The 64,887-nt window shown below is 37.5% G+C and overlaps 3 protein-coding genes across 3 annotated transcripts; 1 reads left to right on the forward strand and 2 right to left on the reverse strand.

The window, feature by feature from the left end:
* Positions 1-493: 493 nt before the first annotated feature.
* On the reverse strand, positions 494-883 carry LOC140166942 (uncharacterized). The gene has a single exon (XM_072190425.1). The coding sequence runs from the start codon at positions 881-883 to the stop codon at positions 494-496; it is 390 nt and encodes a 129-aa protein (XP_072046526.1).
* Positions 884-20,390: 19,507 nt separating this feature from the next.
* LOC140166491 (uridine-cytidine kinase 2-like) lies at positions 20,391-36,754 on the reverse strand. The gene is made up of 6 exons (XM_072189969.1): positions 36,644-36,754; positions 33,560-33,719; positions 27,280-27,376; positions 25,891-26,036; positions 24,836-24,982; positions 20,391-22,868 (listed from the first exon to the last, which is right to left on the reverse strand). The coding sequence occupies exons 1-6, from the start codon at positions 36,746-36,748 to the stop codon at positions 22,648-22,650; spliced, it is 876 nt and encodes a 291-aa protein (XP_072046070.1). The 5' UTR covers positions 36,749-36,754; the 3' UTR covers positions 20,391-22,647.
* A 325-nt stretch (positions 36,755-37,079) lies between these two features.
* On the forward strand, positions 37,080-59,025 carry LOC140166492 (calcium load-activated calcium channel-like). The gene is made up of 6 exons (XM_072189971.1): positions 37,080-37,233; positions 45,648-45,725; positions 46,579-46,638; positions 47,828-47,942; positions 53,255-53,399; positions 55,908-59,025. The coding sequence occupies exons 1-6, from the start codon at positions 37,173-37,175 to the stop codon at positions 55,998-56,000; spliced, it is 552 nt and encodes a 183-aa protein (XP_072046072.1). The 5' UTR covers positions 37,080-37,172; the 3' UTR covers positions 56,001-59,025.
* The last annotated feature ends 5,862 nt before the right edge of the window (positions 59,026-64,887 follow it).

Genomic DNA, 64,887 nt, shown 5'->3' on the forward strand with positions numbered 1-64,887 from the left:
CTATCTTTCTATTTATTTATTTTGTTGATAAAAGATCGTTCAGGGAGACTGCAATAAAGAATCAAAGACCATGTTAAAATTTACAAAAGACATGCAATTCTGCATGTCATTTATTCACTGAAACTTTCACCATTATACAAAGTTTTGAAATACAATATGAAATATTTTTGTAGTACTTTACCACAAAACAATATAATAAATTGAAATACATAATGGAAATTTTCAGTTATTTTCATACAAAAGCTTTGATTATACGCCTTAAAGCGAACAAAAATATCAACTACAAAAGCTTTGTTTCTTGTCCAAAATACTGGCAATTATGAGAAAATGAATACAAAATCAAAAGTTTCAAACTTTTCATCACATGCAATTTTTTAACTACATAATACATACATACATACATACAAAAGTTATTTATGACGCAATTCGCCGCAAGGCAACATTGCGTTTACAAATACATCAAAGCAGTAAAACAATATAAACAAACAAAAGTTCAGAATAAATGAGTTTTTAACAATTTCTTGAAAGTGTTTGTGGATGTTGCACCCCTGATGTGCAGTGGCAGATTGTTCCAGGCTTTGGCAGCAGTAGCAGTGAATCTGCGTTCTCCCGCAACAGAGTTGTATCTATGAACTACCAGACGTGAAGGATCATTTGAAGATCTGAGAGGGCGGCCGGGAACATAATAAGAGAACAATTGAGTTATGTAAGCTGGTGATTGGTCATTCAAAGCCTTGTATACATAGAGCAGGATCTTGTAAGATACTCTTTGTGCTATTGGAAGCCAGTGGAGTTTTGTGATTAAGGATGCAGCTTCAGTCCAGCGACCTAAGGCATATATGACCCGTGCGGCTTTGTTCTGTAAGCGTTGCAAGCGAATCATATTCTTGGATGAAAGGTGAGTGAAAAGTGCATTGCAATAGTCTAAACGTGACAGGACCAGCGCACGGACAACATGATGGCATGTGTCAGAATCAATATATTTTCGGATTCTCCAGATGTTCCTGATGTGATAAAGGATCGAGCGACGAAGACTATCGATGTGAGAGGTGAGTGACATTGAACTATCGAAGTAGATGCCAAGATTTCTGATGACCGTGGAGGTGTGATCTTCAATGAACCAATTTCAAGGGTAACGTCATTAAGCTGAAAATTTCTCATGTTGTAGATAGAGCCAGCAACAAAAACTCAGTTTTTGCATCGTTTAGCTTTAAATAATTCACAGTCATCCATTCTCTGATTTCAGAGATGCAGCTTGAAATCTTGCCAAGAGTATTAAGCACATCGCCAGGAATCCGAGGGTTGAAAGAAGCATATAACTGGCAGTCGTCAGCATAGATATGATAGTTGATACCATGTTTCTGGATGATCTCTCCAATGGGAACAGTATAAGCGGAGAAAAGCAATGGTCCTAGAACGGAGCCTTGTGGCACACCAAAATCCATTGAGATGGGGTCGGAGAGGTGACCATTGATGCTGACTTCAGAATTCCAACCTTTCAGATAAGATTGGGCCCATTCCAGTGCAGAACCGGTGATGGCGAAACGGTCCTGCAGACGATTTAGGAGAATTGTGTGATCAACAGTGTCAAATGCGGAGCTTAGATCTAATAGCACCACAAAGACAACTCTCCTAGAATCAATCTCACTGAAGATATCGTCACTCACTTTGATTAAAGCACTTTCAGTGCTATGTTTGGGACGGTAAGCAGACTGGAATGGGTCTGAAAGCTTGTTATTGTTCATGTGATCAACAAGCTGCGAAGCAGCGCATTTCTCAATCAGTTTTGCAGTAACAGTTAAATTACTGACAGGCCTATAGTTCTTAAACTCGTCTTTGTCTAGGGATGGCTTCTTAAGCAGTGGTGTTACAATTGCTTTGTGAGCTGCCGTAGGGAAAACCCCTGTTTGTAAAGAGGCATTAACAATGCTTGTCAGAGCAGGTAAATTTGCATCCAAATAATGTTTCATGAGCCAGGTTGGCTGAGGATCGAGGATGCATGAGGCATTGGATGCCTTTGAGATAACATTGCGGACCTCTTCTTCAGTCATTTGGTGAAACTCGATTAGAGGTCTACAGAAAGGTGAGCAACTGTCAACGAACTTGGAAGCATCAATTTTGGTACTATTTGACTCAAGCTCATCACGGATTTTACAGATCTTATTCCTTAAGAACTGAGCAAATTTGTTGCCCAAGTCTCTTGAGTCACCATGGGCAGGCAATGGCTTGGCCTGATTGTTGAGGAGGCTATTTACAGTGTGAAAAATGGTTTTTGCATTGGCATGACATAGCTTATCAGAATAGTGTGATTGTTTGGCTTCAACGATACATTTGGACACATTGTTCCTGGCAGACGCATAGTTTTGGCGATCAGACTCAGTTCTAGACTTCCGCCATTTTCTTTCGGCCCTATGACGTTCTTGACGAGCAGAATGGATTGATTGATTGTACCATGGTTGCCTGTTTCTAATAGTCCGAGTACGCATTTCAGCGGGAGCATGTTCATCCAAACAACCAGTTATGGTCGTGTTGTACCAACTGTAAAGATCATCAGGACTATTTACATCAGGAATGGGATTAAGATGGTCAGTCAAAGTTTTTGAAAATGCCAAGCTATCAATTTCTTTGAAATTTCTGAGAGTTTGCTTGACACGCTGAGGTGGCGGCTTTTCTAAGTTTAGTGTGAAATGAACACAATGGTGAACATACAGTAGATCATGAACAAATTTGTAATTAACAAAATTGTCATCAGGGCAGCACAGTACATGATCGATAATGCCGCCATCTCTGTGAGTTGGATCAGGCACATACTGATGAAGATTTGCAGAAGCAATGATGTTAGAATACTCCTTAACATCAGGTCTATGCGGTGCCTCCCAATGAACATTAAAGTCGCCTACAAGGAGCAACCTTCCTGGGAGTAACACAATATCATCCATAAAACTGTCAAATTCACCAAAGAAATCTGATTGCTTAAACCGATTTGTTTTTGAAGGAGGGGGGCGATATATGACAACAAGGTTCAGACGACCAACATGGTCAGTGATACAGGCATGTTCGAAATATGTTGTGTTGCGTGGACTTGGTCTCAGGCGGAGCTGAAGTTGGTTCTTGAACAAGACAGCTATACCACCTCCTCTATTAACAGACTGTCTAGGAATGCTTAAGAATGTATAGCCAGGCGGTGTACATTCACCAATGATGACATGCTCATCATCATGTAACCAGGTTTCAGTTACACACATGATATCTATATCATGTTCTAGGACATAATCAGAGAATTGATCAGATTTGTTTCGAATAGATTGAATGTTCCACAGACAAACATTGAGTTTAGCTGACACAGAATCGGATCTTGGTAATGGTTTTAAATTAGATATGTTCACTCCACGGGCAGTTTGAGCATATCTGTTTTGTGAAGTTCTGTTGGTGATGATGGTAGGGATAGGATGTTGTCGCTTATCGAATGCATGGTTTCCTCTCCTTGTGGGTTTCACCCACAAGGGTTGTCGATTATCGATTTTATGTCATCAAACATTCGTTAGAACTTAAACATTACTGGAAATAGAATGGCAATAGATTAAACAACGTAGATATGTTGCATACAATATTGTACGTACAATAAAAAGTCTGAATACTGCTTTACTCTCACCTGAACCCTATTCTCAACACTAACCTTAACCCCAACCTAAAATACCTTATACCTACTAACTATTTTGGGACTAGTTACCATTCTGACAAATGGGCTGTTTTCTATCTTTCTATTTATTTATTTTGTTGATAAAAGATCGTTCAGTGAGACTGCAATAAAGAATCAAAGACCATGTTAAAATTTACAAAAGACATGCAATTCTGCATGTCATTTATTCACTGAAACTTTCACCATTATACAAAGTTTTGAAATACAATATGAAATATTTTTGTAGTACTTTACCACAAAACAATATAATAAATTGAAATACATAATGGAAATTTTCAGTTATTTTCATACAAAAGCTTTGATTATACGCCTTAAAGCGAACAAAAATATCAACTACAAAAGCTTTGTTTCTTGTCCAAAATACTGGCAATTATGAGAAAATGAATACAAAATCAAAAGTTTCAAACTTTTCATCACATGCAATTTTTAACTACATAATACATACATACATACATACAAAAGTTATTTATGACGCAATTCGCCGCAAGGCAACATTGCGTTTACAAATACATCAAAGCAGTAAAACAATATAAACAAACAAAAGTTCAGAATAAATGAGTTTTTAACAATTTCTTGAAAGTGTTTGTGGATGTTGCACCCCTGATGTGCAGTGGCAGATTGTTCCAGGCTTTGGCAGCAGTAGCAGTGAATCTGCGTTCTCCCGCAACAGAGTTGTATCTATGAACTACCAGACGTGAAGGATCATTTGAAGATCTGAGAGGGCGGCCGGGAACATAATAAGAGAACAATTGAGTTATGTAAGCTGGTGATTGGTCATTCAAAGCCTTGTATACATAGAGCAGGATCTTGTAAGATACTCTTTGTGCTATTGGAAGCCAGTGGAGTTTTGTGATTAAGGATGCAGCTTCAGTCCAGCGACCTAAGGCATATATGACCCGTGCGGCTTTGTTCTGTAAGCGTTGCAAGCGAATCATATTCTTGGATGAAAGGTGAGTGAAAAGTGCATTGCAATAGTCTAAACGTGACAGGACCAGCGCACGGACAACCCCTGTTTGAAAGGTGGAGAATACCTCAAAGAACATGTAGCATCCAATCTCTTCACATCAACACCAAGCATGACTAGGTGACCACAGCTCAGATGACATCTCATGAGATATTTTATTTTTAAGAACAAAAATCATGAAATGCTATTAGATGTATATTACTAACAGGATAGTTTTGAGTCATTATACTGTCCTACCATGAGGAGATGGCATATTGAAATTAATCATTAGTTATTTCCAGTTAAAGCCATCCCCGTACTGTAACATTTGCTGAGGACACCCTCACTTTTTTTATTTTGTTTTTTTACACGATTGTAATGCACTACAGTAAACTAAGAGATCCTGCAAAAATCAAGATTTTAGGTGCTGTAGTTTTGTCAAAATCTGATATTTTGAATAAAATGTCTTAAAAAGATGGTTTATTATTACAATGGATATATTAGTCGAACACGTATGCGATGTTCATAACACAGTACGTACATGGCGTGGAGGACGTGCCGTAGCATAACCGACGGAGTGACACGCATTGGCGCTGGTAGTATATACCAATGTTCTTTGCTTTACCTCAGTTGTTCAGCTCAAAATTAGAAGGGGACATATCTGACAGTAAAGCTAACGCTAACATTTTATGGAAAAGATATAATAATCTATTTTTATGGAAATGTTACAAAGTGACTTAAGGGGCCAGTCACCCACCTTTGCACAGTACTTTTTGTGGGACCTATGAGCATATCAGGCTCGCCACTTTGCCTTCTGAATACGAGGAATGTCTTTCTGATATCACATATATTTTTAATTTGGATTTTTTGAAATTCGTGATACAATACAAATTTTATGGCAAATTAAAATTGAAATTTTTGACATTTAACAGTTCTCAAATTAAATTCATAAATCTTATAATATGTACGTAAGTGTATGTAGTCGGAAAAACAAAGACAGTGCATGGTGTAGATCAAAATATCAAGTAATTTCAGTTGAAATACATACAACCCCAGCAAGACATGACCTTAATCTCCCATACAGGGGGTGTAGATTTCATATGGAGTCGCCCATTCAGGTAACCACATTTGAAATTCATACTCCCTGTGTAGAAGATTGAAGTCATGTCTATCAAAGGAGCAGATGGGGGGATGGATTAAACTGGAATTGCCTTATTGTTGTTTTCAAAAGCATGTACTGTATTCATTCCAATAAGCGCCCAGCGCAGGGCGCTTTACAAAGTCATTTTGGGTGGGCGCTTATTTTTTACCTTGTTTACCTAATTTTTTCGTAAGGGCCGTTTATTAGACAAATTTACCTATGTTATAATAGGGTCCCTAGACAATCTAGTAGCTTTTCTGATGCAGTAAATGTATTGCAAGTTTACACAGGACTCCAAATCCTCAAGCTATTTCACTGTATCAACGTCTATCAGTCACTTCAACATTAATGGTACCCTTTAGCAAATTGAAAATACCCTGGGTGGGCGCTTATTGGGGTATGGGCGCTTATTGGATTGAATACGGTAATCTTGCTTTTTATTAATACATGTAGAAAAGTTTGAAGATTATGGAATACAAAGACATTGTTTGTATATAATATTGTTCTGTAAAAATTCAAGAGATTACATTATCATACCACTAAGGTAAACATCAAAGAACACCGCTAACCTGATATATTTTCGTATCTAGTCAGTGAGTGCGTATTTTACGCTTTATATCTAGTCAGTGAGAGCGTATTTCGCAAGGCCGATACGCGTGTACGGCGAGGTACGCGTATAAAGGCGAATCGCGTAAACCGGGCGCGTAAAATGCACGCAACCTGTAATACGCGGAACAGTCATCTATTTTTTGTAATATTTTTCCTATTTAGCAGGAATTAAAATGTTTAAAACGTAATTATTTCAATATTTAGAATGACTTAGTGGTATGATAAATTCGTTATTAGGTTCAGCGTCGGTATGGTACGGAAATTATCGTGCGCTCAGTGTCATACTGGGTTCAGCCTTCGGCTTCACCCAGTATGACACTTCGCGCACGATAATTTCCCGTACCATACCTCCGCTTCACCTAATAACTAATACCCTCAGAGAACCGACTCTGCTTTGTTTGCATGTCGCTCTAGCATGGAGGGCAAAATAGTACACCAAGGGATTATTTTACCATGGCCCTGTTAAACTCTGATCAAAAGTGTGTTTGTTTGTGTTCTGTGTCTCATGCAGTGTGCCAGTAACATGCACTAAGTAAAACTTGTGCAAATTTTTGTCACATCAAAGCTTAAAGAGGCAAATTTAAGTTAAGTTAATTATCTTTTGATTATGAGTTTTGTCAATAAATGCAAGAGGCACACTGTCTTGGTCTCCATGTGTGACAAAACAAATACTGCAGATTTACCATAGTATTAATATCTCTTTGGGTCTTATCTCTTTAAAATACAGTACTCATCACTATCAGTAACAAGGCGGTTCTTGAACCACGAGTCTCGCCTGCTTTCTCGACCGCCTGCTTTTGGTAGATGTAAATGAACCTGCAACAACCCATGGTGATTTGCCTGTTCAAATTGAACAAATTGTTGAGCTTGATTGGACCAATATTGAAATTTGACCTTTGACCCCTAAATTTTGGTGGTTCTCGGCTGGACACGATTACCTGGCTGATGTGAATGTACCCACGAAGTCTCATGCCCATCCAACAGTTTTTACTAATTTGACCTCAGATGAACCCTGGTGACCCCGAAATGACCTTCCAAAAATTTGGCTCTAAATGTTGACTGTACTGTACCCATCAAGTTTCATGCCCATACGACAGTTTTTAGTAATTTAACCTCAGATGACCCCTGAGTGAACTCGGATGACCGTCCAAAAATTTGGCTCTAAATGAGGACTACGTAATTTACGTCAATGTACTAAATGTCTGTATGCTGGTTTTATGAAGATAATAAAACACACTTTATATTAAAGAGAATTTGGTGTATTTTAGTGTAATATATTACAATCTGCTCTCAGTATTTGCTGTCAAAGTGATGTAATAATCGGATTAACTACCAGAGCAATAGGTACAAACAATTTTTGATTATATCGCGCTGCATTAGTACGTTCACGAGGTACCTCTGCATTGAACCATATCATGTTGATCACTCGCACCTGTAAGATTAATATCTTTGAAAAGGCCGGTATTGTGTTCAATCTATGATTGCAGACATACACAGGTGATGAGTGCAACCTGGTTGTGCAGCGCGATATATTCAAAATTGTTTTCACTTATAATTGCTATGGTAGTTATAATCCGATTATCACATCACTTTGACAGCGAGTTTATATAGCTGTGAAAGTGGGTAATGGTGAATCCAACAGAGGACACAAAACACATCAAGGATCAATAAATGATACAAGAGGATACCTTGAATATGAACAACAGGAAAGAAAAAGAGCAAGGTACACCAACTTGATGTGGGGAAACAAGTAAAATACAGACAAGACAGTATGCAGGGGGGGCAATAACAGCAAAATGTAGGCATTAGAAGTAGGCAAAGTTCGATAGCCAAAAGTTACCAGTTCTAAGGCCCACAGAAGTGCTAAACCTGCAAACACAAGGATCGATGGGAATACATTTAAGTGCACTAGGATAATTGATGAAAATCATTGTGCATATAAACAGACACAGACACAAAAACAGGCAAAGTTTGAACTGCAGTCTCGCAAATCAACAACGGGTAATGCCAAGTTTAAGTCGGCATTGCGTCAGTCTTGCTGTGCTGACTTTGGTGACAAAATTTCACAACCTTGCAGTGATTTCACCTTATTTGGAACATTGGGTATATTGTTCTACTAAAGCACTCTGAATAATTGTCTAATCACCTCAGAAATCTCTTTTTCAAAGACGTATCCACTGGATGTTGGCCAAAATGTAAAAAAAAAACATAATTGAAGGAGTGGATAAGGCGCCCGATTCATAATCCATAGGTTGCAAGTTTGAACCCCGCTTGTGCCAACGTGTTGTGTCCAATAAGTTGTATGTTGCAATTTTGGCGCTGATTAAGCTGCTGCCTGCAAATTGCATTGTGTCTGTTCAGGTGTGTTTAATGTAAAATTCTAGCAATTTGACCTGCGGGTCACCATTAGAGTTTGAAATAAAAAACTTCCTTTTTTCTTCAAATGCACGTTACGAATTATATTGATTCATGATCTTTTATATTGGATTATATCGCCATGTCATTATTTTAATCATAGTTTAGGACCTACATAAGTAGCTTTTACCCTTTATCCTGTCGATCCGACAGGCAATATAATAACTGGAAATATATCATAAAACTGAATTTGCAAATACCTTCTCCAAAATTTGATTAGTAACACCAAAGGTTCTATCAATCGTCCAAATTAAAGGATTGTTAGTCGGAAATCCCACTAAAAGTTACATCAACTTCAATCCTTACCCTAACTGGAAACGCCAACCTATTGCCTACTCAAATCTTAAAGCGCTCCACAGACTCCGAGTATTGTACGTACAATATTGTATGCCACATATCTACGTTATTTAATCTATTGCCATTCTATTTCCAGTAATGTTTAAGTTCTAACGAATGTTTGATGACGAAAAATCGATAATATGTTACATGTAATATCTAGTAGAAATATATTATCGATTTTATGTCATCAAACATTCGTTAGAACTTAAACATTACTGGAAATAGAATGGCAATAGATTAAACAACGTAGATATGTTGCATACAATATTGTACGTACAATAAAAAAAGTCTGAATACTGCTGCTTTACTCTCACCTGAACCCTATTCTCAACACTAACCTTAACCCCAACCTAAAATACCTTATACCTACTAACTATTTTGGGACTAGTTACCATTCTGACAAATGGGCTGTTTTCTATCTTTCTATTTATTTATTTTGTTGATAAAAGATCGTTCAGGAGACTGCAATAAAGAATCAAAGACCATGTTAAAATTTACAAAAGACATGCAATTCTGCATGTCATTTATTCACTGAAACTTTCACCATTATACAAAGTTTTGAAATACAATATGAAATATTTTTGTAGTACTTTACCACAAAACAATATAATAAATTGAAATACATAATGGAAATTTTCAGTTATTTTCATACAAAAGCTTTGATTATACGCCTTAAAGCTTAACAAAAATATCAACTACAAAAGCTTTGTTTCTTGTCCAAAATACTGGCAATTATGAGAAAATGAATACAAAATCAAAAGTTTCAAACTTTTCATCACATGCAATTTTTTAACTACATAATGCATTCAAACTATAGTCCCAGAGCCCTTAAATATGGACTATTGTATATGAATTAAAAATATTATGAAAGGTCAAACCAAGAAACTAAATGAAATGGTTGCCTTAAATTAAACTGAATTTACAATTGCAAGATATACAGGCACCCTTACTGAATGACACAGCCATTGCATCTGGTTGCCAAGATGTTTTGACATTTAAGACCTGTTCTCACAAAATGAGCAGGAAGTTAACAAACGAAAAGGAGATAGAGTCAATTGAACACAAAATAAATCCTCATTGAAAGATTGATGTATGCACACCAAGTGAGGAAGTCGGCCTAGCTGGCCAGTTACCATTTTAAAGCCAATGATCCACAGATTGTGAAGCTGGACATACTTTCCTCTCATTATGTGGAAACAGATCTCATATTGTATTGATGTGAAATCACATTAAGTATATGTCAAAATGAATGATGCCTTGGACTATTGCACTTGTTAGTAGTTGCGTTAGTTAGGCTTAAAAAAATAGTTGACTTGCCCTTTAGGTGCCAGCACCTAACAGCAGCTAAAGGCACCCCAATATATCGGTTGGTCGATAGATATTTTTTTTCAATTCTGCAAAATATGATGCGACATTTAATGCTTAGCACAGACCCTTCAGCAACCCTGTTTTTTCTCCAGATTTTTGGGTCGGTCGATAAGGGCAAGTCAACTTATTTTTTAAGCCTTATCAACTATTTGGTATACATACATTAATAACATACAGATAGCACCCCAACAGACTAAGTACAGCATCATCTGTTAACGAGAGCCGTTCGTTCCATGAAGTATAAAGAAAGAAAATGCTACACCCATCTAAGATGGGCCATCTTTTGAGTATATGCAAAGGCCTTGCACGATTAGTTTGACACTATAGAATAATTGGTTGTCTGGATATATGCAATTCTTCTCACTGCATCCAAAGCACATGGAATTTGCCTGTTGGAGTGCTATCTGTTTATTATTAATCTATGCTGGTACTGTTCAAATTACTGTATTCAGCAGTCTCTGATGATTAAAATAATGTATAAATTTACTTTTTTCCATTTCTATACTTTTTTTTCTTCAAAAAATAGCTAACACTATCTAGTAAATAATAAAACAAAAGAAAATGCTAAATATTTTTACAACTGATCATTTGTTACAGTTACTTCTTTTTACATTACATAAATCAAGAAGTTTTTACAGTTATATAATAGGAAGGAGCACAAAATTTGAACTTGAAGGTGATCTTCACCCCGTCATCTCAAACTGAGAAAACCCGAGAAACAAAAATACACATTTTGCGCATGCGTTTGCAGGGAGAACCTTGTTTTGGTCGCAAGATGGCAGATCCGTGCAAAGGGCAAATTGAAAGAGTTTTCAGACCAATGGTGCAAACATGTAAAGGTGGCACCAAGAGGCACTCACATGGGAACAGCCCATTAGTCTCAAGGATCATTAGTCCAATAAAGTTTAGAACATTTTATGTTAGGATTAGGGGTAAGATTAGGGTTAGCATATATTAGAATTATGGTTATGTTTTGGGTTATGATTGGGGCTTATGTTATAGGTCAGGGTAAAGTTTAGGGTTAAGGTTTACACAAGTCATTGGGTTTTTGGACTATTGAATCTTCGGACTATCCGCCTGACTTTCACCATTCAAGCAAGTCAAATATATAAATTATACAATCCTCATATTTGGGTACATTGAATCATTCTAGCAAGTAAGCCGCCCTCACTACAGACATCAGTCAAAGTCTCAGCATTACCCGATAATGAGGGCCTATTGTTCCATGAAATGCGACAGACGAAACTGCTACGCACATACCGCATATTTTTATGGTCATCTTTTGTGTAAACGCGAAGACACGCAAAGCTCGTGCGAAGGCATGCAACGCTAGCGTGATTGTTAGACACGGGATGATGGAACAATCGGCCCTCATGAATATGCAAGAATTCACAGCATACAAAACATGGGGACTTTGACTGGATGCAATTGGTCTGAAGTAGTCTGTGGGGAAAACATAAAGTACAATTACTTCATAATCATTTCAAATGATTATGCCTCACATACAGTTTTCAATGTTTAAATTCACCTTTACTGCATATCCAAGATGGCCGCTCATGCCATGGTGGCCATCTTGGATATGCAGGGATGGAAACCTCTTTGTGGATTGCCTGCAGGAAGTGTTAAGAAAAAGTAAAATAAAACTGAAATTTGACACCTCTGTGCGCAAGTCAAATTCCTTTGACCCGTTTTGTGATTTTGGTAATATCACCTTAAAAGAAAAGAGAGAAAAAATATTCACAAAAAGGGTTGGAATCCACATTCCCCAGTGGAAGATTTAGCATTCATAAGTCCAGACCTTTCACAGGAGTATGGATTTCATAACAGAACATTTCACTTAAAGGTTCATTATTACCTAACGGTCGAATAAAATAACATTGAGGTGTCCTGAGGTTAGGAAAACCACTCTTCAAATATGTGAGTGGACGCGGCGAATCAGCCGTAAACTCGGCAAATTGTATTCTCAGTTAAAGTGTAAAATGTATGTGAAGGTCGTATTCATAGGTGTATCAATTCGCTATAAACATAAGTATCTTATCAAACGCTGTTTAAATCAATCAATAATACTACTGTCGAAGAGGATAATAAGCTTCTACCTATTTCTATAGAATAGTTCTTGTCTTTGTTTGCTTCGGTTAAATCCTGTTCAAGTGGTAGATAACAAAGCATTATATTTTGTCTAGGTATGTATAATCAACAATGAACAATGAGAGGATATTTCTGAACCTCGTTGACTTGGGGATGATTTGAAATGACCGCCAATTATGACTGTTGGATATTTATTACCAGAAATGTAGAAAAAGAGACACATGTAGAACCGATAAAAAATACAATTTTGTCGAAGGAACAGAGTTCAACAAATCATAATCCCGCTTTTGGATATCGTTTGAAGTCAAATGATATACCATTTTAAAGCTTATGGTATATATTTTCTAAACACGAAATAAAACAAAATTGAACGGGGCCCACTTCACGGCTGATTCGCCGCGTCCAGTCACATATGGTAATCAAGTGGTTGTGATTTCTTACAGCACTGAGCTGGCTGCATAGTTTACCAGTGGGTTAAAACATCCTGACTATACTTTGATCAGCTCGTAATAGGCGGGAAATGTTAGGCTTTTACCACTACGCCGAAAAGTAGTTCCCGAGTTAAGAGCGCTATTTGCTGACCTGACTGGCCTTTATTTTGTGTTAAAGAAAGTAGACAAAGTATAGGACTCGAATTAATAATTTGTGATACTTCTGGCAAGATGTTACAAGAAAATTCTCAAAATAAAATATTTTGATATTAATACGCAATGTTATAAGGCCCATCGATTACGAGCTGATCAAAGTAAATCTCCTGTGACAACATTTAATATTCTTAAATAGTTACACACAAGACGTAAGAAATCACAACCGCTCAAATGTTAAACTTGAACCAATCAGCTTCTGTGTTTCTTTTTTTTAACATAAATTTACACATTTCAGTTACCTTAAACTAATATGAATTGTGATTGTTTTTTAGATAAATTTACACATTTCAGTTCCCTTAAATTAATATGACTTGTCTTAATTATAAATCCATCTGATAATTTATAAAGTCACACATTTCAGTCAGCTTGAACTAGGACTTGTCTAATACAAGAAGCAAATGAACACTTTTTTTTGGTATACACAAATAACATATCTCTTTGTGATGATAATTCACCACATGACATCAATGACAGCTGGTGGGAATGAAACATTAACCATCCTAGATAATAAACATCGGGTTATATTGAAACTATTTTGCCGAGATGCCACTTGATGCTGTCAACATTTCCTGAAAAACACCTGAAAATGCACTTTTCCCTATCAGAGCTGCCAACATTGAAATATGTAAATTATGCAGAAAATTTCTGCCAAGTGTAAAAAATGCTTTCTTGCGTGGGATCAGCGCCCCCAAAAGCTCCTGGATGTTAGCTTAAAAATGCCTTTCCAAGGCTACTCAACCTTTGCTTGTTCAAAAGGACAGTACAGTGGGTGTATATAATTGATTTTGTTTTGATTTTTTAGCCAGATGGCTGTAAATGCAGAAGATTTAATATGTTTTGCAGAAGATTGTCAGCAAATGAGGAAGTTTTCTGCAGGATCAAGAAGAGTTGGCAGCTCTGCCCTATCCTTTTGCACAGAAAGGGTAGAGCACAAATTTCCTGAAATTGGTCAATTTGCTTTATAATTTCCTGAAATCTGGAAATTTCCTGAAAAGTGGCATCTCTGATTTTGCGTCCACCGATCCTGCCAATCAAACCACCCACGGCATGTGATTGGTTAACTGGAGAAGGCACCTCCCCACTTTATTATAAGAGTTAAAATATTGATCAGACTTAATTGAGAAAGGGCATGTACTGATGCTACAGGCCTTGTATTTTGAGGTGCTTGAGTCACCTAAATGAAGGTATATGTTACTAAATTATCCCAGGCATGTGATTCAAATCACTCACAACAATTCCCCAGCACTGGGGATCCCTGTGAATGGCCCAATGTGCCCTCATTCACAAAGGACAACATACTATTGGTAGGGTTGGGCGAATCACCATATTTTTTTTGAAACGAGTTGTTTCTATGGCCAAATTTGCCGTAGAACACATATCCGCCAAAATTTTGACCTCCGATGACGTTTGACCCCCTACTATTCAAAAATTCAAAATGGCTGCCAAAATAGCATATTTTTGCTTGTTTGTTGCATATTTTAGTAGATACATAGCTTCAATGTGTCTTTTTATATGTTTTGGGGGTTGAGGAACACAAATTTAACTCTTCTGAGATGATTATCTGTACCCTGTACAAGTTTAGTTGCCAAAAAAAATTAAAATGGCCGCCAAAATGACGTAATTTTGCTTGTAATAGCATATTTTAATAGATACATGGCTTCAAATAAGTCTTTTTTATATGTTTTTGGATTTGGGAGCACAACTTTTACACTTATAAGAAGATTTGGAGTACTCTGTACGAGTTATCAGTTGCCAGAAATTCAAAATGACATCATTTTGCATGTAATAGCATATATTGACAGATACATGGGTACAAATATGTCTTTATCTATGTTTTGATGTAGGGGAACACAAATTAGACACTTTTAAGGTAATTAGCAGGAACATATACTGAATAATAAGTTGCCAGCACTGAATATCATCCCAATTTTGTTGAAGAGAACAGCTGAAATCTACTTCTTAACCCTAACCCGCCTGAATACTACAAAATACTACTTGATATATGCGCTGTTCGTGCATGCATCCCATGTGTGATGACGCAATCGCCCTAAGTGATATATAGGCACGGTTTCGCTGGCCAGCGAAGCCCAAGACCCGTGGCAAAGTGTCGCCGACCGAGTGCTTGGCATGCGAGGGGTCCCGGTTCAATCCCACCCAGAGCAAACAACTTCTTTCCTTCTTTTCTCTCTTTTATTCTTTCCTTCTTTCCTTCCCGTCAGCCGAAAAGCCCGTGAGGGGGTTAGGATTAGGTTACCACTATCGAAACTCAGTATAGGCTTCCTTAACCCTAACCCGCCTGAGTGCTACAACATACTACTTTATAATATGCGCTGTTCGGGTATGCATCCCACGTGGTGTGATGACGCAATCGCCTCTAAGTGATATATAGGCACGGTTTCGCTGGCCAGCGAAGCCCAAGACCCGTGGCAAAGTGTCGCCGACCGAGTGCTTGGCATGCGAGGGGTCCCGGTTCAATCCCACCCAGAGCAAACAACTTCTTTCCTTCTTTTCTCTCTTTATTCTTTCCTTCTTTCCCTTCCCGTCGCCGAAAAGCCCGTAGGGGGTTAGGGTTAGGGAGTAGAAATGTAAGCGGGATATTACATGTGTTTACTTGACATGTCATTGCATTTGTAATTTCTAGTAACTGAGAGTAACCTACATTTTGTATTACACTAGGATATTTTCTCTAAAGCACCAATATCTACTGACAAGTTTGATTCTGGTTTCTTTGCATTTTGAATGGATTGTCACAGTTCTTCACACGAAAATTTCACCATTTGAATCTACTGTCGACTTTCATTGGTCGCATTTGATGAATATCTGGGGCTTCTGTAACCCTGATTTTGCTACGTTGTTGTTTTTCAGTTAAGTGTGCAAGGATATTGATAGAATCATGTATCACAGTACATGCATCTAGAAGTTTCATGGTTCTAGCAAGTTTCCTTATTTTCAATTCTGTTTTCTTCACGAGTGTTAGTCGCTTTGATATTTAACCGTCTGCGGGTAATTGCATCTGAAACACTGTCAGAACTTCTTCTTGCCCATTTCCATTTTTTTTTTTTTTTAGCATTGCTAATAAGTGGTGTGCATGTCTGACGGGTTTGAACTGATCGACGTGGACCCACCACAATGCGCAGATCATGCACCTGATAAAGTCTCAGAAACATTGAACAGAAAATTGGTGTTCAGAAGCTGCTAAACATGACTGCCGTAGAGAAAGTGTTCACCTCACGTGGATCTAGTGTCCATAACATTGGCCCTTATTCGAAGCTACATTCTCCAAGTCATGCAGCTCACTCCATATCCCTCTATAATGAATAAACTTCATGGGTGGAGACACAAGGCATCGCTTCAAAGGTTTCATATCAAATAGATTTGGTAGGATTGCTGAGATTGCGAAGGAATTCTAGTGTCATCGGCAGTGTCCATCATAGACTTGGCAGATGGTGTCCACGTGCAGAAATTGGTTCCTGCATTGTAGAAAGTGGTGAAGAACTGAGACAATCCATTCAAAATGATGTGTATCCAGAACCAAACTTGTCAGCATATATTGATACTTTGTTGAAAAATATCCTATTGTAAAATACAAAATGCAGGTTGTCACAGTAGAAATTACAAATGCAATGACATACCATATTAAGCACATGTGAACTAACCCTGTTTATATTTCTACTCCTTAGAGAAGTAGATTTCAGCAGTTTTCTTCAACAAAATTGGATGGTATTTTTATTCTGGCAACTCACAATTCGTGTATGTTACTGCTAATTATGTTAAAAGTGTCTAATTTGTGTACCGCTACATCAAAACATAGATAAATATACATTTGTAGCCATGTATCTGTCAAAATGTGCTATTGCAAGCAAAATGACATCATTTTGGCGGCCATTTTGAATATCTGGCAACTGATAACTCGTACAGGGTACTCCAATTCTTCATATAAGTGTCAAAGGTGTGCTCCCAGATCCAAAAACATATAAAAAAGACTTATTTGAAGTCATGTATGTACTAAAATATGCTATTACAAGCAAAATGGCCTCATTTTGGCAGCCATTTTGAATTTTTGACGACTAAACTTGTACAGGATAGAGATAATTATCTCAGAAGTGTCAAATTTGTGTTTCTTAACCCCCAAAACATATAAAAAGACACATTGAAGCTATGTATCTACTAAAATATGCCAGAAACAAGCAAAAATATGTTATTTTGGCAGCCATTTTGAATTTTTGAATAGTAGGGGGTCAAACGTCATCGGAGGTCAAAATTTTGACGGATTTGTGTTCTACGCTATAGAAACAACTCGTTTTAAATCACTTTTGTAAAAAAAGTTCAGATTCGCCCAACCCTACTATTGGCTTGAACAGGTGCGCGAGAAACAAATAACACCAACTCAGTAGCCAGGAAGTCTCGAAACTACCAACTTGCGACTTTTCGCCCACTTCATGGTAGCAGGTCCCATTATGTTTATAGGATATAATTGTATCCATATATGGAGTATACTATCAGTTCATAATACATTAATAGTTAATTGTTCACCCTATCATACATGAAATCTACAGGAGACCTGGTGCATATCATGTAGTGTGCATTAGGCCTCTTGGTGCATTCAACATTGGTTTGTGCATAATAATACTTGCAGACCTACATGTATGTATCTACAATGTAAACGATTTGAACTCTTACACCAAAACATCAGCCTCTTCTTCAGGTCACTAGACAACAAAGTAAAACTTACAGTCTCTATTTTGTATAATAAATATTTCTGTTGTTTCACAATTCAGGTGGTAATACTGTATCCGCATTTAAAAATAGACTGTGGCTCTGCAACAAGCTATTCTAGTTAAAATCCATACACCCCCAATGGATGACATGACCTACTCTCCCACACCGGGGGTGTTGAATTTAATGGGAACCCCATTTGAAATTCACATACCCTGTGTGGAAGATGAAGATCATGTTTTCCACAAAGGGTGTATGCAGGGATGAAAACAAGCACTGACATAATTTCCTGAAACTGCTTTAACATTTCCTGAAGTGTATACTTTGTACAGGGAAGATCCAAGCAAAATTTCGTGAAATCCGGTAATTTCCTGAAGATTTACATCCCTGTGTATGGATTCCAACTGGGATAGCCCAATACTGTCCACAACTTTGTTTGCAGTTTTATAATTAACACATATACCAAATGTGTGTGCATACATAGTCTGGTAATGTATCATAGTGTTATGTAATAATGTGGGCTGTAGCAGTCTAGCTACCACACTCTATTTCTATAATTATTATGTTGTCTATAAATAGCTTCACACATTCTAAAAAGAATCACTAGGGAGTTCTTTTCTAACAAATTGAAGTATGCAAAAACGGCTTTACCCAAAATCCCTTGTGAAGAACTTAAAAAATGGTTTTAATTCATATATTTAATATGCAACTGGAAGCAATAAGGACATAGAAAAATAAATAAGCAATGTTCACTATGCCTAAAGTTACGTTTGCTATATTTACCAAAATATTGTAATCCGGCATTTCTAGCAAAATGATAATTTACTTTGAGCACCATATTATGGAGTCTTTGAGAACTTTGGACCTAAATTTTTGGTTTCAGGCAAAACCTAATAGAAAGTTAGCAAATAAGCTTACAGCAATATCCAACATAATTCCCCATTCATCGTTTAGAACTTTGGTTAGATTTGAATATATTTGTAAATTTGCATGCAACTCAATACAATATACATGTATTTGTAAACTGAAACCAACTTTGAAAAATTTGCATTTTACTACATAACTTCTAGCGATGCACCGATCCCATCGGTAGCTTCTGAATCGGTCCGATTTTTGCCTCAGCGGTGTTGCCGCTCTAAATGCAAAATCAGTATTTGGGCTTCAAAATTCATGAAAGCAATATGCTAAGATGTCATATTTTACAAGAAAAGTTTATCACTTCAAGATGTTTATCAGAAGTAGGTAATTTAAACTTAGCTTGAATACTTCAAGGCCTCGTATTGTGGTACCTTTTTTACCCACAATCCATTATGTTACCTAATAAGAGCACAACCCAAATGAGCATGTGTAGTTGTTGAAACAACTGAAGGATTGAATCTAGTTTTAACTAGTTTCTCCTTTTTAAAAACTATTTTCCATCAGTCACAATTGATTATTGCTGAATATAGAGGGCACTCTAGTTAATTAATTGTCTCGGTCCCAGCCGGTTTGTGTTCCTCCGTCACTAAACAAACCGTCTGGCGACAACCCCAAAATGACTATCGCTGATTGGTTAATGAATTTCCAAATAAAACTGTTTTCAATTGGCTATAGGACGTGACTTGTGTAGTGACAATAAACATCGTAGACCCTCCACTATTTGTAGATACCGCAAACGAAAAATGTACGCTAGCTTTAGCAGCCACTGAGGCGCCGATCGCCTGATATCGCTTTCATGTACGCTGATTTGCAGCGCGTACTCACGCACATTGTGTGGATTTATGTAGCATAGCTGTCAATCAACCGCTGCATGCGCTGAAGCCCAGCGTTGATTGACAGCAAAATTTAACGCCAGTATTTTGGGAGTTGATGTTCAGCCAATCAGAAAAGACCTACTATGAGGTTGTCTCCAGACGGTTTGTTTAGTGACGAAGGAGCACAAATCGGGTGGGACCAAGACTAGTTAATTAATTTCTCAAGGAGTGTAGGACATGTTAGTACAGATCAAGATCGGATGATTCAGGAAGCAAAATGATTAGTAGATATAGATCTAGGGCAGATCAGTGCATCACTAGAATATGTCAATAAAAATGACTTCTTCTTCTACCCTGTCTAGCTAAGTAACTAAACTGGCTGTATTTACAATTGAGCAAACTGAAATATAAACAACTTTCAATCTGAAGTATAGTATTGTACAGTACAAGTATAAGGTTGACTTTATCAGCCCTGCAAGATTGATTTTCAAGTACTTGTAATGCCTTGTTTTTTAACCAGGTCTGGAAAAATGCTGAATCCAGGATGGAAGCTCATTTATGGGAAACTTTGGGATTTGGAAGGAACTTTGGCTTCCCAATACAATATAAGATATACCTAGAGAAATTTTGGAAAATGTTTGGCATTTTGTAGTGAAAGTGGGCTTTTCTCAAGAAGCTAACATTTTTCCAGTCCTGTTTTGTAACAGAGAAGCCACTTTTTTCAAGTCCAAATATTCAGACATTATTATTTTCAGCTCATTTTGTGACTTACTGCACAAAATGCTGTTTTTTCCCTCCCTTTTACCAGTTTCACGCTCCTTGAGTAGTACTATGTGACATCAACACATTGAGTTTTTAAGCATAAAATTACAAAAATGTATGTGCGGTGAGTTGCATGATGAAAGTTACTTGACAAAACTTGTAAGAAAACATTACCATGCTGCTTTTGGTCCTGTAAAGGATATCAAAAATTTCTTCAGAAAAACAAGTCATGCAACTTAAATCACCTTTCTTCAAATGAAAACTTTAGACATATACATATTACCTAACCTTCTTCACTGGTACATCAAATCAATTTTACTTTACATAATTACACTAGGACTGAATGAGAAAAATCACTCCAACAGGATTAGATTTTGTCTGAATGAGAACCAATCATTTTAAAGAGAATCTTCACTGATTGGACTAGACACATATAACTTCCATAAACTTGACCTTTGGCTTTAAACAATGAGGTATTCAATGACAAAAGATTAGTGTTGGCCAGGGACAGGCGATTTGCGCGGAAAAAAATAGCAAATTGTGCGGAATTGCGCGGAACTCTTTTTTCAGTGCAAATCATGTATCCCTGCCCATAGGAAAAAAAATAGCCAATTGCGCGGTAAAAAAGTTCCGCAAATCGCCTGTCCCTGGTGTTGGCCGATCCAGATCAGCAAGTGAAAATTGAGCCGGTGAGAGTAAAATCTGCCTTGAATTAGGATCAGAGAAAATGTTATCAGCTGCTGATCTTATACCAATCTCTCAGTGAAACCTGAAAACCACAATAAAATAACAGCAGAAATTTCAGAAATACATACATTCTGTCTTAATCGTGAAATGCTTAAAAGTTAATAGCTAATCACATCCAAGCAAGAACATCATGAAATTTTATGCACTGGCAGCACTTCAGATCATGATTTGCATGAATTTTCCAGATAAAGAAAGATTGACGACTTCTTTTTCGAGATGTTCAAAACAGTGCCGCTGCTAGCAACAGTGTTACTAAAAAAAAGATTGATGACCCTGTATTTTCCAAGATGTATTAGTTCTAAATCGGGATCGGCTGATCTGTCAAGTTTGTGATCGGAGATCGGCAATGCTGATCTTGGGCTGGATCAGCCAACACTACAAAGAACCACATAAAAATTGAAGGATAATAACATTAATAACCATGTGATGGATTTCTGTATTTATAAGCACTTTGCATTGTATGTAGATGCAATCCTTTTTGAAGGTATATAGTTGGTTTTGCTACGAAAAAGGATATAAAACCAAGCCCAACTGGCAATTACCACCATTGGACAATTTCACTCCCAGCTAGCCAGACCCACTCAATGATAAACCACAGTGGATAAACCAACTGATAGAATAATGTATATAACCTGTTGGCACTTTTCACACCCTGTTGACAGCTCTGTCACTTCGCCGTCGTAGTGTAACGTCAAAATCGATCATTGCCAGGTCAATGGTTTACGATATCTGTGTTAAGAACCACAATCAAAATGATCAGAACACAAAGTCAATGGGATTCTAACAGGTTTGCAAACCAAGTGTGAACCAGTTACTACGGTATGACGTATTCACTACGACGGAGAATAGGGGATCAGTAGGGGATTTTGGAGTGATTAGCAGTTTTATTCCTCTTTTGTAGGGAAACTTGACTACATGTATACTACAAAGCATTTGCAATGGAAATACGACATACAGTGTATCCATCTATATGGGAATTTTATGAAATAAAATTCCACATTTTCTTTCAGCAGCTGCAACAAAGCATTCACTGTAATTTAACACATTGTTTTACACATACTGAAATATTATTCACACCCTTCTTGTGACCAACATAATACTTATAATAAAAACATGCTGTCATGCACCAACAAAGGTTGAAGCACTTCGGAAGCAGAACATCTGAATCTGCTACAAGAATACGACACCATGTACCACCTGCTACACTGTGTAGTCTACCTGTTATTCTACAAACCAACGCTTAATGTGATGACAACGATTGCTATACATCAGTGTGGTGTATAGACTGGATGGACTCTTCACACAATTTCAGCAGAAATTTGAGACTTTGTCTGATTCAAAAGAGAGCCATGCCAAAGTCTCGACGATTTCACACAAAAAAATTGCACAAACGGTTCATGCATACATCTACCGACAGCAGCGGAGGAAACCAACTTGGATCAATGTGGTCTGCTTCCGCTTTCGGAGGGATTGCGTTTCCGTGGAGGTGCGACGTCTCCCGATGCGGAGACGCTGATGCGCTCTGAAAGGCCACCTGTGAAGCCATTGCTGGAATAACCATTTGTGCCGCTTCCTCCATTTGAGTTACCATGACCATTCTTATACTTGAGACCGCCATTTAGAATGTCCTTAATGTGTTGGGTGATTAATCCTATTGCCACTGTCAAGAAAAAGAACACAGATGCAGACATTAGAGATATGATAAACATGACTAAGTGTCATATCGAGGGCTCTGTGTGCAACACTGCCGTATCTCCATTTTGGTTTTTGAGAAAATTGTATAAAGATTCTGGACTTATCTAGGCCTTTAAGACCCCCGAGAGCTCAGCCCTTTCAGAACTATTTTTATGATCATCCCATGCAGGACTTTTACACAAAAGACCTTTATGTGTGACATTTAACAATTATGTTTTAACAAATTGAATAGAGCTAAATTGCACTAACCAATTTGACCCCAAAATGTAGCTTCTCTAGTAAGGAGTTTATGGACCTCCTTCTTCTCAAACCATCCAAGTGACAGAGGCTAGTCAAAATTAGTGTCACATGTCAAGTGTTATCATGGGTATTATCATCTTTTAATCATTGCTTGCATCCCCACATACCATAGTGTTATCAAATTGTAACAGCTGGATGGGTATGTCAGTTTGCACTATCATTAATGCCAGCTGCTCATGAGCTAAATATAAACCTATCATGGGTAAAATCAAACCAACTGAAAGATAGCAATATATTCAATATCAGCAGTTTTCATTCCACACATGAATCCATTTGCCCATGTATGCTCTATTGTAAAGATGAACACTTTCTTTTAGAAAACTAAAGGCAGCAGTTTTTATGCAATGTATTGGTATTTTTCAACTCAATATTCAACACACTAATTAGTCAAATTTAATATGTTTATCTTAGATTGAATTTTGAATTGGTAAAAAAGCATTCATCTACAAAGATGAATTAAAAACTTCTTATGTCTAGTTCATTGCCAGACTGTTCCTCTTTTTGCATGTATTTTTTCATTCCAAAAGACATTGTTTGACCTTTGACTAAAGTGGCCAAGTTTTCCATAATTTACGGACAATGGGAAAAATTATGATATTTTCCAGAGTATTAATCTAAAAATGCCATTTTGCAAAAATTAAGCTCACTTCCACCTAAAAAATTGGCTTTTTTCAATTCATTCAGCAAAAGGCCCATACATACATACATTACATACAAGGCATTTATAGGGCGCCATTTCATAAAGACCATGGCGCCAAGATGGAAAACAAAACATTTGAAAGGCAAAATAAAATAGCAAACTGAAACAAAGCCACCAGATTATTGTGGGAACAGGAAGGTTTTGAGACCTTTCTTGAAACTTGGCAGAGAGACAGCAGTACGGAGTTCAGATGGAAGTGAGTTGCAGAGCGCAGGTGCGGTGAGAGAAAAACTCTTGTCGAAAGCTGATTGCAGGCCTTTAGGGTTAAAGTTTGGCTGAAATCAACTCCATTTTTGACAGCCTGATATTTTCTTCAATTCCTTTATTTACTATATCCAATTACTGGTCATAATTTCACCGTTTTATCCCCTGTTCAGTACCACGATCGGCTGACAATAATTTGCATAATTATTAGGTATTTATTAACAGTGTTTCTAGAACTTCAGATTTAGAAAGTTTTAGAAAATGGAAAAAACACAGAATTTGATAAACCAGAAAACTTGCCAATCTGCCTTTGACCCTACTAAAAATACTTAGGTTATGCCACCACTAACAGTTGATGACATAAGACAGCTAATGTTTGTACTGTGTGTGATTGTGATAGCTGTCTTATGACTTGGGCCATCTGCTATCAGTACTATGACAACATGCTAAGACTTTAGGTCAAAGGTGGACCCAGAAGATGACTTCCGATTAGCCTTTTTGAGATATGGTGTACACAATAGGAGGGCAGTCTTCAATATGGGTAAAACCCGGCAAATTCAAAAGACTTTGCCCATGACGTGCAGCGCCATCCTATTGTGTCCACCATATCTCGAAAAGACTAATTGAATATAAATTTGGTGGAGATTAATATTTTACCTAGTGGCACACTTTGACCAAGTAAGAAGAAAATCGGCTGATATAAGCAGTGCTTGATGTCCCCCTCTTACCTGTATTTTCCACACCCCTTGGAATGATAACATCAGCATATTTCTTGGTGGGAAGACAAAACTCCTCAAATGCTGGTTTCACATAGGTCACATATTGCACCAGAATGGTATCCAAGTCTCGACCCCTCTCTTTAATGTCGCATAGTACTGGGAAAAGAACAAAAGCAGTTAGAATATTTGATCAGTTGCTTTTATAATTGAATACAAAAAGTAATTGTCAAAAGTTTTCATGATGAACAAGATCAAAACAAAGTTTTAATATCAAGTCTATACACGAATACAGGCTGCTTCTAAATCACATTCAAACAAATGCACATAACTTCTTGATCCAAATAATTCTGTAGGATTAAAAACAAAATTACTGTCGCAATTTTTATTTCAAACTATACTGGTCACAATTATAAATTGTGTATGTATTTTAATTGGAATTGCACAACATAAGACTTTGCATCATAAAAACAGTTGATAACATACCTTCCCTCTATAATTTGGTTCACCTCAAGTTCTGTAGCGACATCTGTGCATATATTTAGTTGGCCCCAGTATCGAATCGCACTTGAAGCGTACCAATGTATAGCGAACCAATATAATTTGTTTGCTTGCCCTCCACCATTTAGTTAGTTTATAATTTTAATGTTTTTTTATTAGTTTTTCTGTGTCTAAATTTCATTTCAAAGCTAAATTAGGCTAACAACATTTTTCTTTGGAAGAAAATAATTACTCTAAACTCATTATAACATTTATAACTGTCTATTCCTGCATCCATGTTTCCAATAATATTGGAATAAACGTATGCCTTTAAGTATGCACTCGTTTGAATCCATTTTTATGGTGTATCTTGCATATTGAAGGTCTGGAAGTGAAGTATTGCTGTATCTTTCCATGTGACCATGTTCATTGCCTACAGGCCTATACAGTAGTGAGTAATTAAAAAAAGGGCACACAAACAAATTTGTTTGGCCTTATAATACACAAGTTTATGGGATGTGTCAGTATGTGGAGATATCACCATAGGATATATTAGAGTAATACTGCCAAAATCAAATTAGGCTCACCTCTTCTAGATAGCCGTGTGTCTGCATCTGTGTCTACAAATAATTTCATATCAAACATATCCCTGATGTCCTTCCAATAGAAGGTCAGAATGCCCTCACATAGTACTACATCGGCTGGGTAGATGGTGGTAAATTCATCCTCTTTTCTGAAAATGATAAAATATCAAAGACAAATGTTAAATAGGAGTCCATCATGGAGTTATTTCAAACTACATGTAAAAAGGTATGATAGAGGTGATGGTTGGAATGAGATGCCAATCATTCATTCATTCTCACAAAGGTTGTCTACATTTTTGGAATTTCAAAGTCGGTAAATTCAAATATGCCCAACAGCAAGTGCAGGAGTATGCAATGCATGAAAAGTTCTCCACATTCAAAATATTAATGGCTATAAATTTACACTCAAGTTGATTTATCTATAAAATTTTTATAAATCAATTGAGTTCGCTCAAATTAAGCATGTATATACACACACGCTTGAAGAAGCTGCATCTATGCAAGCGCGAAACAGCTGCCTCCACATGTTGATGTCACTGCCCCATCACTGCCATCAGGGTGAAAAAAATAGTCTTCCTTTATGTTTTACTCTTTTTTTACATAATTGTGTTTTATTCACTTTGTTATGTTCAAGTTTAAAGCCACTTCCTGAAATTTCAGGAAGCCAAATTATCAACTTTGGTACTAAAATATGTAACAGAATGTATAACAGCCCGGTGGGTTGGTACACATCATAATAAGAATCAAGGCAATGAAACTGATATTATTCTGGTCAACTTGGCTGGGTGCCGAAGGTAAAATCACTCAATTAGAACAAATGGCAAGGACAATCATATATGGGTCACGTCTTGTAACAGGGGTGATGACCTTAAGCAACACACCTGACTTTGTCACTGTGCAAGTTTGAATGCCCAGAAGCCAAAATGACAATTGATATTGACCTTGACTATGAAGAATGGTATTTTAACCATTTATAGGATCATGTGTATGCACCAAATTGGAACCAACAATTCGCAATAACAATTATTCATTATTATAATCCAACAAACGTACGCCTACTCTGATGCATGCATATAGCTGATGATTTATAGCATGTGCATTTCACAGCACCTGTTGGCAGCACTCAAGCTTCTGTCACCATGCACAGGAATTGACAATCTGTGCCACATACAGTGTCTTCCTCAAAACAGCTGCAATTTCAACGAAGACTTTAACTGTTGTTTTGTCTGAATTCTATAATTGTATACATATGTTTATGTACTGTCTCTGTCACACAAATTAAGTATCATACTATAAGAGCTCTATCAAATAAGCTCGTGATAAGGCCTTTAATAGTGGGCCTATATGGGGAATTATGAGCATCTCAGGGTAACCATTTGGGATGTATCATACCTTGAGTTGGTTTGCTTGTCATATTTTGGAATTTTGACAGTTTGCCCTGAGTGAATGTCCTTCAGTGTCTTCCTGATGAGATCAGTATCTAAAGCACCTAGAACAGAAAAGAAAATAAGAATAATGTTAACATCAACAGCAATAGTAACAACAGCAGCAGCAACAGCAATTATTTAAAAAAAGAACATAAATTAGTAAATTACACATTTTAACAACTGATGGCGATATAAACCACCTGCTCGCAGTCATGATATAATCATTTCAATTAATCTGATCGCATGAAGCCTTTGAAAAGGCATGTTTCAAGCCAGGGTTTCAAGCGACAACAATTTTCAAAAACAGTTCTGCCAAAGTCAGGATTTCACACCTCTTTTGGAGGACAATTAAGACTGACTAGTTTTGTCTTTCATACAAATTATGCATGCACCAATTAAGGCTCTGAGTGAGTCCCGGGAATTCGAGTCCCGCCCGATAATCCTATTACCCGGGCAGGAAATTCCCTGCCGGTACCAAAATTTAAAAAAAAATTAAAAAAAAATTAAAAAATTTTAAATTTTTTTTTTTTCAAAGTTTTTTCCCGGTTTTGTAGTGTCTCTGGACCTAGAGACCTAAATGCTAGGATCATGGTTGACCTAAAAAAAAAAAATTGAATTTTGCACATTGTTTTGTGTTTTTAATCTGAAAATTGATACATAGTTTTCATGTCATACTCTATTAAGGTTATACTAAACTTTGTAATGATCGATCCAGAATGAGACTGCATGTAGCCCCCTTTAAAATTATCTATTTCTGGAAATAAATATCGTAGAGAGAAAACGCAAAATACGTTTAAAAGCTGAAAGTGTAAGGGTTATTATTATGCTTGAATTTTACACTTGGCTCAAACAGAAATGTACTTTTCAAACATTTCAATTTTTTTTCAATATCCGGAGCATCAAGATTTTTGGGAACACGGCCATAATTTCTCAGTGGAAGTGGCGATTTTGTTGGGAACTACGACAAGACATTACAAACAAGTCAATAAAAGAATGTGCATATTCATTCTTGATATTGCTTGTCTCGATTTGTTTTAGTAAGCTTACATGTTTGCGAATTTGAAGTAAAATGGCCTCCACTTGTATGTCGTTTTGTAACCAGTAATAACAATTCCGTGCACGATTTCATAGACAAAATTCTGACCTACATTATTTCTATAAACCCTCTTCTATATGCAGGTGCTATTTAAATTTTTATTTCGATAGCAGAAAATTGAGATATTTGCTATTTTTCCGACTCGCTGCTGTCAAATTGTCTAGTTTCGCGATAAAAGATACAGCGAAATCAATTTTTTTTAGAACCATTTCACCTCGTTTATTTCGTGCTTTGAAGTACAAACTTCAAAATTGATATAGTGATTCTATATTTCAAGCTGCGTCATACTGTGTTTTTCTTACCTCTGATTGTCGCTGCTCAAGGCCAAAATTCAAATTTTTGGACAAAAGTGACACTCTCATTTTTTTTTAAACACGCTGTTTACGTGATCGACGGGCTCTATTTGCCCGATAAAGTGGTGTTGCCGAGTTTGGATTTTAAAATATTTAGGTATTTTCTAGCTTAAAATCTAGCGCCAATGAACCTGGTGCATGGGAGGGAAAATGTGTGTGTGTGTGGGGGGGGTAGTTAGGTAGCGAAAATAAATGTGCACATTTTCATGCTTGCTGCGCTTGCAACAGGTTTAAGTATGGGTATGGAAAGTGGGGATCACAAAAATTGGCATATAGGCCTAGGCCTATGCAAAGGGGGTGGGGCACAGTTTTGGCAGGCCAAGGGGGAGGGGCCACAAAAATTTGGTAGTCCAGGGGGGTGCGGACAAGCGATTTTTGGCTGGCCGAGACGGGAGGCAAGCGATTTTTAGCGAGTCGCTTGGAAATTTTGGCTTATAATTAGTAGGCTAATACCGGTAGGCCTACTGATTGCACAGCCTTTCGAGAAAGCAATTTTTTGGCAAGCCGGGCCGGGGAGGAATAAATTTTGGCATGTCGAACGGGAGGAAGAATGACTTTACCTAGCACACATTAAAGGGGCATTTCGTGATCCACAACCTCATACAACCCCATAGGCCTACGTCCTTTCTCACAAGTTAAGATTTTTATACCACTCATCCCGCTCTGGCCACATGTTTAGGCATTTTCACGCAGATCAATTCGTTAAGCAATGGAAAATATTGCCAAATTTGAATTTCGCTTTAAAAGCCTACTCCCCATTAAAAAAAACCCACTAATTTTGGGGGATTAAAAAAAGTTCTGTAAAATGAAACAAAAGGCTGCCTCAATCCTAATTAGGGCCTATTCATTTAAGGCCAGGCCTTCATTTCTGAAAATAGCGGGAGCTCAGTTAGTCACTGTACTCAGGAGCTTGACAAGGAGCTCAATTATATAATATCAATATTAAACTATAGGAGCAGCTCAATAAATGCCATTGGTAAAATTATTAGGCCTACGATATTTTATTTGACTGTGATCCTATGATACACTGTATATACCTTTAAAATTTCTAAAATTGGTGGAATTGAACAAGCTCTAAATTTCTCATACGTCCAGCATAACCAAGGGCAACTGGGGTGGGTGGGAAAGCCCCTAGCTATGGCCATACCCGTAGTGGCGGAACCAGAATTTTTTTCATGGTGCATGGGGGGAAGTGAATTTGAGACGGGCACTTGGAAATCATCATTTTGCACTAAATTGCCGCAAAAAGTGGAAAATTACATAATTGTGGGGATTTTGCCTAAAAACTGGGTGGGAAAGAAAAAATATTGGTGGAAATACTGCCCCCTCTAGCGGCGCCACTGCATATCCATAATCCATCCATGATGCTAGAATGACGGAAGTTCTGGCGCTGGAAATTCAATTTCAATATCACGAGTTTTTATCAGGGATTTTACCAAGGGAAGGCGATAGGTGTAGGATTTTGCTGATATACCAGGCAACCCGAGAAAGGAACTGAGGTGTGGCTAAATAAGGGAGTGTTCATTATAAATATTTTCCATTATCATACTTTCGACGCCGAGAGCATAATTATTTGAAGCGTAGGCCTACATTGAAAGAAAACGCACATGTCTCTGATTAGCTCGGGGATTAGCTACTGCGCAGCGCTGCGTGCTGGCCTGTTGTTGTCCCGGGTTGTTGTCGAGTGGAAATGGGAAATTTACGGGAAATTTATGAATGAACTTCCGCAACTTTGCAACATCATCACGCAGGCGGGCGTAGCTGGGATTTTTGAGGGGCCCAAATCCACCAAATTTCCCACTGGGGGCGGGGGCCCAAATAGACAATTTTTGCCAGGCTTATTGATAATAATCGTATATGGTAGGCCTATTGAGCTGTATTGCATATCGTTCGGATTCCCCATCTCTCTGCCCCTCCTCTCACCCTCTCTTTTTTTCTTTTTTTCTCCCCTCTTTCCCTCTTTTTTTTCTTGCACTAGGGGCGGGGGGCCCAAATAGGCAATTTTGCAATTGCCCCCCCGGCAGCTACGCTACTGTCATCACGGTAGACATCGCGGTAGCCTACAACTACAAGAAAGGTTTACAGACAAATATAGGCCTAGGTCTAGTAGGCCTATCAAAATGTTATATTTTATATTTTCTGGTGGACTCATGGAGAATATCATGTCATGGAGGTCCCGGCGCTGGGTTGGGGGGGTCTCAAGGCATTTTGGTATGCCTACCCATGCTTGATTCCGGAGGTTTTTAGCAGGCCCGACCATTTTTTTATAACACCTCGGTGGTCTCTTCAAAACATTTGTACCATGGGGATCAAAGTCACCCACATTTGGCCTAATTTGGCCAGCTTTTTAAGGGCACTTTTGCCAAAATGCGCCCAAAAGTTGGTCTTCGCTGTAAACCCACCCATCATAGTCGTTGAAAAGGTAGGCCTACTCCAAAACTGTGGCACATCCACGAACCCGAGGAGAGACCTCCATGGGTAAAAACACACCTCTAAGCGGGACCAGATTTATAATTTAAAATAGGCCTACATTTTGGAAGCCAGTCATCACGACAAAACGGGCCATGGTAGTGTTAATGGTATTAACACTTTGATTTTAGGCTTAAATGATGAGTGTAGGCCTATAAATTGCAAATTTGCACACACCCCGGGGGAACCTTCTCAAGTTGGTTTGGGTAAGGATGTGAGGCTGTGACTCCGAAAAACTACGGTACGATTTTAAACCAAATTTGAATAAAACAGACCCAAAATTGTATCAACTTTTGGACTGAAAGTTTTCGCAAATTTTTACTTTTTCGAGAAAATCATTGAAAAATACCATTCTTAAACCTAATTTTCAAGACACTGAGGGTCAATAAAATCATGGCTAAAAATGCAACAGAGTCTAAACTAAATGGCTGAAAATGCACCCCAAATCTGCCGACATCCCCACGACACGTATTTCACCTTATAGATTTGGAAAATTGTCGCAATAAAATAGGCCCGAACTTATCTCAAATTATCCCCCGAACAAATTTTTTTTTGCAGGTGAGGTTGGAGTCTTATTATTTTTATTCTCAGAGAGGATAGGGGTTGATATTTTTAGCAGGGTACAGTTTGTCTTGTTTTTGTTTTGTTTTTTGACGTTGAAGTTCCAGATTCTTTTTTTCATATTATTATTCATTTATTATTTATACCCTGTACGTGGGGAAAAAGACACACGACAGCTACAGAGAAGCCACGAAAAAACTCCTGTGAAGTGCATGAAAATGCCCGAAAATGTGCCAACCAAAACACCCTTAACAGGAAGATAAAATAAAAAACAAAACCAAAAACCCAGGAAATTTCCCGAAATAAGTTTCAAATTCTTTGTCCCCCACTAAAATTAATTATGAACACTCCCTTATGAAGTCTGCCCTCTTCCGGCTATTCTGGTAGTAGGCGTTGACAATTACTTTCATATTTTTGAAGCATGTTTGAACCCGATTTGTTCTCTATTCACATTTTTAACGCTGCAAGTAACATTTCAAGACCTATATTTGTGACAGGTATTTAATTATCTTGCTAGAGATGTGCCTAAAGTTGAAATTCAATATTTCGGATCGCAAAGATCGAGAGATATAAAGTTGCTGAATATCAGTTTAACACCATGGATCATATGGGCGTCTTATATGAACGATTATGATAGCTAAGCAAAATGGCTGGGATACAGGTTGTATAAATACTACATGAATATTCATGAACTATACAGATTCCATTCTTCTCTAATAATAAAGATGTCAATCACTCTCCTAGACGACAGTTGCTTGGCGCTTGTAAACAAATCGAATAATAGTGCTTGACATGAGCTAAAAAAATAGGCTAAAAACACATTTTCACACATTTTTTCCGGATTTTTTATTTCACTTGATAAGTAGACATATTTTCTTACGTATAAGGTAATAATATATTTTTTCTGGAGGTAAAGCCCTTCAACACTTTGTTTAACCTTAATGACATCAAAATGCATTGAATTTGTCTAGGTCCAGAGACACTACAAAACCGAAAAAAAACTTTTTTTTTTTTTTTTTTTTTTTTGCAAATTTTTTTTTTTTTTGTTTGGTACCCGGTACCCGCTCGAAAAAAAGTTCGGTACCGGGGCCGAATTTCCCGAAAACGAGAGCCTTAGCACCAATACACGAATCATCACTTTCAATCAGGTTTCGAATTCGTTTAAAAATTATGCGTAGCAGGTTTTGGCTAATTCATCATAATCAGGATACTTCCATATATATACTAAAGCACTATAAAAAGTGCTATAAAAATGCAAAAGTGGGTAGCAGTTGCTTCAAAATAAGGAGTAAACTGCTATGCGATACAGCCAAATTCGAATGCATGCCTGACAATATATATGTTTAGGCCATTTAAATTAAAATCCTGTGTCTCAAAGCTTGTGAGAAATTGAAAACCTAATGCGGAATGCGGGTTTTTTTAATTATTGTATTTTTTTATGTTTATTTTTTTTATTGTGTCAGTTACGAATTTCGGACAAGAATTTTGTGCAAAAATTATCCAATGTTGCAAATGTTAGAATATTTTTAGTAGACAAATAAAGTCACTGAGTATTATTTTTCTCTTTTATTGTTTTCGTGTCCAAAATTTGCAAAAAAAATCTGAAACTTGGATATGAATTTTGGGTTTTATTTAAAAAATAAATAAAAAGACATACAAAAATTGAACTTCTTGATTTTCAAAGAGGACTATGCGCACGATTTTACTATGGTAACGCGCACGGCAGCTTTGAGACACAAGATTTAATTAAGATGATTCTTATGTACCTGGATGGTCAAAGTTATAAGTTCCCTTGCAGGATTTGGCTTGGTCTTTTCTGTCTAACACCTTGTAGAAGTCATCAAGTGTTAGGATAGCGATCTTCTTCCTTCGACAGTCCACATTATGTTGTCCTAACTCCTCAACTATCTTTTCACACACGGAAGACTGAAAATGAAAACAAATAACAAGTAAACAGTGACAGCCAGGACTGATTAATAAATCTTGGTATGGTACTGTATAATTTTTGCATATATTTATATACAAGAAAATGTGAGGAATTTTATCAGTTTACTTCTTTTGAGACCTTTCTGTGTGAGGATCTTTTTTAACAATCTATTTAAAAATGGTAAAGTATAGATGGCCAATTTTTGGCAAAAATGACCATTTTATGTGACAAAATTTTACAGTCCAAATATTGAATCACTCAATTCCATTTTGAACTCAATTATAATTATTCTACTTGATCACCATGCAGTTCATGGTCAATTATATGTATGAAAGGTGAATTCAAATTTGCCATCAAAACTGCATCATTTTGCAGTGGCATGGCGTAGCCAGTGGGGGGCCAGGGGGGCTGGTGCCCTTCTGACAAAAAATGAAAGAAAAAATTGCCCCTCTGACAAATAATGAAAGAAAATCTGGTGGGTGAAGGAAAAGAAACTTAGGGCAAGGAGCCCCTTTTCCAGTTCCACACTAAAATTCATCTTTTTCATCCCGATCATCCATGGCGAAAATAGTGTCATTCATTCATTCATTTATATTTATTTGGCAAAAAGCGACACAAAATTGTACAATCAAACATACATAAGGCGTGGCAAAGTCGATTTTGAGTTTCCGTCAGCCTCACCAAGACTTCATTTTCGGACCAAGACTTGAATTCATTATTGCGATTTTGAAAAATAAAAATAAAAACTTATCATTTTTGCCAAAAAAACGATGAAAAGCCGTGCATTTTTAGTGGAAAAATCAAATTCAAAACATCGATTTCGCTACCGGCAGTAAACTCATTGCGGCCGGTTGATTGGCGTATGATAGTGATAGCCTAGATCCTGTAGGTCCGGTTCGCAACGCTTTGTAAATATGTTGACGTCGCTGTCCTTTTCCACGTGCGTATCATATACTGGACTGAAAGACTAATGCTGTCATTGGCAGATCAATGATTCTACAGTGCTGTTCGCGAAATCGCACAATAAATAGTGGTGTTTGTGCGAATTTAAAAAAAATATATTGATTCTGTTATTTTTGGATTTCTTTTCATAAATATCAATCATATACTTTAAAATAGTACTTGGTATCGCTTTTACATTATTTTACTGTACAAAATGGCAAGATTTATATATTTCAACTCTGCTCTATTGTGACACTGTTGCACGAAATATGCGGTCGAACAAAAATATTTTTCAATTCAATGTCTGCTGTTTGAGACTTTGCACAATATCGTTGTTTGTGGTAATTAAAGAAATATATTAATACTGTTAATTTTATATTTGTTTTCCCAATTGATCAATTATTTATTTTTAAATAGTATTCGACATAGTTTTAAATTAAATTTAATATGCAAAAAGAGCAAAAAATTATATATTTCAACTCCGTTGTGTTTATGACATTGGTGCAAGACAGCAACATCAACAAAACACGCATGGGGTTTCCCCTTTAATTTTGTTGGCGCAAGATTCGATAGTGAAGTTGTAAAGCTTACCAATTCATGAATTGCAATTGTTTCGTATTTTGATTTCAATTTGGACACTGCTGATTTTTACGACGTATAATAATAATAAGAAGAAAGGAATTGGTATCAATTTTGACCATGCAGCCTCTTTGCAAGTTTATATCTTTGGTTAAACATCCTTTGAGTGAGTGAGCGGTAAATAACGTGTTTTACACTCGCATTTTGTCATATAATGAAAGTCACGAAAATAATGAATAATGAATAATGAAAAAGTCACCTCACTTGTTTTCAAAAATTATGTGACGGGAAACTCAAAATCGATTGTTCGGGGCCTAAATTAACACACTGAAAAGCTGGACACCAAAAAGACACCAAAATGCCGAATTGCCAGGATGATAAAAGTCTAGCTTCCTGTGTAGACATAATTCCAATGGGGGTCCCAAAAAAAGATTTAAAAAAAAAGTCAAATAAAAAAATGTTTGCGCGCGCGTCTCAGAAAAGTTTTTTTGGAAGCTCAAAGACATGCATATGTACAGTCAGTGGCGGCACCAGGAATTTTCTTGGGGGGGGGGCAAAATCAACATATTTTGCACAAAATTGCTGCAAAATTTTTATATAATTTTTAAAGGTTTTGCCTCAAAAGTTGGGGGGGGGGGCAAGAAAAATATTTGGGGGTGGGCAAATGCCCCCATTTTCGCCGCCCCCGGCAATGTCCCTGTGTACAGTCTCTCTAAAAAACAAAACCGGTAGGCAAAACTCTTCGAAAAAATTATCTTGGAAGTCATGGAAGTTGGATGAATTTAATGAAGGATTTTCATTTATCTCATCATATCAACAAAAAATGCTAATATGATCTTAATTTTTAAACAAAATCAATGTATGAGCATGATTGTGAGTCCGCCTTAAACCATTGAAGAAAGAGGTACGCTTTTGAATGTTTTAACTGTTTTGTAATTTTTTTAAATCCAAATTGAAATTCCAAATATTGAATCACATAATGAATAAATGATGGATCGAATGATGATCATCATGATCATCAAATTCCATGGAAATTGGAATTTTCTTTTTTTAATTTTACCTGCTGAGCTGCTCGCTAAAAGTCTCCAACGAAAGCTCATTAAAATGGATTGAAAATCTTGTTTCTTAAGCTTTTTGTAAAATACCAAAGTGTTTTGAATTTGTTTTTGTTTTTTCTACTGTTTTTTTCCTGCGACCTTTCACTGTGACTGATGAAAGCTTGTGCAATGAAATATGACGCATGCACTGAATGAATGACTTGTGTGTACGAACGGCCACGGCCACATGGCAAACTCAAAACATCTTTTGTCCGACACGAGCAACTTTCAAACCAGTTTTTAACGAATCCACTGAACAATATTCTACCAAAATTAGTAATATATTTTCTTTACTGTCACATTACCTTTCCTGAAGCTGTTCCACCCGCAACTCCGATGAGAAATGGACGTTTTAGACTCCCATTTTCTTGCGATGTTTTCTCAAGATCTTTCATTTTCCTACCCGCCATAGCGAAATAATTAAAAATGAATCATCCGATAGGGTATATTGCTGATCCATTAATTATCCTTTTCTGGTGCATTGTGGGATTGAAAAGGGGCAAATCGATCGCTAATTTGCTCCCTTTTCTATCCCACAATGCACCAGAAAAGGATAATTAATGGATCAGCAATATACCCTATTGGCTGAGGTGACCCTCTAAGCTGAACAAAATTTATACCAACCTGCCCAAGTCGTACAATAATGTACCATAGACAAACTCTTTGTTGACATAAAAAGCACTTTTATTTCAGTACCTTAGGTGGCTTTACAGAGGTCATTTTAAAGGTCAATCGACCCCAGAATCTCTTTCTCCGATCTGCCAGCGAAGAGGCAGGACGTGTCATTGAATTCCCCGTCTTATAATTGTTTAATTTTCAAAATACTGACTCAAGATGTTTGCTGATACGATACTCATTGTGTTCATATCAGTATGCACTGCTCTTCTTTCTGAAGGTAATGATGAAATGCTTTTTAATGCGCTTATTCCGAGGGAAATTAATATTTCTGATTATGAATATGAAATCAGAATGTCACAAATGTGAATCAAGACTGCTGAATTCAGCAGTCAAGATATAATTTCAGCTCATGAGCTCGCAGTCAGAAATTCAATTAAACACAGCAAGGTTTGGGTAGGTATGAACTATATAATCAAGGAAAGAAGTTTAAACAAAAAGAAGTCAATTGTATTGTCCGTTTGGGGACTGGTTGGCAGGGTTTGATTTTAGAAAATAAAATTTCATGCACAACACTGATTTTTTCCTCAAAATGGGCTGAATAACACAAAATTTTGCATGCACAGGCAAAATTCTACATGCACAGAGCCAAAGTTACATGCATTTGTGCATGTAAAACCTAGTTCCAGTAACTGTAACTCGTCGTACCTAGAGTTACAGTTCACTCTATTATTATCTTTTCCACAAATAAGAAACATCACAATATGTGGGCTCATTTTGGGCTCTAAAGGATGCAGCTGAGGAACTCTCTCAAGGACAGTTTGGGCATGCACTGACGATTTTAATCCCATTGTATGATTGTACCAGGGTTTGGGCGTGCTTGGATGCATGATGATTTTAATCCCACTGTACTAGTCTATACTCCCAAAGTTGAGGTAATTGATCAACATTGATCTCATCTTTTGGGTGGGTTCAAAATTCCCAGGGTTGGCAAAACCTGCAATCTTCATGGGAGTAATTTACTTAGACTTAGTGCAAAAGTGGTCAAAATATTGCTCTGCAAAATGTCTTGATTTTCATGATTTGGATTTATCATATTGAGCAGCATTCTACTTGTGATGTTTCTACACTGTGTAGAGAGGGTCTACAGCATATCTGAGGTAAAACTGACAAATACAAGGTATATTTCTTGATGCTTGAAGTTTGGATTTCTTAAACGTACAGTGCATCCCTATATACCGCTGCAAGACTTCAGGTCCGTATATGTCATTATGTTTATGATAAAGACTGAAGTCTTGCTGGCAGGACTATGTAAAACCCCTCTAAATCTGTTTATTTGTTCATTTTAAATTTTTCCACATACAAATTACAATCATGACAATACAAAATTATGTCAAAAATACTACAACAATCATGTAAACTGGACATGACCAGCAGTGGCGTAGGCTGTAGCAAGGGCAAGGGGACACATGCCCTGGCCGGGCACCACCTGTGCATGGGGGTACCAAATTGTAAATTTTGACAAAAATGATTGACCAGTTCAGCAACGATTCTGCAGCTGCGGCCCCTAAAACTGTACAAGTTCACTATACAAGCGATGAAAATTGAAAGTCAAAATTTTTGCGTACATTTCACAATTGTCAGCACAAATACTGTACTAGTCATTTGCATGTTTGAAAGATCTATTTTAAGACCCAATTTTTAAAAGACATGGATTCATAACAAGAATAATTTGCACTATCTACTACATTGTAGGCTTGGACTATGTCAAATTATAAATGAAAATCTAAAACTCGTCAAAAGAAGTTTGGAAACTTTCCAAAACGGCTTTATATCAGAAATCCATATTGTTTCATATCAATACAAAAATTGTTCTTTCCTGTTAAAATGACAAACATCAAATTTGTGACATAACTTATTCCATGGTTGAGTAATTGTCTTTGAAAGACAAGGAGGTCTCAAACCAACTCTGCCATTGTCTACAATGTACGTCATTTGCATTAGTAAACATGAATAAGGAATATCACACTGTTTAGTTTCAAAGTGCTGCCAGTCTGATGTACCAGTCTTCTGGAGCTGTTGTTTTGCTTGGGTGGCTACTTCTGGGTCTATCTTCGGTCTGACGAAACTTGGCTATTAGCTTGGCGATCAAACATGTATTGCGCGAAACTCCGCTGCGGGAAAAAGTTGCCACACTTTGATTCTGAGGTACATGTATGCAGGCCTGGAAAAACTGGGTAACTCGGCGGGCGGGCGGGAATTTGGGGGGCTCGTGGGAAATCCTGGAAAAGAAATTTAAAAAATAAATAAAAAATGTTTGTTTTTTGTTTTAAAAAAAACATTTTCAAAGTTTTCGGCAACTTCGGAGAACCACAGGAGTACAGGACCTATTCTGATGCGCTAGGATCATTCACAGTTCATTTGGGGAAAAAATGGAAAAAAATTACAATTAACCCTAACACCAGTAAAAACCAGCCCTCGAATTAAGGATCTGAAGGGGCACGGCAATTTTTTTAGGGCAAGTTGATAATTGCCTTGGATTTTCACTGAAAAGGCAAGGCAGCACAGCAGTTTAAGAGGGCATCATGGCAACTGTTGAAAATTTGAGAAGGGCACCAAGGCAATTTCTCAAAAGTGAAGAAAACACACACAAACATAGATAGATAATTTTATAATGAAGGAGCAGGGCTAGGGCACCGACGGCAACTTCATTAGAGGGCACGGCAAGTGACTGCCTTGGGTAAAGGACATATTTTGAAGGCATTACGGCAGTGGGGGTGGGCACCCACGGCAAAATGCCATGGGTGCCGTGGGTTAATTCGAGGGCTGGTAAAAACCACAAAATACCACAATGAAAAATTAGGCGCATGCATGCATCCCAGGGTCTGCGATGACGCAATCACCCTAAATGTGATATGCTCACAAAATTGCTGGCCGGGCAGCAATAACCCGTGCAGCTACCGGTCCGCGATTGTGTGCTTGGCATGCGGGGTGAAAGGTTCAATCCCAGGGGTGCCAAGTCAAAAATTCTTCTTGAAAAATTCGGATCTTCTTTGACTTCCGATATCAAAAAGCATGGGTCAGTGTTAGGGTTAGGTAAGATGTATTTTTCCAGATTAGAGTGTCTTCTAACCCTAACACCAGTAAAAACCACAAAATACCACGATGAATAATTAGGCGCATGCATGCATCCCAGGGTCTGCGATGACGCAATCACCCTAAGTGTGATATGCTCACAGAATTGCTGGCTGGTAACCCGTGCAGCTACCGGTCCGCGATCGTGTGCTTGGCATGCGGGGGTCAAAGGTTCAATCTCAAAAGTGCCAAGTCAAAATTCTTCTTCTTCTTGAAAAATTTGGATCTTCTTTGGCTTCCAGTATCAAAAAGCATGGGTCAGTGTTAGGGTTAATATGCAAACCACTAACTAATGTTTGGGTCAGTCCATGTGAAATCAACCAATTTTCTGAAAAGTTCCCAGGTGACCCTCTCAGATTTTGATGAAATTCCATCAGTATTCAGAATAATCTTTTGTGGCCACAATGAACCCATACAAAAATTTGGTCTCATAGGCCATGTCGTTTTTGAGAAATGGCCCTTTGAACTTTGGCCCGGACCCCCCTTTTTGGCACGAGGAGCTTCATAAGTGTCATTGGTGATTTTTACCAACTTTGGTAGCGCATAACTTCTTGTTCGAAACAGATATAAAGCTGCAATGTTGCATTCTAGCTAACCTTATGTCAAATTTTTAGAATCTGGCTCTAAATTTCAGATATCTGCTTTCCTTTTAAAGTTATGAGCACCCAAAGTTGGTCATTTATTCAACCGCAAGTGTGATTTTGTCATTTTGGGGGTCCCCCAGCAGGGGTGTCAACTCTCACGCATTGGCCGTGAGTCTCACGCATTGGGTCACTTTCTCACGGTCTCACGCCAAGGTAGTATAATCTCACGCCTAGGTAGTAAATCTCACGCAAAAAGCTGGAAAATGAGTAAAATCTCACGCATCGTCATGAATAATTTGTTGCTCCTACCCCCCCCCCCCGCTTTTCACATTTCCGAGCATTCAAATAATCATGGTACAAAACGAACATTGGAGTCGGCAAATCCCGGTACGCCTCTGTCTCACGCCAAGCAATTCCAAAAAGTTGACAGCCCTGTCCCCCGTGCAAAAATATGTGATCATATGACTCAAATGTCATAGATACATTGTCTATGGGTACATATCTGAGCCCACAAGCAAGTTTGAGCAAATCAAACCATTAATGGAAGAATGGGCGGCATCCGAAGTTAGGTTCGGGTGAAAATTTGCTGGAGACTCAGACCCACCTCTTTCTGACCAATGGTTGACCTTGTCGACAGTTGAAACATGAATTGAAATTTACTGCCATGAAACATACGGTACTGAATAAGATCTACCTAGAAACAAAAATTCAGCTTTGGTACTCAACTCCATCATAGTTAGATGGCAGCTTGAAAATAGGGTGGAAAACCTTCTATTTCTTGTCTAAGGGTGTTGAATTCAGCAACCATGACAATAAAATCAGCAAAATTTGACCAAGTTTTTGACCAAGTGTCATATGAAATATGTTCTGGGTGTGTTTTAGAGGCTAATTAACACATCTAGAGTGGTCTGTAAAGTACGACCCAAAAATATGCACATAATTTGGCATATTTTGTTACCATGGCTGCCGAATTCAACACCCTTAGACAAGAAATAACAGGTTTTTCTCCATATTTTCAAGAGCCATCTAACTATGATGGAGTTGAGTACCAAAACTGAATTTTCACCCGAACCCAGGTTTGGATGCCGCCCAGGCGCCCACTCCTCCATTAATGGTTTGTGGGTTCAGTTTATACCCATAGTAGGCCTATGTATCTATGACGTTTGAGTCATATGATCACATATTTTTGGCACCAGGGGACCCCCAAAATGACAAAAGCACACTTGTGGTTGAATAAATGAATGAATGAATGAATAAATGACCAACTTTGGGTGCTCATAACTTTAAAAGGAAAGCAGATATCTGAAATTTAGAGCCAGATTCTGAAAATATGACACAAGATTGGCTAGAATGCAACATTGCAGCTTTATATCTGTTCAGAACAAGAAGTTATGAGCTACCAAAGTTGGTAAAATCACCAATGACACTCATGAAAAGCCAAAGAGGGGGGGGCGGTCCGGGCCAAACTTCAAACGGCCATTTCTCAAAAACGACATGGCCTGTGAGGCCAATTTTTTGTATGGGTTCATTGTGGTCACAAAATATTATTCTGATGAAAATTCATCAAAATCTGAGAGGGTCACCTGTAAGGCAGTGACTCAAGCCCGGATATTCTGGTACCCGCCCGTTTTTTCCCTACCCGGATACAAATTCCATTTACGGATTACCCGAATTAAAACTTTGAAAAAAAAAATTTAAAAAAAAAAAAAAATTAATTTTTTTTTTTTTTTTTTTTTTGTAATTTCGGTACCCGTTACCCGCCTGAAATTTACCTCGGTACCCGAATACGCTCATTACCCGATAGGTCACAGCCTTATTCACCTGGGGACCCCTGGTTGATTTGACATGGACTGACCCGTTTACCTCATCTGACATCTATAACATATTATAAATGCATGGAACAAATTTTTTTTGTAATTTTTTTCGATTTCTTTTTTTCCAAATTAACTGTGAATGATCCTAGCACTTGAGAATAGGTCCAGTGGTTCTCCAAATTCGCCAAAATCTCCAAAATATGAAAAATGGTGCACCAAATCGCGTCATTTTGGTTCTCCAAATGAGTAGCAGCGATGACGGTATGGATCGCGGTAAGCTTATAAAATACCCGGAAAAGTCAGCTTTGGAGGGGGCAGATCCCCCTCCGACACCCCCCTGACGCCGCTTACGCGCAGCAACCAATTATAGCGGGAAATATGGTTCACTAAATTATTGGCCAGTCTCAAGCTGACCAATAGCTCGAGCCTTATTCAGATCTGATAATCGAACCATGGTTGATTAGAATTTTTGTGCAAATGACCACTATGAAGAAGTGACCAGCAAGAGAGATTGACTTGCATTGATCCATCATGATGTACGGCAAACAACTTTTCATTTGTTCTTTTATTCATGCATTAAAGCACTCATTCATTCATTCAAAGCAATAAAAAAAAAAAAAAAAAAAGATGAACGCAGGCAATGGTCAGTTTCTTTGAGACCTCTGTCTTTCAAAGAAAGTTACTCAGCCGTGGAATAAGTTATCGTCACAAATGAGGTGTCATTGTTGACAGGATACTAGGAAAGAACATCGGTTTCACTGATATGAAACAATGTGGAGATAGATTTACAAAATTTCTGATATACAGCTGCTTTTGAAAGTTTCCAAACTTTTTTTGAGGAGTTTATATGAGATCATTTTAAACAATTTTCAAATTTTGGCCAATTGATGTTTGCTTGACATAATAATTACAGAACTACCCGAAGATAAAGTAGCCTCATCAAAATAACCATCTTCCAAAATGCAAATTTATACATCAACATGCGTTACATTACAAATAACAATGCCGATCTACCAAAAAAACAACAGATTATGATTCTTGCCCATTTGAAGTTAGAGTAATTAATCTGCAGCCTGTCCAGTGGCCTTTTTTTTAAAGCTATTCTTGGCTTTATCTGCAGCCTGTCCAGGGGCTTTTTTTTTTTAAAGCTTATTCTTGGCTTAGCGGCAGGCCTCAAATTTTTGGGGGACACCCATTTTCAAGCCCACTGGGAAAACACAAGGGCAGGGCACCAAGGCCAACAAGTGATGAAGAATGCCTTGAAATTGACAAAGATCTGGGGGCAGGCCAAAACTGAAAAAGAGCAGACAATGGCCTTGGTGGACTCCCTGAAATTTGAGCCCTGCTTAGCGGTGAGTGGTATTTTTCATGGAATGTATTACATGTGAGAGTTTATTAGTGAATCATTTGGTAGCATTGAAGTATTTGAACATCATCTGCCAGGTGTTGAGATTATCAAGCTCAGTGTCGCTCTGTAACATTCAAGTGAAAAGTAATAGCTAGCATTAGAATGAATGTATGTTGCCACTTGCCAGACTTGACAGCCTTGATGGTCGTTGTTGATCTATTTTGAAAATTAATTTAAGGTGATACTACACCCCCTTATAAATTTTGTGATTAATTTTGCATTTTTCTCAAAAAAGTAACTACACAGTATACACTGGTAACAATTAATATGTACATTATAGGGGCAAGGAATCCAATTACACTGAAATGTCAGTGGTTCATTATGAGGTACCGTACATTCTAGCGGTACCTCTTTTCTTATCATAAATAACTAACTAGTGTGTTATTATTTTTTGAGAAAAATGCAAAAATAGTCACAAATTTATCAAGGGGTGTAGTAGTACCACCTTAAAGTCTTAATGTTCGATCTTATAATATGAATTTGGTTAATTTTTTTCAAACCTGATTTTTTGGCATATTTGTAATGTTTACACATGTCACAACTTGCACCTAAATGGAATCAGCCAAATTTGTTGTGTTTGTAGGTAAACAGAGAAAGATCGACATAAAGTCATAATTCAAGAAATTATGACTTTATGTCCGCGAATAGAACTGCGTGTTAACGGCCAAAATTACAAGCAGTGTTTCTTTCACGCTACCTCGTTATTTCAGCTCAAAATGGACAGAAACCATTCCCGATCATTATTACTAGTATTATTTCAGCATTTTGAGTATATAATGTAGGCCTGCTAAGAATACGCGATTTTGGAGGCCAAAAAACGCACCCCGATTTCCCAAAAAACGCAAAAATCCGCGATTTCCGCCAAAAACGCAAAATCTATAAAAAAATTTTTTATGATTTTTAATTTTTTTTTTTTCATGGATTTGGAGAGTCCCTGGCCTAACATCAAGTGCTACCATCATTAAAAAAAATTTGAAAAAAAAAATAAATAAATAAATAAGAAAATAAAAAAATAAAAAAAATAAAAAATTATGCTTTTAAAAAAAATATTTTATGGATTTAGAGAGTCCCTTGACCTAGAGTGAGGCACTGCAATCATTTGTGGTTGATTTAAAAAAAATGGAAAAAAGATACAAAAAAAATTACAAGTTTGTATCCGAATGGGACCAATTTGTAACTTGTGTTCACTGCATAGTCTATTGAAGATATAAAATGCATTGGTTTTGTACACAAGTCTATATCTTAGATAGATTTTGAAGTGAACACAAGTTACAAATTGGTCCCATTTGGATACAAACTTGTAATTTTTTTGTATCTTTTTTCCAATTTTTTTTTTTTTTTAAATTTTCTTTTTAATGATGGTAGCACTTGATGTTAGGTCCAGGGACTCTCCAAATCCATGAAAAAAAAAAATTAAAACCCCCCAAAAAAAAAAAAAAAAAAAAAAAAAAAATTTTTATTTGTTTTTTTAGATTTTTTCAAAAATGTCAAAAACGCAATTTGAGCCAAAATACGCAAATTGCGGCGCAAATAACGCAATTGCGTATTCTTAGTAGCCCTAATATAATGACAAATTTAAAATTTGAAGGAAATCGTACATTAAGCCTTTAAACTAAGCAGAACTCTCCTGTACACATCTTTGTAGAAAAATTTTTAATAGCACAGCCTGAGAGGTCGCAGCTCAACTCAACCAGATTATCGGTATTTAGTTTCTTTTGTTTTTATTGCTACATTTTTGTATTTTGTTTTTAAGGCATTACTTATTTACTGGTGTACAGAACTGAGACGTACAAGAAACTGAAATCTGAAGTGGAAAAACAAAGTAAAAAGCGTAAGTAAAAGTACTGTACCGTAATGAATTATCTCAAAATTAGGTACCGTATATGGCACATGTATTGTAGGTTCAAAATATACATGAGAGGTTGGTGCAAGGACCACCCATATTTTTAGATATGTGCAATATAGAATGCAGAGTGTATATGATGCGCCCACATCAAAATATATATGCATGAAATTCAGGCAATGCGATCTGATTGAGCTAAATAAGTTGGTCATCCTCTCATTGGAATTTTAATAATTTTCGACCATATTCAATTTACATGATAAAGTTTTTTGACAATTTTGCAAAGTGAACACATTTTAATCTTTACCCAGAACAGCCAGCGCACATAAATGACAAACTTTGAAAAAAAACCACAATGCACCTGGCTGGATTCAAGTTGAAAACTTTGCTGCAGATTTTTTGGCCAAGAACGGCAGTTCTGTACATTTTGAGAGCGTGCAGAGGAGCGTAAACATGGATGTGGTGTTCTGATTGACTGATTCAATTGTCTGACAATCATAACAACAGACCAATAACTGCATATTTTATTATTTAATAATGTGCAAAGTCAACATTTAAAGCTGTGGATTGGCTGCTCTTGGTAACAAATAGAATTTGTTCATCCTATCAACCCAGACCAGAAAACTAATCATTTCAATTTTGCAAAATGGGCAATATTTTTAAAAGTGAAAATTGTATAATTTTCCTGGCATTACAACTAAATGTTGGTTGATTTCACCACATGATAAAATAGTGTGAGGTGAAATTTATGATATGTGTATACTCATTTTAAAAAAACAGGCCTATTTGGTTATTTGTTACCATAATTTATCTTAATCTTCATTATAATGTATTTTAACAGTGGAAAGATCTAAGGAGGCATTTGGAGAAAACAGCGACAAAGGACAGAAGAAAAAATTAGGTAAATATAGTTCGGGGATAATTTGATTTTTAAGTAGGGAGAAATTGACTTTGAGTGCTACTGACTGCACAACAAAGCTTTGTTACTGAATCAAAACAATTGAATCACTTCTAAGACATTCAGTATTTATTGGTTTTTAAAACTTTACATTCAGGCCTTTGGGTTTGAATCCATGGGTCATTCAGGGTCAGAATTCCAGTGAGAATCCGAGAATCGACTCTTCCAAAGAATTCTTGTAAACTTTTGTAGTTTACATAGAAGTTGATTTGCAATCTTGAATCAAATGATTCCTGCAAATTTATTCTGCAAGAATCAAGATTGATTCTCGCACTGCAAAACAAAATTCTGACCCTTACCTATTTTCAATGGCCATCCCAAAAATACACCAAATTTGACCCAAAAAAAGAGACCCAAACATTTACTGATTTTCTGTTCAAAGTTATGGTAAATTTGCCCAATTGCAGAACGTTTTGTAAATTTTGCTAAAATCCAATGGAAGATCTAATCTGTACTTCTCCAGATTTTGGAGAAAAATTTTGAAACATAATAGAGTACTGAAGTGTGACGTCATAAAATTTTCTTTTTTGCATTTCAGCATTTTCATGACCATATTTCAGTAGAACATGATGAAAAACATCCACAGTCCAAATTTGGTGGGAATGGATCATGAGGTCGAGATATGGCACGCATGAATACCTAATTAGCCCCATTGAAATCAGTGTAAATTGGCCTGGTTCATAACTGTTTGGAACCAGGCCAATTTACACTGATTTCAATGGGGCTAATTAGGTATTCATGCAGCCATATCTCGGGCCCTCATGATCCGATTCCCACCAAATTTGACTGTGGATGTTTTTCATCATGCTCCACCGACGCATGGTATTCAAAACGCTGAAATACAAAAAAAAGTGTTCTGTGACGTCATCACTTCGGTACTCGATGCCCATCCTCTAAACCAGTTTTTTGAGCAATACGACCCAATCTATGTACATGTAACAAACAGCCTGAAAGTGCACCCCATATCTGCCACATATCGCCATCTTTCCACTAATAACCCCCCTCTCAGGTTTCTCCCCTTCAATCCTATGTCTTTTTGGTTTTCCATCTGAACTGATTCTTGTTTCTTGCTTTAGTAAACTCTAAAAGCACAGGTCTCATGTCAGTTATGTGTGTATTTGTTTTTTAACAGAACGTCAGGAGGAGCGATTAAAAACCAACAGCAGAGATCTATCTCTAGTCAAGATGAAATCTATGTTTGTAATCGCATTTACATTTACATCACTCATGGGCATGTTCAATTCAATGTGAGTAATAGTATACTAACTACATTGTAATACAGTAACAGTAATCAAGTGAAATTAAAAAAAAAAAGTGTTGTGCTTCATGAATAACCATGATTGATGCAGAGGGGAGAAAATTAAGCCATGAAAGAACCCAGATTAGTATTTGGAGTGTTTCTAAGAAAAATATATTGTGGGGTGGTTTTTTGGCTCTGAGCGGAGCTTATCAGTGCCTTTGTCATGCAACTAACTAGCATTCATTTTCAGGCCACAATACGCTGTTGGTTTTTATGCTAAGGATCATTTAATGACTGATATGAAGACTTAAGTTTCGTTTCTAAGTTTGGCTAAGTTATTTTCGAATCGATTGCACTCCAGATTTTATTGAAATTCAGGCGATAAAAGTATTATTTTTGGGTGAAATAGACCAAAATAGTCACGATAATCGAGTTATATCTTGGTTCCCTGTGTGTGCTAGAGATTATTCTGGTCTGTATAATTTAAGATGCGTAATACAGACGGAAACCAATGGAGGTACATTTCTTAAGATTTAGTTCAGATCAGAAATTATTTGACTACTTCTTAACTTTTCTTCACTATTTCTTTATAATTTAAATAAAGAGATAGGTAAGGAATGTCAAAAATAGTCAAGAACATGTCTGAATCTTGAATAAATCCCGAATAAATCTGAACAAATGACTTTTCTGGGGGACTATTTGGCTTATGCAAGTGCAGTACTGAAAAGCACTGTGCCGATTTTTTTGTTAAAGGTCACGTTTTTACCGATAAGCTGCGATGCTCAACAAACTTCGTACTTTTCTATGCGGCTATTTTGAACCAATAAATCGATTAGTTTTTCTTGATTGATGACATCACCATTTCTGAACCAATCAGCAAACAGTTTTGTGTGATTGATCGATTCTTGCAGTAGTCTCCACAGCAGCCAGTTTGGTTCTGCCCTTCCACACAAACATTTTTGTGGAGGGAGCGTAACCAAACTGGCTGCATAGGAGACTAAGTTCACTGACCCACTGACCTTGCAAACTCAACCACAGAGAGCTACGGTGCATAATCGAGGTGAAAATACGCTAGTTTGTTTACCATTCTGAGCTCATGAGCTTCTGGTAAATGTCATTCAAGCATTTACTTAGCATACCATAATATTTTTTTTTATTAAATATAAAGATGTTTATTTAAGTTATTTGTAAAATTCAGCGATGGACTTAATCTAGAAGTGGTTTGATTTTAGTTGTAAACGCTGGACTCGACCGCATGACAAGTTGAACATGTGAAGTTCCAAATTCGGAAGCCATGTACTACTATTCCATGTACGTAGGTCTCACACGAACTGCTCCGAGGTTATACCATGGAATAATTGATAGGAAAAGGCACTATCTCATTAGCATGAGCTGCATTGTTATTTAAATTGCGCATTGTTATTTAAATTTGGCCTCAGCTCGATAGATGGCGCTAGTCATGGCATGCAGATTTGCGCCTGTTCGAAAGACTTTCGAACCAGTGGTAGTGTACAGGCATGTTTAATTAATGCATAAATCACCGTTCTGTATATAGGTATAAGCTGGTATATTTTATACACGATTTCTTTATACAACAATAGGGGTGATATCAAATGTATTAAGTTTATAAAATGTGACATTTACGTGCCTTTTTATTGTCTGTAGTACAAAGCTCCGACGACTGAAGCAGCTTGAAGCTATAGATGGTGCAGTGTGGCCGTCCCTGGCTGCATGTAGAATTCAATTCCAATAATATTGAATTATATCAGATTCATTTCAAGAAAACACCATTGGTCTGCTTTTGAAAAGAAATGTTAATTCCCAAAGATATATAATCGAATATCACAATGTCATTATATTATGTCAAAACAGCCGTAGATCTTAAAATGTTCAAGGACATTGGTTACGTAATTTCCACAACGGTGTTTGGTGATAGACCTATGAATAAGGGATGAAGTGGTCTTAATTTCTGATCGGTCAGATGTGGTGTAAAAGATTTTGACTTGAAATACTACTTGTATTTCATACCTTCTCGAATTTCCATCGCATTATTAGTCCTAATTTCGACATTGCTATTGTAAAAAGTCATTCTCTTCTCAAATTAGCAGACTTTCAATAAAAAACATATCTCTGGTGCCTAATGGAAATACCAGTCCGCCATTACGGGTGCAGAGGTCAGTGGTCTCAGCTCTCATAGCGGGCGACTTTCAAGCTTGGTACTCGCATTGAACAGACAAAGTTCGCATACTGAATGGCGGCTTTATTTGTCAACCGTAATTAACATGATCAAGGGGTCGAACATGAATATTCATAACCGATCAATAACTGGACTCATTTTCTACCAAGCAAACCAGCGGGATTTGTCATTGCTTTGCGTGTTTAATAGAACAACCGTGAGTTTAGTGTCACCCCCTTGGTTATACTGACTACTAGATTGTCTACTTTTGTACTTTCGTAAGTGATGAAATTGAAGAAAAAATCATGAAGTGAAATCTATCAGAAATAAACACTGATGTGATGTAGGCTAGTCCTGCTTAATCGGAGTACAGCATCCAGACCAGGCAGATCCAGATCCGAACAGAACTTACGATTGTTCGGTTGGACTGGTTCAACACACATGACACAACAGACATGTCAGGACAGAACAGTTTTGGTGTTTACAAAAAATGCAAATGATCTCAAGTCACAAAAATTTGTTATAAAATTTCATTTTTGTCTCGCCTCAGTATTTCTGTCTGTCCGGGGTGTGGATGTCCGTGTGTCCGTCTGGAGCTGTATCTGGGAAACTGTAACTAAGACCTATGCAGTACGTGGACGCTACTTGGTGGGAGGAAGGGTATCTAAGTTTGCTCCGTAATTGTATGTTTTCGGTGAAAAATAATGCAAATTAACATAGCTAATTTGCATAATTTATGCAAAAATCAGCGCAAATTGATAAAATTTCATTTCTGAACTTTGTTCAGGATGGGACTTAGTAATCACTATTTCCGTCTGTGTGTGGGGGTGGGATGTCCGAATGTTTGTCCGGAGCTGTATCTGGGGAACCGTAAGACCTCACGGGGGCGCTTACTTGGTGGGAGGAAGGGTATCCAAGTTTGCTCCGTAATTGTATGTTTTCGGTGAAAATATGCAAATTAACATAGCTAATTTGCATAATTTATGCGAATATCAGCGCAAATTGATAGCGGTGCATGGTAACGAAACCTTGTGACAGGAATGATACACACCTGCTGATCACCTGATTAGTTTTTGGCGAAAAGTATGCGCATTTAGTTAAGTTGCATAATTTAAATGCGGAACGCTTCTACAAAATGGTTGGAAATCTGAAGAAATCCGCCTTGTGAAGCTGTTTCTGGGGATCCGTAAGAATGCTAAGCCCTATGATGATGAAACGTGGTGGGGTAGCATGACCAGAGGATCTCGACCTGATTCGATTTTCAGCGCAAAATATGGTAATTACCTACCTAATTTGCATAATTTATGCATAATATGCAAAAACCTTTTTCTCGGAGACTAGGGTCGCACATTCTTCAAACTTGGTGGGCGGGTGCATCTTGACCCCAGACAGAACAAGTTTGTATTGGTTAGTGGGTGAAGGTCACTCGAGGTCATCCAGGGGTCATCTAAGGTCAAATTACTAAAACTGTCGTATGGGCATGAAACTTGGTGGGTACAGTTAACATTTAGAGTCAAATTTTCTGACGGTCATTTTGGGGTCATCCGAGGTCACTTAGGGGTCATCCGAGGTCAAATTACTAAAAACTGTCGTATGAGCATGAAATTTGATGGATACACTTAACATTATGAGTCAAAGTTTCGGAAGGTAATTTCGGGGTCATCCAAGGTCACCAAGGGGTCATCTGAGGTCAAATTACTACAAACTGTCGTATGGGCATGAAACTTGGTGGGTACAGTCAACATTTAGAGTCAAATTATCGGACGGTCATTTCGGGGTCATCCAAGGTCACCAAGGGGTCACCTGAGGTCAAATTACTAAAAACTTGTATGGGCATGAAACTTGGTGGGTACACTTAACATTTAGAGTCAAATTTTCAGACGGTTATTTTGGGGTCATCTGAGGTCACCAAGGGGTCATCTGAGGTCAAATTACTAAAACTGTTGTATGGGCATGAAACTTTGTGGGTACAGTCAACATTTAGAGTCAAATTTTTGGAAGGTCATTTCGGGGTCATCCGAGGTCACCCAGGGGTCATCTGAGGTTAAGTTACTAAAAACTCGCATGGGCATGAAACTTGGTGGGTACAGTCAACATTTCAAGCCAAATTTTTGGAATGTCATTTTGGGGTCATCCAAGGTCACTCAGGGGTCATCTGTGGTCAAATTACTAAAACCTCATGTGGATATGAAACTTATTGATGGATGTATTATGCTCTGCAAATAAGATATAGCTACCAACCAGCAAGATGTATGATTGCATGTGATCTAGCACATACAATGTATATGATTTCGCCTGTTGCACATTCGACTGCAATTACTTTCACATTCAAAAAAGCACAGAGCCACAGCGCCATTGGTGCTCTTGTTTCAATCCACCTGATAGACCCACCCTCAATTCTGCTCAAAGTCAACACAACTTACATACTAATTACAGAGTTATGTATACTGTAACGGAACATCTTATATCCATTTACAATGTTACTATGTCACTAGTCTTTGTCAAAGACGACTCGCCATCCTTTCCGAGGGGGGCGTGGCGACCAGGGAAACCGCGAAACATCAACCAGGTTTTACCATGCTATACTCCAACACATGTCGGTAGCTCGCAGGTAGTAATCAGTTTGCCGGTCTGTTACACAGACTACTATTTGACAAGTGTATTGATTTAGGAGAGGGGTCTCATCTCAACTTATTTGGAATACAAACCCATATCTTGAAGATCATACTACAAGTGACCTTATATCATTAAAATGTATCATGTAAGGCTGTACCAATTATTGAATTGGTTAAATCAGATCGATAGCGATATTAGGTGTCAGTGATAAAATTGGACCAGCTTTGAAAAGAAAACCTTACAAAATAACTTGCCAATTTTATTTGCGGTAATCCATGACTATCAGAGAGTTTAGAACCTGTTTAGGTTCCATGGGTGGAATCTAATATTGTAGATGGTGATCTATGATAATCTCTGAATACCGCGACCCGAACTGGTCACTGAAAACAGACACAGACAAGACAGTTGATGTAGGCCCGACAAGATCAAAAGAAAGATTACAAGATAACAGAGAGTAGAGAGATGTAAGAGTGATATACAATCATGAACAATATTTTAGTTTTAATTTATATATTTTTCTGTTTCAGCTTTGATGGTAGGATAGTTGCTAAGCTACCATTCCTCCCCATCTCCTGGCTTCATGGTATCTCACATCGGAATCTCCTCGGCAACGATTTCACCGACTGCTCTTTTATATTTTTATACATTTTATGCACAATGTCAATAAGACAGGTGAGTCTTTGAATGCATTGCACAATTAGATCATATCAGTAATGTGATCTCATATGAATACTTACAAAATTTATTTGTATAGGTCATAGTCAGGGTTGTAGCTAGGACATTGTTAGTGCTGGATGGCATTTGATGAAAATCTTGCATATTTGGCCAATTGTTGTCAAAATTGATGAAATTCTTGACTTATTCAACAAAATTGTGCAATTTTGGACTCGTGTGTGGTGGGCTCCAGTGCCAAAATTGCAGTTGAGTGGTAGGCTTTATAACTGCCGCCCACCACTACACTGTAGCTACAACCCTGGCCATTGTAGCAATAGGAAGAATACAATCTTAATGCAGCGAGTAAAATGTACATAAATATTGTTATGAATTCGCAGCTCCGAATCTAGCTAACCTTGTATGCCGCCCTCTTTTGATTACTTATTGTGCTGTTATCATCTTCTCTCTGTTAGACAATTGATATGCTACCCTCTATTATGTAAAGCATTGATCCCTTGTTCTCTAATTAAAACATAATGCATGTAATGCATAACATGAATATCCTGATTTGGCTGTCATAACAGTATGGTAAGGTGATCTGTAGGTCAGATTCATCTGGCATGCACAAACGGGTACTATATGGCCCCTCCTCCTGCAAACGCACTGATAGCCACATGTCAGTGAATATTTGCAGGGTTTTATATAATATTTGATCAATATTGGCTTCAATCGACCCATTGTTGCTTCCCAAATTAGTCAAATATTTAAAATTTTCCTTTCCTTATTATTCCTTCTCACAATACAATATGTGATTCGATCAAGCAAAATGAGTCTGATATCGATCAAAATCAAATTCAGTTTTCAATCTCACTACATGAGCTATTCTCAGAGCTTTATTTTGCTGAAAACCCCCATCATAATTAGACTTACGGTTCCAGACTTATGGCCATTTTAGTAGTGCTCAAAATCAATAAAATACAAAGGAAATTGAATACTATTTTTGGCTATTCCTTAAAATCAATATTCCCGACATCGGACTCATTTTGCTTGATTGCTTTACTTATGCATTTTGCATAACAAAGGAGAGGGATTAGCCTCTGAACCAGTGGCGTACCTGGGATTTTTTCCAGGGGGGGCAAGCCTCTATGGGGCGGGGGCCCAAATCCACCAAACAAAAATGAGGGTAGGTGCGGGTGGTGTGACGCACCCCCCCCCCCATCGAAGAAAGTGTACTTTCAAAGAAAAGTACACTTTCAAATATACCAAAGTCAAATGAAAAACAAAGGAAATAAGTTTAAATTTGGCAATACAGTGGCCCAAGAAAACTATGTTTTACTTTTTCAAAAACTTTTTTACTTTTTTATTACTAATTTGGTCTTAATAGAAATTAATTCTGGCCATAATTCTTGCTTATTTCCTGGTTAAAGTGCGCACGCAGCGCAAAAAATTTCCAATTTCAGAAAAGTTTAGCCCAAAATGAAGGTAAATTTTACGCAAAGGCCAGTGTTTTGGGGAACATACCTTAGGCTATTTTAGGGGCCTGGACCCGTACCCATCTGGTCTAATGGTAAATCCGGCCCTAAGTTTGAAATAGCTTTTATGGTAAATGACTAAATCGGCCAATTTTGTGTCGATACTGAAAATTTTCGGTTGGGGCATGCAATACAAGAAACATGTCGGACACAGCCTTCTTGACCACCTTTTTGACTTTTCTTTTTGGGGTGGCCCCTTTATTGTTTTATTTGTTTTAGTCCAATATACTGCTCCTATAGGTGCTTTTGTGCAATTAGCATTTCAAAAGATTTCTATTTCTTGTCTTCAGGAAGGCAAGTCAAGTATATATATTGTCGAGTATATTGATAATAATGTTATGGCACTACATATCGTATAGGCCTATAGATTCCCTCTTTCTCTTTCCCTTCTCTCCTCCTCCTTTTCTTCTCTCTCCCTCCTTTCTCTTTTTTCCCTGCACTAGGGGGCGGGGGCCCAAATAGACAATTTTTGCCAGGCTTATTGATAATAATCGTATGGTATTGCATATCGTATGGATTCCCCATCTCTTTCCCCCTCCTCTCCCTCTCCCCCTCTTTTCCCTCCTCTCCTCTCCCTCTCTCCCCTCTCTTTTCTTCTCTCTCCTTTTCCTCTTTTTCCTTGCCCTAGGGGTGGGGGCCCAAATAAGCGCTAGGGGCGGGGGGCCCAAATAGGCAATTGCCCCCGGCAGCTACGCTACTGCTCTGAACTGTATCTATTGTGATGCAATATGCCTATTACCTTGTGAGAAAGAATTTAGGTACAAATCAACATCCGGTAGAGAAACCCTTAAGGTGCGTATTAGTCAATCAAAGGATTAGGATTTTAACAGTGTTATTTGGCAACACCGAGTCATATTTTTTAATGTCCCAAATATAGTACTGTATTTTTGTTGCATCAGGACTCAGGAGTAGTAAGTTGAATGTAATTTCACTTCTGTTTTACTGTTTCTTTTCCAAATTGTATAATTTTCTGTCATTTCATTTATATTTCCAGAATATACAGAAACTTCTTGGCTTCGCACCATCAAGAGCAGCAGCCAAACAAGCAGGAGGCTTCTTTGGTCAACCACCTCAAACTAGTAAATGAAAAACTAACATTGACACATCAAAACAAGGACAAAATCTCTCACGAGTCTTCTGTTTTTATAATCCCAACTGCCCCTCAGATTACTACACAATGCCTTCATTTACAAAACATCTGAGGGATTATTCCAAATGGGAAGTTGATTTTTGCACTTGTTTTACACTTGATAATGTCGATATCACCCCTGAATGGAAGAACATAAGTAGGGCAGTAAAGTGGAACTGACAAGGTTAACCCCCTGCGCACTACCTGCCGTTCTAACATTTCCTCTGATTGGTTAATTACATGATATCTTCACTTTAATCACCAATCAGAATGGAGCTTTGCAAATAATTCACCCCAACTTTTTTGTGTGGTGAAATCATTCTAACAATGTTGCTGATTGGTCCAATTGATAATGAAAACTTCTTTTTAGCCAATCGGCAGGTTGGTCTCATGGGGTTAACAAGGGGCCAGTTAAAAAAATCTGCAATAACTGTATTACTCTTGTGGATAAAACTGACAATGAAGAGTGGAAAGGTGTATACAGTTTGTCTTTGGTTTGTAAAAGTTAGGCACCAGAAACAAATATGTTTGATCTTTGGATCAACCACAGATGCTGCTTTGATGCTTGTTATTAATGAACCGATAACTAATTAATCAGAATTAATGTTAAATTTATATTGGTCAATATCAATATAGGTAAAGATTCATATGTTATCACAATTAACAATAGTCAATTCATTGATTTCATAAATAATAAGGATTGACCAAGCATCGATGGTCGATCGAAAGATCAAACTAATTTGTTTCTATTGCCTTAGTGTACATGTTCAGAGCCCTGATTAAAAAGTTAAACTGCAATGAGAGAATAAATTTAATCTATTCAACCAGATTAACGTACCTTGGAGCAACCAACGTTGCGGCCAGTACCACTGACCTTCAGCTGGGTTGTGATGTTATACACCTTGAGACCCGATGACGCTGATGGTTCTGTCCCAGGCGTGTGAGAGGTTGTTTCTAAGTCCTCCACCACGGTTGAGGGATGGTTGTTCTGCTCGCACCCAGATGGCTTCTTTTACTCCCCGTTCATACCACCGTGCTTCGCGGTCAGAACTCTACCTCACCAAATGACGTCATCGGGTCTCAAGGTGTATAACATCACAACCCAGCTGAAGGTCAGTGGTACTGGCCGCAACGTTGGTTGCTCCAAGGTACGTTAATCTGGTTGAATAGATTAAATTTATTCTCTCATTGTATGATTCCCAGATGATTGAGAGTATTCACAATGAGTTAAACTGTAGTACTTTCTATACTTTGGTTCCCCTCAAGTTTGGTTGTAATGTAGGTGTGTATTTCAATGGTCGCAGTATATTTAACATACCCTTGTAGCAACGGTGGGCTGTTGGCATGCCTGTGGCGCACCGCAAAAAAACGTTGACGTCACTACCGAACTTAAGGTGAATCAACGTATATATAAGAAGTACTGCATTATGCAGTACTAATGTAATTTATTCATGACACTCTCTACTAGATATGTTAAGCACTTACCGATGCGAACACCTATTCCTATAAGTTTCAGCATAATGATTGACATTGAGGTGGAGCCATTATGCCCATATTAGGCTGTAGTTATGCAGATATCCTGTTCTGCGAGCGGAATAAAAAGGTTTATAGGCCTGATTACCTGGAGGGCAGCCTGTTTAAACACAGTTCACTGTTCATCGCTTAAACAGACATGACCGGTGGTACAAAGCAGGGTCATAATATTAATAACGAGAATATGGTATGTCCGTCAAATTGGTATAGGCAGTTTATAAAGAGTACCACTAGCCTGATTGAGTGCTTCTATTTCATACCCAACAGGGTCATGTCACCCTTGTGTGTTCTTTTTTCCATTGACAGATATCTTCATGGGGGGGGGGGGTGCATTTGAGGACTAATCGCCCTCAGCCTCCAGGAATTTTGAGCACTGATATCCAAAGTTTGTTTTTGTGTGTTTGTTGGTGAATGCTCACTGATGCGACCGTATTATTCTAGTTTAAATCAAAATTTGACAAGAGTTATTTGCTGTGCTAGTAACCTTTTAGTTACAGGTCGATAGTCCAAAAGGGTCATTAGTCCCAAACCTAATAACTTGGTTATAAACCCTTACCCTAACCCAAATCCTAACCATAACTCTAATTCTAACATTTATCCTAACACTAACTCTAGTGGCTGGTGCTTACCCTAGCCCATAACTTATCCCTAATACTAACATTAAATGCCCTCTTGAAGCCCTTACTATAACGCTTTTCGGACTAATAACCATTTGGACTACAGTCAGTCTACTCTGAAGTACAAAGTACCAACGCGGACGCACACATTGTGCCGACTTTGAAGGCACGCATACATGCAACAGAGACGCAGAACTACGCACTGTTAACGCGCTGTATATGCACGCGTTGTCACTTTGTCCTTCAGAGTGGACAAACTGAAGTGGGCTGTTCCTGACATTTTCATGCACATCTGGATTTCTATTGCAGCATGTGTGAAAATATCGCATATACCGTTGCATTCATAAAACAGCACATACTGTGACTCAATACTCAATGGCTTATTCCAATTGAAATCCATACACCCCCTATAGAAGACATGATCTTAATCTTCCACACATAGAATGAGAATTTCAGATGGGGGTTACCTGAATGGGTGACTCCATTTGAAATCTACAGCCCCTGTGTGGGAGATTAAGGCCATCTTCTATATGGGGTGTATGGATTTCAACTAGAATAGACCAATACTGCATCTGCAGTAAAATGCACCCATTCAAGAATATGCAATTAATGTGAATGATTTAGGATTGTTTGACTGTATCTGGTTTGTTTATATGGGGATATACAAGGGTGATGATAGAGTGACATTACCAGTTAATAACTGCCATAGATTTTGCTTTTGAAGGTGTTTGATGAAAATCAATGTACTAGTGCAGTACAAAGACAAAAGAAACCAACATTCAAGTATATGCATTGTCTGAATTAAATTATTACAATAAATATGGACGGGAATCCATACTCTGATGTGTAACATCTTTTCACTGAGTGTCTATTTCATATGAAATTGGTTTGATCATTCCAATTTAATTCAAAATCAAGGGTGAGATGAAGTGAAAGACAGGAGCGAAACCTAAAATGGCTCCAACCAGCCTGAACCAGGAGCAGAAAGAAAGGCTCCTGACCACCAAAACTTGCACCCATGAATTCAACACCTTGAAATTATTAAACGATGCCCATTTGGAACTAAACTTTCCCTTTAATCAATTACGCCTACACCCCCTCATAAATTTGTGATAATTTTGCATTTTTCTCTCAAAAGTAACCACACTCTGGTAACAAAAGTTTTATTATAGGGGCAAGGAATCCAATTACTTCACTGAAATTTCAGTGATTCGGGACAAGTGGTTCATTATTATATGCTAAGAAATGAGGTTCATTATAGCAGTACCTCTTTTCTTATCATAAATAACGTACCGGTTGCCTTGAGTCACTGAAATTCCAGTGTAGCAACTGGATTCCTTGCCCCTTAGGCTCCAGAAACAAATTTGCTTGATCTTTGGATCGACCGTCGAATGTGATGCTGCTTCGATGCTCGTTATTAATGAACTATCAAATCAGAATTAACGCTAGAAATTTATATTGGAAAATATCAATACGGGCACAAATTACTATTTTATCACAAGTATTAATAGTAAAATTGATTGATTTCATAAATAATAAAGATCGACCAAGCATCGATGGTCGATCGAAAGATCGAACTAATTTGTTTTTATTGCCTTATACAAAACTTTTGTTACCAGTGTGTTATTATATTTTTTGAGAAATATGCAAAAATAGTCACAAATTGTAGTACCACCTTAATTTTAGGTAAAAAGGTACTCGTGGCTGAGACATCCTTATTCTCATTCCTGTTCAAAATACACATAAATAAAACAAAAGGAAAACTGATTAATGCAAACAGGCTGAGAAAGCATTTTACCAGTGAGTCGGCGAACAGGCACAAGCATCCACAGGCTGAGGGTGGGATGGAGGAGGGGGTGGTGGGGATAGGGTGTGGAGGGGTAGGGTGGTAGTGAGATAGTGGGGTCAGGATAGGGTGGTGTCAGGGTGTGATGGGATAGTGGGTGGGAATGGTGGTTGTTGATAAGGGTGGGGTCAAGGTGTAGTGGGGCCGGGTGTAGTGGGGCCGGGTATAGTAGGGTGCTGGGCCAGGGTATATGTAGTTAGGGTGATGGTATGGTGGGGTAGAGTATGCTAGTGGGGTCAGGGTAGGGTGGTGTGGTGGGGTAAGGTGGTAGGGTAGGGTGTTAGTGGTTAGTGAGGTATAAGGATGTGGTGGGGTAATGGTGCCGGTTTGTTGCGGTATAAGGGTGGGGTAGGGTGTTTGTAGTTAGGCTAGTGGCGTAAGACTTGGGTCAGGATGGTGTGGTAGGGCTTGTGGGGTCAGGGTGTGGTATGGTTGTGGGGTCAGATTTTAGTGGGTGCGATAGGGTAGTGGGGTCAAGATCTGGTGGGGTAGTGGGTAAAGGGGGTGGGGTAGGGTGGAGGAGGTAGTGAGGGGGGTGGGGATAGGATGTAGTGGTGAAGAGTGGGTAGGGCGGTGGGGGTCATGCAGCCACGGCAGAACATTTTGAAATTGGGAGGGCCCGTCAGTGGCGGATGTAGAAAATGTAAATAATGGCCACAAATAATTACTGGCATGGCTTAAGCAACACAGAGGGTGTCAGCATGGAGCTATTAAAGATGGAGAAGCAATAGATTATGTAACGCATTGTTAACTTGTGCCGATTTGAAATCTGACAAGCTATTCATCGAAAGGTACCTTTTGTTTGGGACAAAGGGCTTCCGCCATTAAATCGGTAAGCTGACCCGACAGTGTATCAACGCTTTACCTAGCAGGCTACTGTCAATAAGTGATCAAACGAAAGGTGCGTGAAAGCGACTACTGGAACGAAAAGTACCTTTTGTTACCATAACACACAAGGGTGTGATTGAGTAGCTGTAAGCACAAAAGGCACACATTAGCCGCTGATGTACAGTTCGTGATCACCCCACTGACTACATTTAAATAAATTGAATGCGCTTGCTGCAGTTGCTGAATGATTACACATCAAGGCTGCCATGTCTGCATGTCTATAGTACTGTATAATGGTAATAGCTACGTATACATGTAACAAATAATAAGTATACCGGTATAGGCCTATATAAAAGTTGTTTCACAAATTGACATTTTATTTTAAGAAGGGGAATGTCATAAACAGTGGCGTACTGAAGGGGGGCAGCTCTTCTGTGAGAGGTCTTGGGAGGGGATGAGAAAGAGAGCAAGAGGAAGAAATGAAGAGAAATAAATAAATAGAAGTAAATAAATAGAAAGGTAAGAAAAATGATAGGAATGAGAGGGGACAAAAAGTAAGAGGGATGGAGAAGGGAAGGGAGATAAGAAGAGGGAGTGATACTTTAGCAAGGAAAGAATAAGTACAGAGAAAAGAAAAGAAAGGAATGACAAAATGTAGGCCTTATAATAGTTATTATAGAAACTAAACACAACCCCCCCACATAGGCCTAACACTAACAGCACTATAGGCAGCCATGCCATTCGATGATGTCAATGCCTTTATGCGTTTCATATTTTAAACGCCCAGTCAGGTGTATTTTACACCTGCCAAGCACAAGTCACCCAATTTCGAAAATTGGACGTTGAATGTACACTCTCATGAATATTGATTGGCAACATTTTCCAATATATCAGCGCTCAAATCGGACACAATAGAACAATAGACCATTCAGTGCGTTGGGTGTCTGGACCATTTTGGCACAATTATAATTATTGTGTTCAATTTTGGTGATTATAATGTATAAATTATTGCTTTAATCATTAAGGTGCGCTTCAGACTCCGTATTGTACGTACAATATTGTATGTACAATATTTTTCGTGACGTCAAAAAGTATTGCACGTCCAATAAATATACGTGCCACGACGAGTTGAATCAGATTAAATAACGCGCTATATAATATAAAACCCTGACGGTTCATTGTTTGCTAAATCCAAGCGAGGTCACCCGAAAATCTATGCAAGAGAAATTTCTACTGCTGCTGATGAAAAATCCTAGAGTGCGTTTGGAGGTTTTTCTGCACTTTACCAGTAGGCCTAATAAATTCATTAAAAAAAAAAAATAAAATAAACATTTAGAGGGAATGTTTTTACTCACTGCTCATCTGATCCACTTTCCCAGGAAACTAAATACCGATACTCCTTAGTTTTATCCCTGACTTTCCAGACATAATTATGAGTAAACATCAAATTTAATGTTTACAAAACAATCAAATATATATACATTCGTTTGCATTTTGTACATTAATATTAATATTAATAATGTACAAACATTAAAAAAGGGGCCTAAGAGTATGTCTATTTTTAATCATATACTAATTCCGCCATGCCCAAACATATTTTATATATGAAATCGTGTAAAAACAGACCACTTGTAAATTGGAACCCCAAATTCCAATCAAAAATAAAAACAACTTTGTTGTCAAATACACTAGGCCTATACATTGTATTACAGGAATTTAATAGATGGTGCATTTTAATAAATAAATAGATTAACACGGATAACGGACGAGAAATATTCGGCAATACCGGATTTACCACAGAGCCAGTGGATAAAGAAATTAATTAAAATTAAAACAAATTAACTGAGAAAATGAAAGCAAGGACATTTGGCGAAGTATTGTTTTAGAATGCGAAGGAGTCCTAAATGTTACCCAGGCCCAGGACACTGATTAACTTGTAAATTCGACCCATAGTTATTTTGTCTACTTTTGCCAGCATTCAACCTGTTCAATGTAATTTATGCCTATTTTCAATAAAATTCCGAAATCTGACGTACGGTAGGCCTATCAACGTTGTATCGTGCACAAATTATGATTCGAGACTATTTCATTTGACACGGTTGTATGGATTTCAAAAGATCGGTCCTATAATAGATATCGAATAGAGAATTACAGCAGGAGGCTTTGAGGATGCCGTAATCCTCTTGATAATCAACCAATCAGAGAGACATATTTCAGAAATATGTTCGTATAGTTGAAACTCTTTCAATATTTTAAGTAATCGCGTTTCACATTTAGCAGCACTTTGGCTTGCAATAAAGCCACGAAGGGACGGTAATGCTGATATACGATTTCAGTCAAATATTGGTGCAAATATACGATTTCGGTCAACTATTTGGCTATTCTTTGCCCAAAATTATGAAATGTTTATTAGTAACAACTCTTAGGAGGGTTTTCGAGTAATTTTAACGAAATAATGAGGTAAAATAAAAGAAAGCCCACTTACAATTTTGGACGCTTAACTGTGGTGTTCTAGGGGAATTAAAATATCACAATTAACATGTTTAATTCAAAATCGTTGTCCTACAAGCACGTGTTAAATGGCTCGATTCACATTAGGTAGGCCTATAAGTTGGGACATTGTCAGATTGTGTGGACATTACAAATACAAACAATATTAAGGTTAAAAAAAACCCATTTAAAAATGATTTTAAAAGATCGTCTATTTTGTAGCTTACACTGATTAGACCAAATATCTGCCTCTGACGAAAAAAAATGTTTTCCATGCTGATTTGTTTTTGTAACGAGTATATCATTTCAAAAAGAAAGTAATAAAGGCGGATATTACTTTTTAAAATCTCAACGCATTACTATTAATAGGCCTATAATTAATGAAATGAAAGTATAGAAGGCGTTGCATCCGGGTCTACAGGCCTACAAATAATACTTAAGAAACTGACTAAATCAATATATGACTAAATATAAACGAATCTCTAAATCAATTAATCAATCAGTAATCAATCAATAAATAAATAAATAAATAAACAAATAGGCCTAAATAAATCAATCTATAAATAAATAAATAAATAAGAACTGAATGTGCCATTTATATTATTATTACAATTTTAATATTTTTTTATATTAATATCAGTATTAATATTATTAACTTTAAAGGTGCCCATTGATTATATAATAATTCAAGTACAGTTGAATACAAGAAGACATAAAAAGATGTTCATCATTCCGTGCACGAACACTGCACTAAATTTACCACTCTTAGAAATTTGGCAACTCCGTATCAATTAAGCAACAAATGATTGTGGCAAAATATATATTTTCCCGGTACATACTTTTTATTGTACGTGCAATACTTTCTGACGTCACGAAAAATATTGTACATACAATATTGTACGTACAATATGGAGTCTGAAGCGCACTAAGTGTCTGGTGTCCAAAAAATGAAAAGGGCTAATTGTTTATGGATACAAAGGGGTGGGGTGTCTGAGGGGATATTCCCCCTTGAGAAATGAAACATTTTGGCACTATTATTGTGTACAATTTTAGTTAGTAAAATGAAGGCCTAAATTGAAGCTATTCATGGAAAAGTTTTCACTATTATTGTATGAATTATTCCTTGAAACATTATATTGTTGGGTGTCCAAAGCAAAAGCGAAAAGGAAATTTGTTTATCCATTCACAGGGGGTTAGAAAATTGTGCAAAATGAAGGTCCAACTGAAACCATTTGGTGTATCATAAGGGTCCAGAATAGCTATATCACCCACCTTACACCAAATTTTTTGAAGGGGAAAAAATGCGGGTCGGGTGGGGGGGTGGGTCCCAAAAAATAAAATGTTTGAAATTGTCCATACTTTCATCCCCTGCAATTTGAAGGCAGTCAATATGAAGGATATTGCCCAATTTGAGGTCCAACATGGAGCTTTACCACAGGGTTCAATGGGAGATTAAAATTTTAAATGATTTTATCCGGAATTTCAAGTGCATTTTTCCTCTGGCGAAAAAAACTAAATTTGGCTTTCGATT

The sequence above is a fragment of the Amphiura filiformis genome, chromosome 12 (assembly GCF_039555335.1).
Source record: "Amphiura filiformis chromosome 12, Afil_fr2py, whole genome shotgun sequence".
Classification (NCBI taxonomy): Eukaryota; Metazoa; Echinodermata; class Ophiuroidea; order Amphilepidida; family Amphiuridae; genus Amphiura; species Amphiura filiformis.

Coding starts and splice junctions, on each gene's coding strand:
- LOC140166942 (XM_072190425.1), bottom strand. CDS start 883: ATGATTCGCTTGCAACGCTTACAGAACAAAGCCGCACGGGTCATATAT.
- LOC140166491 (XM_072189969.1), bottom strand. CDS start 36,748: ATGGCGGGTAGGAAAATGAAAGATCTTGAGAAAACATCGCAAGAAAAT. Junction 27,377..33,559: donor TTATAACTTTGACCATCCAG/GTACATAAGAAT, acceptor TTTCTGTTCTAG/GTGCTTTAGATACTGATCTC. Junction 24,983..25,890: donor CACACGGCTATCTAGAAGAG/GTGAGCCTAATT, acceptor TTCTTTTCCCAG/TACTATGCGACATTAAAGAG.
- LOC140166492 (XM_072189971.1), top strand. CDS start 37,173: ATGTTTGCTGATACGATACTCATTGTGTTCATATCAGTATGCACTGCT. Junction 45,726..46,578: donor GGAAAAACAAAGTAAAAAGC/GTAAGTAAAAGT, acceptor GTATTTTAACAG/TGGAAAGATCTAAGGAGGCA. Junction 53,400..55,907: donor GCACAATGTCAATAAGACAG/GTGAGTCTTTGA, acceptor TTATATTTCCAG/AATATACAGAAACTTCTTGG.